The 70050-nt window shown below is 38.1% G+C and overlaps 8 protein-coding genes across 13 annotated transcripts; 4 read left to right on the forward strand and 4 right to left on the reverse strand.

Annotated features, from left to right (window-relative positions):
* The first annotated feature begins 12708 nt into the window (after positions 1-12708).
* LOC129752347 (uncharacterized) lies at positions 12709-18398 on the forward strand. The gene is made up of 6 exons (XM_055748136.1): positions 12709-12762; positions 14670-14777; positions 14833-15019; positions 17117-17334; positions 17401-17528; positions 17592-18398. Exons 1-6 carry the CDS (start codon positions 12709-12711, stop codon positions 18193-18195), a joined length of 1299 nt encoding a protein of 432 aa, XP_055604111.1. The 3' UTR covers positions 18196-18398.
* Positions 18399-33682: 15284 nt separating this feature from the next.
* On the reverse strand, positions 33683-34751 carry LOC129755488 (protein MIX23). Its single transcript, XM_055752005.1, has 3 exons — positions 34535-34751; positions 34156-34428; positions 33683-34091 (listed from the first exon to the last, which is right to left on the reverse strand). Exons 1-3 carry the CDS (start codon positions 34574-34576, stop codon positions 33984-33986), a joined length of 423 nt encoding a protein of 140 aa, XP_055607980.1. The 5' UTR covers positions 34577-34751; the 3' UTR covers positions 33683-33983.
* Positions 34752-34898: 147 nt separating this feature from the next.
* Positions 34899-43725, reverse strand: LOC129755489 (DNA repair protein SWI5 homolog). Of its 5 annotated transcripts, XM_055752007.1 has the most exons (3): positions 37672-37823; positions 36895-36947; positions 34899-35338 (listed from the first exon to the last, which is right to left on the reverse strand). In XM_055752007.1, the coding sequence occupies exon 3, from the start codon at positions 35299-35301 to the stop codon at positions 35083-35085; it is 219 nt and encodes a 72-aa protein (XP_055607982.1). In that variant the 5' UTR covers positions 35302-35338; positions 36895-36947; positions 37672-37823; the 3' UTR covers positions 34899-35082. The 5 variants fall into 5 exon arrangements, with proteins under 5 accessions (XP_055607982.1, XP_055607985.1, XP_055607981.1 ...); XM_055752010.1 differs by lacking the exons at positions 36895-36947; positions 37672-37823 and adding an exon at positions 42000-43725; XM_055752006.1 differs by lacking the exons at positions 36895-36947; positions 37672-37823 and adding an exon at positions 37887-38020.
* LOC129755487 (importin subunit alpha-6) lies at positions 37687-44700 on the forward strand. The gene is made up of 8 exons (XM_055752004.1): positions 37687-37846; positions 42026-42205; positions 42267-42485; positions 42540-42760; positions 42821-43084; positions 43147-43486; positions 43563-43722; positions 43800-44700. Exons 2-8 carry the CDS (start codon positions 42026-42028, stop codon positions 43982-43984), a joined length of 1569 nt encoding a protein of 522 aa, XP_055607979.1. The 5' UTR covers positions 37687-37846; the 3' UTR covers positions 43985-44700.
* Positions 44701-45456: 756 nt separating this feature from the next.
* Positions 45457-46894, reverse strand: LOC129755053 (general transcription factor IIF subunit 2). The gene has a single exon (XM_055751361.1). The coding sequence runs from the start codon at positions 46382-46384 to the stop codon at positions 45566-45568; it is 819 nt and encodes a 272-aa protein (XP_055607336.1). The 5' UTR covers positions 46385-46894; the 3' UTR covers positions 45457-45565.
* LOC129755054 (protein Asterix) lies at positions 46895-49020 on the forward strand. Of its 2 annotated transcripts, none has more exons than XM_055751362.1 (3): positions 46895-46990; positions 47140-47260; positions 48625-49020. In XM_055751362.1, exons 2-3 carry the CDS (start codon positions 47140-47142, stop codon positions 48831-48833), a joined length of 330 nt encoding a protein of 109 aa, XP_055607337.1. In that variant the 5' UTR covers positions 46895-46990; the 3' UTR covers positions 48834-49020. The 2 variants fall into 2 exon arrangements, with proteins under 2 accessions (XP_055607337.1, XP_055607338.1); XM_055751363.1 differs by having other exon boundaries at positions 46930-47010.
* On the reverse strand, positions 49003-51262 carry LOC129755051 (uncharacterized). Its single transcript, XM_055751359.1, has 3 exons — positions 51088-51262; positions 50944-51017; positions 49003-49941 (listed from the first exon to the last, which is right to left on the reverse strand). Exons 1-3 carry the CDS (start codon positions 51124-51126, stop codon positions 49068-49070), a joined length of 987 nt encoding a protein of 328 aa, XP_055607334.1. The 5' UTR covers positions 51127-51262; the 3' UTR covers positions 49003-49067.
* Positions 51263-51458: 196 nt separating this feature from the next.
* LOC129755052 (ubiquitin thioesterase OTU1) lies at positions 51459-53152 on the forward strand. The gene is made up of 3 exons (XM_055751360.1): positions 51459-52056; positions 52115-52446; positions 52510-53152. Exons 1-3 carry the CDS (start codon positions 51651-51653, stop codon positions 52720-52722), a joined length of 951 nt encoding a protein of 316 aa, XP_055607335.1. The 5' UTR covers positions 51459-51650; the 3' UTR covers positions 52723-53152.
* Positions 53153-70050: the final 16898 nt, after the last annotated feature.

Here is a 70050-nt window from a genome sequence, read left to right on the forward strand (position 1 = left end):
CGCGTTTTTCTCGATTCGCCATATATGGAGATACATCCTTTTCACGTGTTGGTACAGATATCATCTTCGGCACAGTGCACATTTCAGCGCATTATCGGCACAGAGATGTGCTAAATAGGCATTGGATTTTTGCAACCTCTTCTATGGGTGTATTTTTTTTTATTTTGAAGCAAATTGGTAGACGGATAACAGTTCCGAAAAGTCCGGAAAAGCGATTTCACGTCACGGTGTCATGTGTCATGTAATGATTTCTTTTGTGGAGACCGGCTGTACGCCATCCCTCCACAAATCTCACGCTTAGTGTTAAAGAGGTAAGGGTAATGTGGCAAGGAAATCACTTTGGTAAGTGATGAACCACTTTATTAAAACCTGCGCACCTAAGTTCTAAAGCTACTAAGTTTCCTTGGAAAACTGATGTTTTCATCTCATGGCCAGAATCAAAAGCAAAAAATGCTTAATATTTGAAATAAGCTGATATAGTTTTCGTTTTTAATCATTAAATACTGAAACTGAAAGATATGAGAATTGCTACACCCATAGAAGAGGTTGCAAAAATCCAATGCCTTTTTAGCAAATCTCTGTGCCGATAATGCTCTGAAATGTGCACTGTGCCGAAGACGGTATGTTTGAAAAACCGTAACTGGCATAAGGACTCGGCTCCCAACCAAAATGATGACCACTACATTCAAGCGAAACAAGAAAAACATTTTATGGGATTTCCTTCCTATTGGATAATTCATCCCAGAAACAAGAAAATAAAAATTAAAACCACAGTGCTGTAGTGAGAATCGAACTCACATCACCAATTGTATCGTCTTGCCAGTCCGACATTCTAACCAGTGTACTATTCAAGCTTCATGCAGGACGAGGTATATTTGTCATAGGCTTTCTGTTACCGATCAATCACAAAAAACGTACAACAGCGGCTTCCCGGCGTTTGGCCTCCTTTCAATGCATTCCTTTGCCTTAAGATGGAAACGGGAAAGGGAACGGGAGTGAAGGAACGGGAAACCCATTGAATGAGAACTGTGCTTTGCTTACTGCCTGCTATTACATACACACGCTACATATACACAGCTGCTAAAGCCGGGCAGCTTGGCCGGTGTTGTTTGCCGACGAATTGAAGGAATGTTTTTGTTGTTGCTTTTGCTACATACACACGCACAGCTTAGCCGTGTTTGCCGGTTGATTGAATTAGAAGGATGTTTTTGTTGTTGCTTTTGCTACATTCACACGCACAGTGCTCGGTTCGCTGGCTGCCTGGTGTTGGCCGGTATTTATTTCCATCCTTCTTCGGCTTGTGATGCGATGGGGAGGGACGCGAAAACGTTTTTATTTTGTTTCATTCAGACATACGCAATTCGGTTGCGCTGGGAGGTTAATGCCGGTGGGCGCAAATCGAATCAGTGCCGGTCGCGTTATCTTCTTGTACCAATGATGCTATGAAATTGACTACACGCCATTGGCACAGAGGCTGAATTTTGGGTGTAGTCGTGATTTACAAATTTTACGTTGAAAATTACTTATTTTGAATGTTTATTGTAGACTTCCGTGCCTATCTAATGATACCTGTTCTAGCAAAATTATTGACCCTTTCCAAGCACCCCTCAACTGAAGAACCGATTTTTATTTTTCATTATCCAAAAATAAATTACATAGCGTTAGAAAGGTTAATTCTTGAGTGTCATTTTCCATTAAAAGATTTTCAGCTACCTTTTTTTTAGAATTGAGTATGTTAACGTTGAAATTTAAAAATTTTAGTATGAAATTAAATTGATTTTTGCAAATATTCTTTGTTTATAACATAACTTTGTCAAAAATCAAGCTATGTCAAAAAAAAATTACTGCAAAATGATGGTAGAAAAGCCATCTTTTAAGCATGATATGAGATAAATAACAGTTACTGCAAGTTTACGCCCTAGAATCGTTGATAAAGGTATCTATTTTTAAGCGTTGTCACGTCACGAAAATTCTACTGTTTTTAAATTTATGGTTTACTGAAATTTCACATATCGTCGAAAATTTGAGGTCTCTTCAAACTTTTTGAGTGGAATTTAATGCAATTTTTAGATTGAAAATCGGTTTAGTAGATTATGAGTTGCACCCAGGTAAAGAATGCGTTGTGACGTCACGAAAATTTATCTACTTTTTTTCGAAAACGTTCAAGACTTTTTACTTCAACACTATGATAGTATTTCTTCAATACAAGTTCCACACAACAATGTGCTTCAATAAACGAATTCTTTTATCAAGTTTTTAAAGAAACTATTGTTTTTAATTGCATTAACTTAGTTGTTTTTAAACATTTCTAATAAAACATATAAAACAGCGCTTAAAAACGCTTGATTCAAGAATAAACAAACTATCAAACAAATGCAATCCTCATCGATTTTGTAAAGAATATTTGTGAATCATAAAGCAGGTAGTTATCTGTGATTTGAATAAAAATCTTTCAAAAGATCTAGTTCTTCATATATCCTATGTTGGAATGAAAAACACCGCTAGTATAGCTTCTATTTCTTTCTGGCATTATGTTCAAACAAAATAAGTTCCAAGGAATAAATGTAATGAGATTCAAAAAATCTTTGAACATGGTAAACTTAATAGATTAACTTTTTTATTAAAAAATTAATAAGATTTTCATAGAAAATTAATTAATAAAATTAATTAAATTATTTTAATAGAAAACTGCTTTTATTGAAACTTCCACCTCAAAGAATGTCACTAGAAAATCCAAATCGAACCCCGTGTTCACGTAAAATCTCACAAAAAAGACTTTGAACTGCATTACAAAATTAAATCAATTCAAATATATACTAGCACAAGGTCTCATGCAAAATTTGGGTCAAATTATTCTAAGGGAAGGGGTTGCGCAACGCACCTGAAGTTTGTATGGAATTATGTAGATTTTGTTCGGCATGATAAAAAAACCATTTTTCGTCAATAATTTAGGTCTTTAGCAACCAATTTTTCTTTTAATTTGAGAATTTTAAAGCTTTGATTATGACAATATTTCATCTGAGGAACGCGTTTCGATTAGAGTTATCATAAAACAGCTATAACGTTCAAAACTACCGTCGATTAACGATCATTCAGGTTTTTTTTTGTATTTGACCCATCAGAAGCTAATTTTTGAAACTCAAAAACCTTTTTAACTAAACCGTTGTCGAAATGGGATCTTGAAATAAACTATTTGTCATAATGAAAGTTTTGTGAATGACTATAATTAAAACAAATCAGCCGATAGGGCCTTCAGAAATTGGTGCATAACTTGGTTTTAATGTCCTTCCAAACCCAATTTCTCACGATTCCATACAAATTTTAGGCTCATTGTGCCCTCTATTTTCGTGGGACAATCCCCAAATTTGGCACTGGACTTTGTGTTAGGCTTTGAAATTATCATTTATTTTTCCTTTCTTTTGCAATTAAAGATTAAAAGATTTAGAAACACATGTCAACGCTTTTACGGATAAATATTTCCTAGTTTTAGTTTTTTCCTAAATAATATTCACATGATCGCACAAAAAAACTTCGAATAAAATTGATGTGAGCAGTGTTGCAAACCTTATCTGCTTATATGGGCCTTTGAGATTTAATTCCTTTAAGTTTTGGGAATAAATGGATCGATTTCATCACCAAATCACATTATTTATTAAGTTTTTAAGCATTTTAAGTAAATCAAGCATTCATTTTAAGATTATGCTTTGATTTATTTCATGTAGCTAACCATAAAATTCCGTGACGTCACAACGCTTTGCAAAACCCTGCTTTAAAAAAATGGTGCGTTGTAACGTCACGAAACTGAATCGCTCTAAAATAAATTGAAATCAAAATTTGAAAAAATCAAAAACAGCGGTTTGTTGGTTGTAATAAATCGATACTTTCCTGAAATTTTCATAAAATTTGATCAAATAGAAGAGCAGAAAATTGCGGCGTTGTAAAAAAAACTGAAAAGTTTGAAAAGAGGCGCGTTGTGACGTCACGATTCCTTTTGCTTATATTTTGTTAACTATTTGTTCTATACAAATACTTTTGGTTTCAAATTGTAGAGAATTAAATTTTGACCTTATAATGTACAATTTTTAACAATGTGCGATATGACCTGTAAAACTTACATACAATATACCAAAAAATTGTTTTGCAAACGTTGTGACGTCACGCTGGAATGGGTCATTTATATTTTCGAATTAAAATTCAAATTTTATCCCATCATAATACGTGAAAGACACATAAATGACATTTGTTCCTTTATCAATTTTTCGCTTTTCTTGTCGTTTCTATTATTTTTTGCAAAAGGTACGCGAGAATTTTGAAACTTACCTTGTTTTCAATAAATTTGATTATGTATATAAGTAAACATTTTAAAAAGAAAGGTAAGATTTAAAATTTGGTCACATCAACCTGGAATATTATTACCAAATATTATTTGAACTCTGTAAACCTTTTTTGGTTTCTTCGGAAACCGGGTACAAAATAACCTCGGCCATCCACAATAAATCCGACTTTATTCCACGGTGCAATGACCGACTCTACCAGAACTTTAAAGATTCACAATTTTTGAGGACAACTACAACAATTTTTAAAAAGGGCAAAATTTTTCAGCAAAAAAAAACGCAAGTCAGAAAGTCAAAAAGTCAGAAAATAGAACATTCAGAAAGCTAAAGATGTTGTAAATCAGAAGGCCAGAAAACTAGAAAGTCAAAAAGTTTTTAAGGTCAACAAGATAAAAATGTAAAAAATTAGATAGTCGGAAAATCATAATACCGATCATAAGGGAAAATGAATGTGAAAAAAATAAAAAAAAAGTCAAAAGGCATTTCATAACCTCGCTCGTCTTTTTTAATCTATAGTACACTTGTTTGTGGATTGTGATTTTCTTCACAAAAAGTGATAAAAATGCGTAATTTAAAAAATCATACATACAAATTGAGAGCCACCTTATAAGTTCAAATCTTTCCTTATAAAGAAATTTAAAAAGTATAAGAAACACATGTTGGATTCCTTTTTAAGATCCGAGAATATTACTAGGGAAAATGGCCTAAAAAAATAAATAAGGGAAGAATTTTTTTTTATTTGTTGAGACTTTGGGTAGGCTCACTCATTCGTCTCTGTAAAATGGGAGAACTAAATACTTAGCTTTGCATGCTCGAAAATTTGAAACTCAGGCCTCCTTGGTTTCCAATTTTCCATGTACCTACCTCCTGACGAACGATTGCTCCATCATAATTTCGATTGCCATCCTTTCCGATCTTCCGGAGCCGCGAATCCTAATTAAACTTGATGAATTGGAAACCGGTAAACAATTGATTTTCTCCACTGATATTTCGAAATTTTCCAAGTTTGAATCTGGCAGATGAAAAAAACACGGCTTTCTAGGCACACGCCTACTTTACTTCTCCCATCTTTCCAATACAACTTTTCTAAACATAAACTTGAACGAATCAACACTTTAAAGTTTTTCTTGGTATAAAATTCAAACTCTTTTTTAAGGATTTCAAAGTGGTTCTCTGGTAAATTTTATCTATCCAATAGAATTCGAACTTGTTTTTTCCCATATTTGTATGTATGTATTGGCCTTCGAATTTCTTCTAGGGCTTCCACGGTCCGATGGTTCGACGAAGGAAGGCGTCCAACCCTCAGAAACCTACAATGGCCGGCTACCCGTGCCACTTGCAATAGTCTCTTCAGATTAACCTCAGATGCATTCCCTCTGAAATATTGATAACATATAATTATTTATACAATGAAATGCATCTTATCTGTCGGCAACTTATGGGATTCGAACCCAAAAATTTTCTTGCCGATACCGGGAATCGAACCCGGTACGCCTGGGTTACCAGACTCGCGCCAGCTTATCTACTAGACCACATCAGCGCTACAACTTGTTTTTTCCCCATATTTCAACAGATTTTTTTTTCAGTTCGAAACAAATTCATCTAAGACATTTTCAAAATGTCATTATATGATAATAAATTATTAATAACGATAACTCCTTCATGGGGAAACAAATGCAATGTTTAAACGATGCAAATTTCGAAAACACACTTTGGAACCTTCATACCTAGCTAGGGTAGTAGCACTGACCACAGTAGTACTATGGTCAGTGGTAGTACCGTTGCATGATGTGGCAAATTTGCAACCATTACTTAAAAGCCATTATATCACAGAAAAATAAAAAAATATTTTCAAATTGTGTTTATTATGGTTATCACTTTCCTGAGAACTAGACAAGGCGAAAAAACTGAAAAATAAGGCTTTTTCAACATTACATATTTTTCAGATTCAAGTTGGTCTACTAGTTGTCATTTTTTAATTAAACGTGATCTTGAAGTTAGAAATATTATTTCCATAAATAAAAAATGTTGACTATTTAGCTTTATACGAAATTTAAAACAGTTTTTATTAATTGTTGCAAATTTGTTACTTTATGAGTTAAAAAAGATTTGCTGTTTATATTTTAGATTCCTAGTCTGATCGTCGAATCAGGAATAAAATTTCCGAATAACTAATTCAATAAGTATTTATAATTCTTTGTTCACTATTATTTTTTCTGATTTCAAAATTCTTAAATCGAAATTGTGAGCTTCTAATTCACTTTAAAAAATTCATTGTTTACAATGCAATGTAAGCATCGTTAAAATATGTTCTTAAGTGTCAACTAGAACCGAAACCTTTTAGAGGAACGCAAGTTCATTAAGGTTTCTTACTCAATATTTACCTAAAAAAAATGCTTATTATTATTAAAAAAAATAAAAATACTGAACTCGCAATTATGGATTTTGAATTAAAAGTCCACAATTTCCCATTCTATGTTAATCCCTGATTTAAAAAAAAAAAGTATAAATTCACGATTGAAAATTCGTGCTTGAAAAAGTTAATTTCATATTCATGATAAGGGATAGTTGGGTAACGTGAGCCATGGGGAAACGTGGCCAGTGAAGCACACATTCTAACAGAAAGAATATCAAATGAAAGTAATGAAAATTATAGACGCATAGATTAGATTAGTTATCATGAAAGGTGTTTAAAATGAGCCAAGAGCGTGTTATGAGAAAACATCTTGCCGTACAAGACCATATGCCTGCTCCGTATTATTGTCTAGAAGAAGCTGGCGATGGGGAGCCTAAAGTTCATAACAAAAATATGCTCATACACTTATGATCTTAGTTTTGTCATGTTCTTTCACGTGGAAAAGGGATTTTTGATGAAACAGTTCGAATTATTATTAACATTATTTTAACATTATTAACAAATCATAGCTTGTGTGGAATCGTGGGCCACATTTTGTGGGGTATCTTGGGTCACTTATATTTTTATGTTTTTATACACATTCAGAACTTAAATACGTTTTTCCTATCTGTAAAATTTTCTTAAGGTAAAAGAAGAGTTATGAAAAATATTTTGTCCATCCTATACCTATAAGGAATTTGGCCGAAACGTTCGCGAGCCAGGTTTTCGAAACTATTCGATCATACACAACTCTCTATTTAATTTCATCATCTGAAATTACTTTAAAATATCGAATTGAATTATGAAATAACAGTTTTGGGTAACTGATAAACTTTGCATGTTATTTAATCAATTTGGATTCTTTTTTTTTTTACTGGGATTTTCATCCTTTAGGATGATTCATCCCTACAATTTGAATTCGGTGGCCCACAATTGCTCACATTTTTCCAAAATCCAAAAAATATTGCTTTTTTTTAACAGTCAGAACTTTGGGAAAATAACTTATTAAACTTTAAAAAATCACACCATTTTTTTCATTTCATCTTCTATAATTAAGAAGTTATGGAGCATAGAACATGAGCCTTGGGGTAGACCCATGTAACAAAGTCGTTCAACTTTGGTTTCTCCATGACTAAAATGCATGATTTTTTCAGACAACAGGTTATATAGAAAATTATTCAATATTGGTGAAAGTCCGCAAGAGTTAAGATAACTAGATAGCACTTCTATGGACACCGAATCGAATGCCCCTTTGATGTCCAGAAATACTGCCCCCATCTGCTCTTTTTGGGCAAACGCCAATTGAATGTCTGATGAAAGTAATGCTAGACAGTCGTTCGTACCCTTGCCCCTACGGAATCCAAATTGTGTACTTGACAACAGATTGTTCGATTCAACCCATTTATCCAGCCGAAAGATGATCATTTTTTAGAGCAATTTCCGGAGACACGAGAGCATTGCAATCGGCCTATAAGAACTGTAATCAGAAGCTGGTTTTCCCGGTTTTTGGATGGCGATGACTTTCACTTGTCTCCAGTCATGCGGAACAATGTTCAGTTCCAAACATTTATTGAATAAATTCAATAACCGTTTTTTAGCGGAGTCTGGCAGATTCTTCAACAAGTTGAATTTGATTCTGTCCAGTCCGGGAGCTGAATTGTTGCAGGACCAGAGCGCAAGTGAAAGTTCGACCATCGAGAATTTATCCTCGGTGTCGGAGCTATTCTCTGTATCACGATATATTTTCAGAGCTGGCGCTGCGTCCGGGCAGACCTTTTTCGCGAACTTTAATAGCCATCGACTCGAACTTTCCTCACTTTCGTTCGAGGGACTGTGATTACGCATGTTTCGTGCTGTTTGCCAAAGTGTGCGCAGAGACGTTTCTCGAGATAACCCATCCACAAATCGCCGCCAGTATCCACGTTTCTTGGCCCTGATCAGGTTCTTGAACTTGCGTTCCAAAGCTAAGTAACGCTGGAACTTCTCTTGCAATCCGGTTCTGCGAAACTCGACAAACGCCTTGCGCTTTTCATTTCCCGCGCGAGAACACTCCCCGTTCCATCACGGAGTAGGAGGTCTTCTCAGGATCGTTGAGTTTTCGTTACGTCTGACCTGTGCCCCGATTGCACATTCCACAATCATCCCGGAGATGAAACCATACTCTGCCTCCGGAGGTAGTTCGTCCGTTGAGTTGATGGCGTCGCTAACACCCGATGCATACTTTTTCCAATCTATATTCTTTGTGAGGTCATAAGGAATATTGATCACATCGGGTGGACTACGACCATTGGTGATAGAAATATGGATAGGCAAATGATCGCTTCCCTGAGGGTCTTGGATTACCTTCCACGTACAATCCAAGCTCAGAGAGGAAGAAGCTAAAGAAAGGTCTAAAGTAATATGCTGTGATTGGGATCCATTAATTCGAGTCATTTCCCCATTGTTTAAGACAGTCATGTTGAAGTCGTCGCACAGCTCATAAATAATGTTAGCACGATCATCATCACGTGAGCTACCCCAGCCCACGCCATGGGAGTTAATTCAAAACTATATATTTTATACAAATCGGTTGAGAAACGAAAGAAATATGGCGATTTCAAGCGAGAAGTGTCAAATTGACACTCAAGGTTTGATTAGGGATTTTTTTGTCTGGGCTTTCAGGGGGTTCTACGCCGTTTGGCATTAAGTCATTTGGCATAATGATCATTTGGAATAATAGTCGTTTGTCATTAATAATATAAAACTTCATAAGATAACATAAAATATTGCAAAGAATTGAAAAACATTAGTGTTATTTTTATTTAACGAGTTTCTAGGTCAAATCCCTAGGAAGGCCCAGTGTTTCTAGGTTTACCCAAAGCTAGAGACAATCCGGACCGCATACCACATGGCAAAAGTAATTGCATCACCTTTTATTTTATGCCAAACGATCGTTATGCCAAACGGCCATTATGCCAAATAACCATTATGCCAAACGATTTTTACGCCAAACGGTTTATGCCAAATGACTTTCTGCCAATCGGTATACAATCCTTTCAAGGTGCGTCCATGAAAAAATAAATGATGCAAAATTGAAGACTAAATTCATTGTGGGCCCTAGAAGATTTTTTTTATGGGCCTGAATAAAGATAAAAGCCGTTAATCTTACAAAAGTGTCATATTGACACTCAAGAGGATTAGGGTTAAAAAGGGACAATGCAAAATAAAAGTAATCAGAAGTTCATTTCATTTTCAAGAGGATTCTTGTCGAACCGTGAATGCTCTCATTAAATGTTTGTCCCACCTGATTCATATTTTAAGTTAAGATTTAAAATTATTGGCCTTTGTTTGAGCCACTCTAGTGGATATTGTTTGAGAAGAATACCGTATTTGTTTTCTCCTCTCGATCAGTGTTCCATCGTACCCGACAAAAACAAACACAATCGCCAGTGTATTGCTACCTCACTCACTCACAGGCTCTCTCGCAACACTGGCAAAAGTATCGGTGGGCCACCGTCCGTAAGCAGAACTCCACCAGGTTTTTTTTTATTTGAGACACTTTACCATCTCTGCGGCATTCGTGTCTTGATTATTTAATTTTTACAGAGTTTTGTAGATATTACATTCTTTTAGGAATTTTAAAAGTGAATGTTCTTGTGATTCTTCGTTTCTTAAGATTTCGTAGACTGTTCCCCTTATACTGTGTTTATCACGTGCTTCTTTGAACCCGTGGCAGTCAGTTAGAATATGTTGAATTGTAGTTTGTACACCACAGAACTGGCAAATCGGTGCAGTAGTTTTCTCGAACAAATAGGCGTGTGTCAGTCTAGTGTGCCCAATACGAAGTCTTGAAAGAACACGCTGGTCTGCGAGACTTTTCCGGTCTTTGTACTGCGTAGGTGCGTATTTATTTTGCCTGAGAAAAGATTGATTCGAGTGCCATCGCTGTTCCCATGTCTCCCATATGCTATTTTTCACGCGTCTCACAGCGTCTTGAGCTGGAACTCTAGAGTCGGCAAGTGGCGTTGATCTGCTACGTGCAGTATTTGCGCATTTGTCTGCCTCTTCATTGCCTGGTATTCCGGCATGCCCCGGTACCTAAGAGAAAATAATATTACGATTTCGTGCATGACTCTCCAAAGATTGATTCCATGGATGTCGCGAATTACCTTTATGCAGTGCATCCAGACAGCTAGCTGAGTCGGTTAGAATCACAGTGCAGTCATTTCTAGCCACTTCTTGAGCAGCCACGGTCAAAGCATACGATTCCGCTGAGAAGACACTACATTCGCTTGGTAGGGTGCAACTAATTTTTCTCGGCGGTATGTAAATCCCAGCTCCAGTCTCATTAGCATATTTAGAGCCATCTGTGTAGATCTGTTTATAATTAAAATAGTTATTGGTAATGAATTCGCTAAACTTAGGAAGAACAGTTGTTCTACCGCTGCCAGCCTTTATGCTTTTCCTTAAAGTGTTGTCGATTTTCGGTGGTTCGTCATACCATAAACGATCTGTGAGTCGTTCGACTGGATAAATATTTGGGATTTCCGAGTTGGTGGTTGTACGAAAAATAAGCCTTGATCTTTCAATAAGTGATGTACAACGGTCAATACGTTTCTCTTCCATTCGAATTCCCACTTGTGCTAATCGCTGGGTCAGTAAAAGACGATAGGATAAGCATCCAGCTTCAGCTAATATGGATTCTACTGGACTCGAACGAAAAGCGCCTGATGATAGTCTTACGACTTCATTATACACCGGAGCAAGCATCTCTTCCATTACACTGATATTGCTGCTGATTAGACCAATTCCATACATTAACTTGGAGGTAATCATCGCATTACCAACCTGTAATAGCGTTTTGCGATGACCCCTCTTGAGCTTATACCCAACTATTTTTAAAATCCTGACTCGATTTAGGCAGCTTTGTTTCACATGAGCAAAGTGCTGGCGAAATTGCATTTTGTAGTCTAGGAGAACACCTAAAATCCTCATCTTTCTGACTTGCGGTATGGGTTTTTTGTTCAATTTGATGGGTCTGCCTCGCTTACGGTGTTTGATACTGCATATGTGCATGAGCTTTGATTTTGGCGCCGAGATCGAAAAACCAACATTCTTCGTCCATTTGATGACTGCGTTGACAGCTGCCCTCAGCTGCTGGCGAATTTTTGTCTTGTCCACACCTTTGGCTGTCAGAAGCACATCATCAGCGTAGAGAAGGACCTCGATGTTCTCGGGAATTGCTTCGAACAATGGTTGCATGGCTACTAAAAATAGCGTTACGGATAGTGTGGATCCTTGAGGGACTCCGTTTTCAGCAGTCCGTGGACATGAGAGTGACCCATTTGCAGAAACCCTGAAGGTCCTTTTATCAAGGGAGCTACACAGGATATTTAGTAGACGACCTTTGATTCTCCATTTTCTCAAAGTTTCTAATATGTGCACTCTATTCGTTGTGTCGAACGCTTTCGAAATGTCGAGTGACACTATTTCTACGTGTTCCGAGTCGTTGATCTTTATGAGGTCTTCAAGCTGTGCCAGATATGTGTCAACTCCTTGTCCAGCAAGAAAAGCATGCTGACGACGGGCGACGATTGATCATACGCTCGAGTTTTTTCCCCATGCAGCTAAGAAGCGTAATGGGTCGATATCCGTCTGGTGAGCTTCGGTTTCCGTCAGGCTTTGGGATCGGGATGACTACACCCTGGCGCCAAGATTCTGGAAAATGTCCCGATGACCATATCCGGTTGTAAAGCTCCAAAAGTGCTAATTTGGCAGAATTCGTCATGTTTTGGAGCATGGGATATCCGACATTATCTTGGCCAGCTGAATTGCCTCCGCGACGTTGTAGTGCCCATAGTAGTTCTTGCATGGAAAAGTCTTCATTGTACTTCTCTTCGAGACACGGTCGGTCAATTTTGGTGAACATAATAGGTGAGCGATTTTTAAGCCTTTCAGGACAGCTACAGTTTCTCATATTCATCTGCAAACGCATTACAGATGGTTGTACCATCGCTGGTCACCCCAGTTGGCAGTCGAAGGGTGATATTGCAGGTATTTCGCTTACCTTGGAGACGATTGACACGATTCCAGATTTCGGTAGAGGGAGTTTCCGGGTTGATGCCATCTATAAGTTCCTCCCATGATTTTTGTTTTGCTTCACTTATGATTTTGCGACAGATAGACCTTGCCTCGTGGAATTGGGCTAGCCTTTCCAACTTGCGTGGATCATCATCATCAAGTCTTCTGAGAGCCCTAAGTGTTTTGCGTCGCCTTTTGACAGCCGACTCGATATCTGTGTTCCACCAAAGCACTGCTTTTTCCCTTGTTTGCCACTAGTTCTGAGTATGGTTTTTTCGGCTGCCTCAATCAATCTTTCCGTGAACTCGTCGGCCGTAATCACTTCTCCAGGTATCAGTTTTTCTTCTGCTAAAATTCCGAAGCCTTCCCAATCAACTTGTTTGAAAAGCCATCTCCGAGGGCGCAATGGTTCTTCGCTGCTGCTTGAACTTCGTATTAAAATTGGGAAGTGGTCGCTGTCAGAAGTGTCAGCAAGAACGTGCCAAGTAAACTTGTGAGATAAGGAAGATGAGCAAATGGAAACGTCCAATGCTTGCATTCTTCCTGTTGCTGAATCGACGCGTGTGTGTGAGCCATTGTTCAAGACAACTAGCTCGTTATCTACAATCAGATCGAACAGCTGGTTACCTCTGTGTGCTGCTGGTGAAGATCTGTTGGAGATGTAGCTGCCCCAAGCGACGTGATGAGCATTGACATCTCCTAGAAGCATCAACGGTTTTGGTAAAGAAGTAAGTAGCGCGTTGAGTCTTTCTGTGACATCACTTGATAGGCGGCAGGTAAATTGAAACGAGTGTCATCTCTACTGGCGAGTAGACACGAATTGCTACTGCCTGGATATCTACGGAAAAACGGTCGGCTGAATTTGACGAAATGTTAAGAGGTGTTGAAATACTTGCCAGAGGAGGCAGCTCCCCCGTGTCAGCTGTCACCGGGAGTTGTTGAGGTTGAGTCGGCGTTGCAGATGCGGTTGAAACTGACACGGGGAGTTGCTTGTTTGCTGGATTCCTGCTTGAGATCGGCGGGTTGGGATAGTTTGTAGAAATTCGGCAATGCGTTCTGACTCTATGAGGACTGAGAATCAGGTTGAGGGTAGATGGGGGGGTGTTTTGTAGGTGCAAATTTGCGAGAGTGGTGTCGTCTGTGGGAAAGTAATCGGCTGGATTTGTTGCTTGACAGTTTAAAATGGGAATACTTGCCGTGGAAGGCATGTTCCCCGTGTCAGCTGCAGCAGATGGAAATTCATACTGTGTCGTTGGTTCATTTTCTGTTGCAACTGACACAGGGTAGTGCCTTTTTACTGGATGCCTGCTTTCCAGATGCGTATGTTGATTAGGTTCTAAGATGTTACGTACTCGGGTGGCCAATTCGATGCTGTGGTCGGTATCAGATGAATACAATGGTGTGTGTACCTTGCGAAGCTCGGTGGTTGATGGTGCGTTGTCAGTCGTCATTGTCGTCGTCTGAGAAGAACCTTCCAGAGTTCCGCATGCGAATATCTTCTTCCGGACTATCTTGATGGGTTTTCTTTGGTGCCTTGTCTCGTTCAGTTATAGGGGAGGTTTGCATAGTCCGTTTCCTGCTGATGCTACGATCTGGAAACTTTTGGGAACTTGGGATAGTTTGATTTTCGATTTGTTTGGTGTTCTGCGAGCTGGATCGATTAGTTGGGAGTGTTTTTTTCCAGAGTCCTTGCGGGATATCCTGGCTTTCAAAGGTGATTCAGTTAAGTCAATACTTGTTTTATCTCCAGAGTTAATTTTTTCGAGTTGTTGGTTCGATTTTAAGGCAGCTTGATGTACTGTTTGCAATGCTTCCAATTGGGATTTTAGGAGGGCAAAGTCTTTTAACTGATTTCGGAGATTTTCAACCTCTTTGTGAAGCAATTGGATTTCCCGATCTTTATCGGAGTGTTCGTTAAGCCTGAGCTGGAGTTGGCTCGAATAGCTCTTTTGGAAAGTAGTTCCTTCGACTTCGTTGCGGGCTTCACGGTACGTCACGTTTTTGTCTATCTTGACTCGAACCACTGCTTCCTCCTTCCGGAAGACCGGACAGCTTTTGCTGATCGGTGAGTGGGCTCCTTTACATGATAGCAGTGTGCTGGGTTCGGGCAGTCCGTGTCGTCGTCAAGATTGTGTTTTTGCGAACAATTCATACACACCGCCTCGCTGGAACAGTGCTTACGAGTGTGACCGTTGGCAGCACAGCAGCGGCACTGTAGCACGGAAGGGTAGTATGTCCGAACATTGATCCGTAACATTCTACTTCATTGGCTAGTGAAGTAGACAATGTGCAACTCGAGACCCCATACACCCAACCCTCGGGTAGTGGTCATATCACCTCTTGTCTGCAACTCCGATTCTCTACCTCCCCGTGGTACTAGCTGGGGTGCGAGCAACCTTAGCGGAGATCGGGTACCCAACCCCGGTGGATGCTTTGGTCGCATGCAGAATGAGTTAGGGGGCTTCGTACGCGTCTGTTCTCCATGTTAGGGGCGGCGTGCGGAGTGCAACAACGTCCTGGTGGTGTTCGGGACCCAAAACAGCAACATCACGACGGTCCTCCTGCGAGATAGTGGGGTTAGCTGCGGGCCTTGCGAGCCTGTGACTACTAAAAAAACATAAGCAACGAATAACGAACAACAAATTTCGGATGGAAATCGGCAAAGACCCACGCGACGAAAAGGGACTAGCGATTGGAGACTTGGAACATGGAATTGCCGATCTCTAAATTTTGTGGGCAGTACCCACGTGCTCTCCAACGAATTGAAGAGCCGCAAATTCGACATCGTAGCGCTGCAGGAGGTATGCTGGAAGGGCTCCACGGTACGAACGTATCCAGATGGTCGTGCCATCTACCAGAGCTGCGGCAACACACACGAGCTTGGAACAGCTTTTATAGTGATGGGAAAGATGCAAAAGCGCGTGATCGGGTGGTGGCCGATCAACTCACGAATGTGCCGGTTGAGAATCAAGGGCCGGTTCTTCAACATCAGCATCATCAACGTGCACAGCCCTCACCTCGGAAGTACCGGTGACGACAAAGACGAATTCTACGCGCAGCTGGAGCGTGAATACGACCGTTGCCCAAAACATGATATCAAGATCGTCATCGGGGATTTCAATGCTCAGGTCGGCCAGGAGGAGGAATTTAAACCGACAATTGGAAGGTTCAGCGCGCACCAACTGACCAACGAAAACGGCCTCAGACTTATTGATTTCGCCGCCTCCAAACGAATGGCCGTACGTAGTACCTTTTTTCAGCACCGCCTCCCACACAAGTACACCTGGAGATCACCGTACCAAACGCAATCACAGATCGACCACGTTTTGATCGACAGCCGGCACTTTTCGGACATCATCGACGTCAGATCCTGTCGGGGCGCCAACATCGAGTCGGACCATTATCTGGTGATGGTGAAGATGCGCCCAAAACTCTCCGTAGTGAACAACAAGCGAAACCGGCGCCCGCCTCGGTTAAACATCGCGCGACTGAAGCAACCTGAGGTCGCGGCAGACTACGCGCAATCGGTCGAAGCAGCGCTGCCGGCAGAGGGCGAGCTTGACGAAGCCCCTCTCGAGGACTGTTGGGATACCATCAAAACAGCCATCAACAGTGCGGCGGAGAACGTCATCGGCTATGTGGAGCGATCTCGACGGAACGACTGGTTCGACGAGGAGTGTAGGAGGGTGATGGACGAAGAAAATGCCGCGCGGGCGGCAGTAGTGCAAAGAGGCACCCGTCGAAATGTGGAAAATCACCGACAGCGGAAGAGGCAGCGAGTCCGACTCTTCCAGGAGAAAAAGCGCCGCCTGGAGGAGGAGGAGCTCCAGGAGCTGGAGCAGCTGCATCGTTCCCAAGAAACACGAAAGTTCTATCAGAAACTCAACGCATCCCGTAAAGGCTTCGTGCCGCAAGCCGAAATGTGCCGGGATAATGTAACATATAAGATTATACTTGGTTTATTTTGTCTTCAATAAACCAATTCGGATAAATAACATGTCATCAAACAAAATAATTGTCACCGAATGAGAAAAACTTCGAAGGATTTCGCTCCGTGTATACAAAAAGTGTGAACCGACCTGAAGAAAACTGAAACCGTACTGTTGTCATCCGCAAGAAAACTGGGCAAGGAAGAAAAAGCATCAAGAAAACACCAGCACCGGCTCAACTTCACACACTTCCGTGGACTTGTCATTCGGCAAAGAAAAAGTGCGGGATTGATTTGGTGTGCCTCGTCGTCGCGATTTCGCCAAGCAAAAAGCCCGTGAAACGACCAAAAACGGAAAACGCACAAAAAAGAGAGACGGTAAGCGAACAAAAAATTAAGTGATATTGATTGTGATTGTAAACAGCCAAATTTGCCACAGAACTCGTCCTAACAACTCCGCTGCATTTGTTTCTCGTGTCAGGAGCGTAGAAATAAAACCGAGAACGGCTGTGTGCCAAGTCGTGCTGCTGCTCCGTGTCGAAAACAGCCTGCAAAGGTTTCCCAAGCCGTTGGGAAGACGGTCACGAAGACTTTGGCTAGTTTGGGAACCCGCAGAGGTGAGTTAACAACACCAAATTGCACTCGAGCAAAATATAATAAAACACCTCTACCACACTCAATAGTTGGAGACGAAAGCACGGAAAATAACCAACAAACGAGCACCCGGAGGAAAGAAAAAGTGCCAAGTAATCCCGGCAACTGAACCGGCAAACGGAAGGGAAAAAGTTCCCGAGAGCCCCTTCACAAAAGGGTGAGAAATTAAACAACAGACAAAATATGTTGTGCTAAATTGCTGACGTTGTTGGTGCCGCAGGGCTCTCTTTTTCCCCTTCTTTTCTTCCTCTTTTTCTCCCAGGAGTTGGTCAACGGTGTGCGAGCGGACAACAGTACGCGTGCGGAAACAAGCGGGAACCGAAGAGCATCAGAAAGCAGTTCGACAGTGGTCGATGGTCATCAAGGAATCGCAGGACTTCCGGAGAAGCCGGAATTCATCGCTACAAGGTACCAGACGGAGATTCGACAGTGGTCGAGGAGTTCGAGGGAACCGGAAACAGATTCCGGAAGAATCCGGATTGCACGGAGGAGAATTTCACCAGAAAAGTGCTCGACAGTGGTCGAGAGTATCAGAGGAACGGTTCGTGGTTTTCCGGAACAATCCGGGTAGAAGCTGCACGGAATCGAAGCCGACGGCTGCCGGTGGAGAACGATTCGGCCTTGACGCAGGCCAGAGAATCGTCGTCGACCGAAGAAGGCAATCTACCGCAACCGCAAGTATGCTGTCAGGACATCCAAATGCGAATTGTTGCTGCGTTCGCCACCCGAGCGATTTCTGCGATTTCTGGGTCAACGATGACCGACCAATTGATCGTCATTCTTGGGACGAATCGAGTCCGGAACATCCAGTGAAATGCACGTAAGTCAGCTGTTTATTCATTGCTTTCACACACCATAAATAATCAGATGAATGAGCCTGAGGGCAAAATAAAAAGGATGGCTTGACCATCAATAATTTGTTTGAGAAATGTAATGACATGTTTAAATTTATTGCTTTTGCTTAGAACAACCTGAGCTAGCCTGGCAAAGAGGAAGAAACAATTCTCTTCTTCTTTTCCTTAAGCCAAAACCCCTTTTCTTCTTACATTGGCACCCAACGTTAAAAACCCACACAGCACAACAGAATTTCATGGTTTTTCGATGGTTTTTCCTCCTTATCGTTAATTTTCGAAATCTTGTTAAGATTTCATTGTTTGGTTCGTCTTTGGATTCATATTTCGTTTTTGCTGCTTTAAAGTAAGTAGCATTTAGAGCTATCATCATAACAAGTACAATACAAAGTAAGTAAATTATAGTTAAGATGGATTTTTCGTTGCTATCAGAAGAGGAGATCGCTTACGAATTAGCGTTGCGACACATTTTGAATGTGAATTCACTTACACATCGCAGCAAAGTGTTGCGTTTAAAAGCACTTTTTCAAGAAGAACAAATTAAGGACTTTTTTCACAATAGTTCAATTCATGTGATGAGTCCTACAATCAATATTGAGAATTGCACAGTTGGCATTAAAGATCTGCAAACTTTTGCCGATTTAGCTTGCAAAACAAACAACAATCAGGATCTTAAAGTAGCTAGAGCTAGATTGCTTCATTATGACCAAAGATTGAAAATCATAGATCCACCAAACTATCTTATTGATGTTCTCACGTCCCTTCAGTCAATCGTAAGCGAGTTGCTCAAAAAAGTGCGTGCGCATATTGAAAACGGTGCTAGTGCAAACTCTAGTTTAGTGGCAGCGGAAGAGGAAGGAGTCGGAGGAGAAAGCAGTCTTGCTGAGATTTTTAACGCTTCAGCAAGTATTCAAAACACCACGATTCAGGCAGGTTCACCAATCAACACAAGCCGAGGACGAGGGCGAGGAGTTTCGCCACATCAACAGACAGGAGCCGTTCCAAAGCAACGAGTGTTGAACAACGACTTCGAAACCAACAACCCTCCACACCTTCTCCCCAATCCTCATGCGCAACCACAACGGGTTTTGAACAACAATGCATCTGCAATCAACCGTGATCAACAACTACAGCAATCAACTGAAGACAACAACGAAGGTAATCGACGTAACTTCAGATCAGCACAGGCAGGAAACAGCAGCACGGAAAGAGAGCGTTTCGACGATCTTAGAAACGAGCTCTTGAACAACCTGTTGCAGCTACAACTTCAGCCACGCAGAAATGACGAGAATAGCAGGATGCAGAAGGCGATACACCACTGGCGTTTCTTCTTCAAGGGGCGCGAAGACGTCGAGAATCTCAACACGTTCCTGGATCGAGTTGAAAGCTTTGCGGTTTCGGACGATATTTCCGATGAGGTGTTGCTGTCAGGCGTCAAGCATTTACTTATGAACGATGCGCTAGAGTGGTATGCAGATAACCAACGTCAACTGGTGTCGTGGGACGCGTTCAAGCGTATCATTCGACGTGACTATCTAGGTGAAGAGCATGGTCAGTTGCTGAGAGCTGAGGCGTTTTTCCGTTACCAAGGTGAAGCAGAATCGTTCGATCAATACTTCAAAGACATTTCTACGTTGTTCCGGTTTGCCGATCCACCGATGTCCAACGCAGAAAAGCTGTTCCTGGTAAAAAAGAACATGCGCATGGATTACCTATCAGCAGTCACAGCAGCGAACCCTACAACGCTCGAGCAGCTAGTTCGGACGTGCAAGACCCAAGACAACATGAAGCTTTTGCTGGATAGACAACAACGCATGTCTATTCCAAGGGAATCGCTATTAGCACCGAGGTTGGCTACTCCGAAGAACCAGCAGAAACCGTCATACAACCAGCGTTTCTCGAAGGTGAATTTAGTGGAAAAGAACAAAGCGGGAGAATCTGTAGCAACAACTCGACTACAAGAAGCGGCAGAAGCAGACGACGAAGAATATTGGCACCTGAAAATGGAAGAGCTGACGGAGCAGATCAACGCCATCAAGACTTTTGTAGATCGTAGACATCCCAGGACCACAAATAGGCAGAATCAACCGTCGACACTCAACCAACAACAACAATCACCTTATCCGAAGTACACGCAACAGCAACAGCTGCAGGCTACACAACATCAGTGGCAGAGCTCTCGGTATCCGGTAGAACAGCAACAGTTTGAAGGAACGCAGCAGTATTCGGGGAATCAAAATCAACAATTTCAGCATTCGCAGCAACCGTGGCAAGGTCATCAGCAACGATCTGCGAATTACAATCAACAGTATCAGCCCAACCAACCAAATCAACAGTACCTGACTACTCAACAACAATTTCAGCAGAACAGACAACCCTGGCAAACACAAGAGGCACGGCAACTCAAACAGTACTCACAGGACCAGCGGAGAACTCTGACAATTTGTTGGAATTGTGAAGAAGCAGGACACCGATTCGTCGATTGTGAGAAGGAGCAGACTTTCTATTTCTGTCATGGCTGCGGCAAAAAGGGTTTCACTCTGCGCAACTGCACATCATGTCGTTCTAGCACGGGAAACTACGAAGTGGGGAATCGTCAGTAGAGAGGGATGATTCAACCAACCCAAGCGACACTCTCAATGAAAACCTGATATTGACACACCTAAATTCAATCATTATTAATCCCGGATATGACAACAGGCCGCATGCAATCATCGGAGTATTAGGTAGAAGGATGAAGGCACTATTAGACAGCGGAGCCAATTGCTCATTGCTAGGCGGCAAGTACACACGAATAGTTGACGATCTTGGATTACGGAAAGGAACAGTGCAAGGTGGAATAAAGACAGCAGATGGTACGAGTCACATAATTTCAAACTTTGTTCGTCTTCCCATTGCCTACAACGACCGCAATGAATCACTTCCTGTGTTACTGGTTCCATCGATACCAGACTGTGTAATTATGGGAATGGATTTCTGGAACAAATTTGGAATCAAAGCAGTTTGTTGCACAATAGAAACGACGACAGATGTAGAAGACATCGAAGGGCAGAACGATGAACACACGATGAAAGAGCTGACCGAAGAGCAACGCAGGCAATTAGAGTCCATCGTAGAACAGTTTCCTAAAAGTGAAGGCAGAATAGGTAGAACGCAACTGTACGAACATCGAATCAACGTTGGCAATGCACCACCGAGGAAGCAGAGACATTATCCGATGTCCAAGTACGTACTTGCGGAGGTTCACAAAGAAATCGACAGAATGATTGCCTTGGATGTCATCGAAGAAGCAATGTTCTCACCTTGGAACAATCCGCTTGTCGCTGTAAAGAAAAAGAATGGAAATTGTCGCGTTTGTCTTGATGCTAGACATTTGAACAGTATAATGGTTAACGAAGGCTATCCAATTCCTCAGATCTCGTCGATAGTCAACAATTTGAGTGGATGCACGTACATTTCGACGATCGACCTCAAAGACGCATTCTGGCAACTTCCGCTACATCCAGATTCAAGGCCGCTTACAGCGTTTACAGTCCCTTCACGTGGTCATTACCAGTTCAAAGTGGTACCATTTGGTTTATGCACAGCTAGCCAAGCGCTTGCTCGCGTGATGACGCACATTTTCGCCGATATGGAACCGCACGTCTTTCACTACCTCGACGACATAGTTGTGTGCTCAAGAACGTTCGAGGAACACAGTCAAGCTTTGGAGGAAGTCGCTCGTAGATTACGAATTGCGAATCTGACGATATCACCGGAGAAGTCCAAGTTCTGCAGGAAGGAAATTAAGTATCTAGGCTACGTTCTGAATGAAGAAGGTTGGAAAGCGGATGATGAAAAGATCGAATGCATTGTAAAGTTCCCAGTCCCGACGCAACGCAAAGAAGTTCAGCGGTTTTTAGGTCTTTGCAATTGGTACCGCCGATTCATTCACGACTTCGCCAGGATTGCGACGCCACTGACAGAGCTGACCAGGACCAAAGTCAAGTTTCGCTGGACGAAGGAAGCTGAAGATGCCTTTTTGAAATTGAAATCGATGTTAGTATCCGCACCAGTTCTAGCCATGCCGGACTATTCGAAACCCTTTTCCATTGCGTGTGATGCCAGCGATGTCGCCATTGGAGCTGTACTCACCCAGGAGATTAACGACGAAGAACATCCAATATGCTACTTCTCCCAAAAGTTGTCAGCATCGGAGAGGAAGTATTCGACCACAGAAAGGGAATGTTTGGCGGTAATAAGGTCCATAGAAAAGTTTCGCGGTTACGTGGAAGGAGTAAGGTTCATCGTGCATTGCGATCACGCTGCATTGAGTTATTTAAAGTCGATGAAGAATCCGACGGCACTGCTTAGTCGCTGGATACTCAGATTGAATGCCTTCGATTTCGAGATTCGCTACCGAAAAGGTACAATTAACGTGGTTCCGGACGCCTTGTCGAGAGCAGTCGCCACAATTACGCTCACCAAGGACGACACGAAGGACACCTGGTACAAAGAACTTGTATTGCGGGTCACAAAAGAACAGGACAAGTATCCAGACTTCAGAACGATCGACGGAGAGCTGTACAAGAACTGTCGATGTCGCGACGAAACCGGAGTCACTACGCACACATGGAAGAAGGTAATTCCACTTGAAAGTCGGCAGGAAGTAATCAAAAGGTTTCACGATTCTACAACAGGAGCTCACCTGGGATTCTACAAGACGCTGAAGAAAATCCAAACCCACTTCTATTGGCCCAAGATGCAAGATGATGTTAGTCGCCTTGTTCGAAGCTGTGACACCTGCAAAGCTAGCAAGGCGCCGAACACAAAGATGATGCCGCAAATGGGGAACGCCAAACCAGCCAAGGTTCCATGGGAGCTGATATCGGTGGACTTCGTGGGTCCTCTGACGCGCTCAAAGCAGGGAAACACTGTCATGTTTGTCGTGGTAGATTGGATAACGAAGTACGTTATAGTGCAACCGATGAGAGCAGCAGATTCAGTCCGTATGGTACGCTTCTTGGAAGAACAGGTGTTTCTAAAGTTTTCACGACCCAGGATCATACTTTCCGACAATGGCAAGCAGTTCGAATCAGCCGCATTCAAATCGTTACTGGCGCGCCACAAGATCATCAACATGCGAACTGCCTTCTACTGTCCTCAAGTGAACAACGCCGAACGCACCAACCGCGTATTGATCACATGCATCCGCTCACTAATAGACGAAGATCATCGCTGCTGGGATGAGAATCTACCGGCGATCACCGCAGCGATCAACAGCGCGAAGCACGAAGTCACTGGAGTCAGCCCGCACTTCGCGAATTTCGGCCGTGATTTGATTCTTCACACGGATCTCTACGCACAACAGCACTTGAACGCCGCGGATGATCCAAAGATCACACAGGATCTACGACTGTCAGGAATCAAGCGAATCCAAGAGTTCATCACGAAGAGGATCAAGAAAGGTCACGAAGACTCCAAGCAGCGATACAACTTAAGGAAGCGGACGGTAGATTTCAAAGTTGGTGATGTAGTATGGAGAAGAAAGTTCAACCTGTCATCGAAAGCAGATCACGTCAACCAAAAGCTGAATCCGAAGTTCATGCCAGCAGTTATTCGAAATGTGCTAGGTGCGAATCTGTATGAGTTAGAAGATGTCTCGAGCGGGAAACGCGGACGCTATCACGCGAAAGACATCAAAGCAGATTAAGTTTCAAGCTATGTAAGCAACAACGCTGACCACAAGCTCACTTAGAGCACAAAACACGAAATGGAGAAGGCTGAAGGACCTACATCATCTACGAAACCTCGCCCCCAACAACTCGGAACAAATTTGCAGAATTCTTCAATTCAAACAATTTAACGGAACACAGCTGATGCTAAGTCGTCGCTAGCACACCGATGAACACAACGAAGTAGGCGTTTATGAAGGAGACAACGGCCTTGCGTGGGACCAGCGTCGGCTGAATGGACTCTAAGAACTCTGCCAGGAAGTTCGTCAGAATTTGGAGAGGGCCGGCAACCTTGCGTGGGATTGCCGCCACTTATTGTCCAGAAGGCAATCCTGTCATCGTGAAGCAGCGTAGCAGCGCTGGGGATAGTAGCACTGGTAAGCCACCGTAGTCAGGCGCTACACACCATCGCAGAGAACCCATCCAGGTTCGGGATATTGGAATGTTCGGAAAGTCAAGTACAGCAGCTCCAAATACCACGTCGCTGCAATTGAAAGGATTGTCAGGACATCAGAAAAAGGATTCAGCGAAGAAGTTGTGAGGAGTAGACATCCTGACGGCCGCTACTACCATATCGACTCTCTATCGCTAACTACCGAAAGCCACACGCCCATATAATCAAGCTACGTACACAAGGCAAAGCCTGTCAACAACGAGCAACGCTCCTAACACAACATCCAAGGTGTGACGAGCAACTACCATCTCTCAACCAACTCTCCACCTGAAAATGTTCAAGAATACCACAATCATGCTAACGCAGCAATCAACCAAGCTTGATAGAACGAAGCACAAGAATCAAGAACACACATCCGTTTTCAGAACGTGACAAACTGACAACTTAACCAACACCCAACCATCAACCTATACGAACTGAAGGAAACTTCGAAGGCAGAACCAGCCCCTTCAGGCTCGGGATATTGGAATACGGGAAATTGAAGTACAGTAGCTCCAAACACCAAGTCGCTGCTGTCGAAACGATAATCAGGATTTCAAAATGGGCGAAAGAGTTAGCACCTACGGAGTTTTGCGCAGAAGTTGTGAGGGGTAGACATTATGACGGTCGCTACTTCCATATCGACTCTCGCGAACTGCCGAAAGCACCATGCACTAAAAAATCAAGCTATGTAAACACGGCCATGCCGGTCAACAACGAGAAATCTCCGAGAACAACACAAATGGTGTGATGAGCAACAAATTTCTCTGCAACTACCTCTCCACCAGAAAATGTTTATAAGTACCACAACCATCATTGATACAGCAAAGAACCAAGTTTGAGAACAGAAAAACAAGGGCAACAAAACCTATCCGTTCTCAGATCGTGACAAATTGACACATAGCTATGAAGGCTACACACTGATGTCGAACTGAAAGAAATTCTGAAGGAGAAGAAACCGTTCGCCGGACGAGACAAACCGTGCACACCGAAAGCGACAACCATCACTATCTCTTTGTATTTGTACTACGTAAAGAATTTGAAGCTACTTTCTCTACTAATAACTCTTATTATCCAAAAAATCCAAATACAAACATTCGTAGAAATTTTCGGGGGTCAGTAAGAAAAGTCAAAAGGAACGCGAATTGGAGGCGCGGTAAAACCTCTATTATGGGCTCTTTCTGATTTAGGAGACTAAATCCTCCTTTACCTGGAACTCTGCGAATCACCACGAACCTGTAAATAAAACCATCATGTTTCTCTGTAAATACTTGTAAATAGTATCGTTAAGTTTCGTTATCATTGTTCGATCTAAATCCTTTTGCTTAGTAAAGATTTTTGATCGTTTCTGCGTGTATGCTGCAGCAGAAATTCGTTGAGAGAAACAAGTTCAAGATATTGGTCGGTGACTTTGTCACACTTTGGTGACGCAATCTTGATCACCATTTGCCAGAATTCGCTGGTATTACTTTGGTTAGAATAAGTATCTTCGTTTTGTACTATGTGCACTACTTCTGGTGTGCCTTTGGGGCCACGCAACTAAGTTAGTTGATAAGCATTTTGAGTTTAGCTCAAGCCTTCTGATCAATATAATCTCCGACCAATTTTTGAGAAAGTTGTAATTTTTTTCATGAGCCGCCTTACACCGTCTCATGAAAAAAATTTTCTGTTGTGGCAATGCTGTGTAACATATAAGATTATACTTGGTTTATTTTGTCTTCAATAAACCAATTCGGATAAATAACATGTCATCAAACAAAATAATTGTCACCGAATGAGAAAAACTTCGAAGGATTTCGCTCCGTGTATACAAAAAGTGTGAACCGACCTGAAGAAAACTGAAACCGTACTGTTGTCATCCGCAAGAAAACTGGGCAAGGAAGAAAAAGCATCAAGAAAACACCAGCACCGGCTCAACTTCACACACTTCCGTGGACTTGTCATTCGGCAAAGAAAAAGTGCGGGATTGATTTGGTGTGCCTCGTCGTCGCGATTTCGCCAAGCAAAAAGCCCGTGAAACGACCAAAAACGGAAAACGCACAAAAAAGAGAGACGGTAAGCGAACAAAAAATTAAGTGATATTGATTGTGATTGTAAACAGCCAAATTTGCCACAGAACTCGTCCTAACAACTCCGCTGCATTTGTTTCTCGTGTCAGGAGCGTAGAAATAAAACCGAGAACGGCTGTGTGCCAAGTCGTGCTGCTGCTCCGTGTCGAAAACAGCCTGCAAAGGTTTCCCAAGCCGTTGGGAAGACGGTCACGAAGACTTTGGCTAGTTTGGGAACCCGCAGAGGTGAGTTAACAACACCAAATTGCACTCGAGCAAAATATAATAAAACACCTCTACCACACTCAATAGTTGGAGACGAAAGCACGGAAAATAACCAACAAACGAGCACCCGGAGGAAAGAAAAAGTGCCAAGTAATCCCGGCAACTGAACCGGCAAACGGAAGGGAAAAAGTTCCCGAGAGCCCCTTCACAAAAGGGTGAGAAATTAAACAACAGACAAAATATGTTGTGCTAAATTGCTGACGTTGTTGGTGCCGCAGGGCTCTCTTTTTCCCCTTCTTTTCTTCCTCTTTTTCTCCCAGGAGTTGGTCAACGGTGTGCGAGCGGACAACAGTACGCGTGCGGAAACAAGCGGGAACCGAAGAGCATCAGAAAGCAGTTCGACAGTGGTCGATGGTCATCAAGGAATCGCAGGACTTCCGGAGAAGCCGGAATTCATCGCTACAAGGTACCAGACGGAGATTCGACAGTGGTCGAGGAGTTCGAGGGAACCGGAAACAGATTCCGGAAGAATCCGGATTGCACGGAGGAGAATTTCACCAGAAAAGTGCTCGACAGTGGTCGAGAGTATCAGAGGAACGGTTCGTGGTTTTCCGGAACAATCCGGGTAGAAGCTGCACGGAATCGAAGCCGACGGCTGCCGGTGGAGAACGATTCGGCCTTGACGCAGGCCAGAGAATCGTCGTCGACCGAAGAAGGCAATCTACCGCAACCGCAAGTATGCTGTCAGGACATCCAAATGCGAATTGTTGCTGCGTTCGCCACCCGAGCGATTTCTGCGATTTCTGGGTCAACGATGACCGACCAATTGATCGTCATTCTTGGGACGAATCGAGTCCGGAACATCCAGTGAAATGCACGTAAGTCAGCTGTTTATTCATTGCTTTCACACACCATAAATAATCAGATGAATGAGCCTGAGGGCAAAATAAAAAGGATGGCTTGACCATCAATAATTTGTTTGAGAAATGTAATGACATGTTTAAATTTATTGCTTTTGCTTAGAACAACCTGAGCTAGCCTGGCAAAGAGGAAGAAACAATTCTCTTCTTCTTTTCCTTAAGCCAAAACCCCTTTTCTTCTTACAATAAGGACGGGGGTATCCTGACGGACAATCGTGAGGTGATCAAAAGGTGGAAGCAGCACTTCGATGAACACCTGAACGGCGCACATGCAGGAGATCAAGACGGTGGGGGAAGGTACATCGCCGGCGTAGCCAACGACGAAGAGGAGCCACTCCCAACGATGAGTGAAGTTAAGGAAGCCATTCGCCAGCTGAATAGAAACAAGTCGGCTGGGAAGGATGGCATCGCAGCTGAACTCATCAAAATGGGCCCGGACAGGTTGGCCGATTGCCTACATCGGTTGATAATCCGGATCTGGGACATAGAACAGCTACCGGAGGAGTGGAAGGAGGGGGTAATATTCCGCATCTACAAAAAGGGCGACAAATTGGACTGTGAGAACTACCGAGCGATCACTGTCCTCAATGCCGCCTACAAAGTGTTGTCCCGAATCCTACTCCGCCGCCTAACGCCACAAGCAAACAGATTCGTGGGAAGTCATCAGGCCGGCTTCATGGAGGGACGGTCTACGACGGACCAGATATTCACATTGCGGCAAATCCTCCAAAAATGCCGTGAACACCAAGTCCCTACGCATCATCTATTCATCGACTTCAAAGCCGCATACGACACGATCGACCGTAACGAGCTATGGAAAATCATGGACGAGAACGGCTTTTCCGGGAAGCTGATCAGACTGATCAAGGCGACGATGGATGGAACGCAGTGCTGTGTGCGGATTTCGGGTGAATTGTCGAGTTCATTCGAATCGCGCAGGGGGCTTCGACAAGGTGATGGTCTATCCTGCATGATGTTCAACGTGGCGCTAGAAGGTGTTATTCGACGAGCGGTGGGCGAAATGCGGGGCACGATTTTCAACAGATCCAGTCAACTTATCTGCTTTGCCGATGACATTGATATAGTCGGCAGATCATCTGCGGCGGTGAAGGAGATCTACCGCACACTGAAACGCGAAGCAGGAAGGATTGGGTTGATGATTAATACGTCCAAGACGAAGTACATGCTGGCCTGCGGATCCGAGACCGACCGAACCCGCTTGTCCAGTAATAACAAGGTCACGATCGACGGCGACGAGCTGGAGATAGTCGAAGACTTTGTCTATCTCGGCTCACTGGTGACCGCAGACAATGACACCAGCCGTGAGATCCGGAGGCGAATTATCAGCGGAAGTCGTGCCTACTATGGACTCCACAAGCAACTGCGGTCGAGAAGACTTAGCCCTCGCACGAAGTGTAACCTGTATATGACGCTCATTAGACCGGTTGTTCTCTACGGGCACGAGACATGGATATTGCTCGAGGAGGACCTGCGTACACTCGGAGTATTCGAGCGACGAGTGTTAAGAACCATCTTTGGCGGCGTACAGGAGAACGGAGTGTGGAGGCGAAGGATGAACCACGAGCTCGCGCGACTCTACGGCGAACCCAGTATCCAGAAAGTGGTGAAGGCTGGCCGGATACGCTGGGCGGGACATGTTGCGAGAATGCCGGATGACTGTCCTGCAAAACAGGTGTTCGCCACGAATCCGGTAGGAACAAGACGAGCAGGGGCGCAACGAGCAAGGTGGTTAGACCAAGTGGAGCGTGATCTGGCGAACGTGGGGTGCCCGAGAAATTGGAGAACGGTTGCCATGGACCGAGTGAATTTTAGGAATTATGTTCGTCAAGTTATGTCGTGAGACGGAATACTATGTAAATAAATAAATAACCGTAACATTCCAAAATGAATGTGTTTCGGTCTTATAGTTCCCTTGAACGTGAGAATAAGGAGGGGTGTGTTTTTTGTAGTTCCGGTTTTCTTATCCTTTGTTGTGATTCTTTTGACAGCTGTGACTCCTTCTCGGCTAAGTTCTTCTAAAAGGGCGCTTTCATTCCAGTCAGGCGCGGTACTATGGGGGGGGGGGTGATCGGGGTGATCACCCCCCCCCCCCAAGCGGCAAAAAACCGTTATAAATTACCCTCAAAAGCTCAAATTTCTATAAAAAGTTGGAACTTTTTTTAGTAGATGTGCTTTAAATTTTCAAAATTTTCCACTCCGTGGGGGTGATTACTCAACAAAAAAGTTAATTTATCACTTAAAAGGCTCAATATTAGAAAAAGTTGGTCCACCAAACTCAAGCAGTTGTAACTTGCGATTCCCTGGCCTGAATTATACCAAATAACTTTTCTTGATAAGTAACTCAACAAAAGTGTGTTGTTGAGTGTTGATTTTGAATTTTCTATTATTGAAATGTAAGGACTACTTTTCTTTAAATTGTTACTAATTTCCCTCATATGCCTGAATTAACACGAGCAAATCGTAATAAATTTAATATTTGCTTCAAATTGCTCTGAATTTCGTGATTTTCTTTTGAATTTTAATGAAATTACAAAATGGAAAAATTCACATACGGGGGTGTGGCTATAAAACTGAAGTACTTAATATATTTGTTCTGTTCTCGTCATATATTTATTGCCTTCATATAAATAATATGCAGTTTCTTTATTATTTGCTCAGATTTAGAAGAAAACAATAAAAAAAAAAATCATTGAACTATAAACATACGGAATCATTTTCATTTTCTTTATTTTTAGAAATTTCTACCATATTAAATGGATTAACAGATTTTGGTCGTTCTAAGAAGTTAAAAAAAACCTTTGGTTTTCAAGTGTTAAATGGCCTTTATTGTAAGAAATTTAAATTTTAGTCAAAAAACGTATGACTTCAATTGACTGTCTAACTTTCTAATCTTTCTTTTGTCTTTTAGTCACCAATATTTCACAAAACAAATTCAAGCGTAATAAACAACAAGGGTTGATGCCGCATAAAATTCATTTTTGATGAAATTTTGAGCAGCGAAATGCTTCCCATTAGGATTTTTTTTGTATTTCAAAATATTTTTTAAATCGATGGAAAATTATCAATTCAGTATCAGGAAAAATCATTACAATAAAACTTTACTTTAAGAATAAAAAGCTAATACATTACGGAAATTTAAATATAATTTGAATTTAAGTTTCTTTTGTTAACAGCTGGTTTATTGAGAATTTGTAAACTTCATAAAGTCATATTAGATGTCTAATGCTAACATCATTTTAAAATCTAAAATAGTGCTATTTTCACTTGGGTTTACAAGGAATTCATGACTTATTGTAAAATAAGATTTTAGGCTCTGAATCATAGTAAAAATTCTCTTTCGTGAGTATTTTTCATCCTTAATTTTCCACCATTCAAATATGAACTATAAAATTAAAATTCGTAAAGTATATTATGAAATTCAAAACAAAAAATTAAATTTCAGATCTGACAAGATTTAACATATTTTTTGTTGTTCATGTAGGTTTGTTACTTAATCAATTATTGATCGATTTCACTCTAAACTGCTTAGTTTTAAAATTACTAAATGTCAGAAATTAAGAAGGGAGAAAAAAAAATCTGACAAAAAATCGGGTTGGGGACGCGAAAATCTTCCAATATCATTTTTCCTCGGTTTTAATTTTTCCCTTGTGAATTGAAACTATCCCTTTATCTTTCACTATTTTTTTTTTCTTCATTTTCATCTCTCAACAACGTGTGTATTATTTTTCATTAAAAAAAATACATTCATAACGAGAAATTCTATAAAGAGCTCTTAAAGTGACAATTAAAAAGTACCAGATATACCTACAAATAAAAAAAATATCAAGATTTTTTCGCAGAGGATGTTATAGATTCGCTGGTTGTTTTACAAAAGGATGTGTGTAAGTTGTGTAGAAGGATATCGAAATGAGTTTAAACAGAAACTATGATAAAGTTTTCAATATTCATCTCTTGTGTCATACCTTTTTAAAAACACATATTGTTCAGTGAAATTCATGGGGGAAGAAGGAGCAGTGTGCAGCTTATATTGTAGACTCATGTGCAACTGATCATCCCCCTCCCCCTCCGCAACTCCTCCTCCCTCCTTTCGCTCACTCAAATGATCGGTTTTTTCACCAGATATTAACGTTCCTTTATATTGAATGATTTTTGAAAACTGGAAAATCACCCCCCCCCCCCAAGAGCCAGCTCTAGGACCGCCCCTGATTCCAGTCTTTGGTATCTGGCTCGTAGACAACACCTTTTGTGAAGCTGTATGTTGGGTGGTCAATTACTTCAACAGGAGTTCGGTCAGTATCCACGAGATGAGTCATTCTTAGCAGTTTGGTATACACTTCCGGTGACTGTGTCCGCAAGACATAACGGCTACCGTTTGCTTCCTTCACAGCAGATACCAGATGACGGTTTCCGTATCCGACAATAGCGTCGACAGATCGTGAAATCAAGAAAGGATTTTGTGGGAGAGTTGGTCGATCGTCATCTTTATCAGAGACCATTCGTAGGAGCATTATGCGTAGAACACCATCATTTTCGTTGTTTGTCATCCATGCTGGGATAGAACCTCTGTCATCCGGTGGATCTGGGTCCCTGCCCGCCATGGCAGGTCGGAGCGAGAGCTTTACTCTCAGTAACCAGTTATTCCTATATTCGACGAAACTTGTTTGCGCGTTTTCTTTTACTCGGGTCACCAAGAATGTAAACAAAGGATGGTTCGGCTATGCGTTCGGAAATTTGCCCAACTTAACGAGTAACTAGACTTATCCGGTATGGAATCCGTTAGTAGTTAATGATTTCTACTGAGGATTTGCGAAAACAGATTTTACAAAATGATTTGGCAGTAAAAGAATGAAAAATCATTCAGCTGTATAACACGCGTGTGTACACGGGTGGGTACCCGATCAAAAACGAACTGTTAATTAATTTTACTAGAGGAAAGGAAAGAGGATTGTGTAGGGTCGCTCTCGAGTACAGATTTCCGTCTTGGGTTGGTGGTGGCTTCCTGTAGCGTGGTTTCGTTAGCTACGTCAGGCATTGTCTTCCTGGCCAGCCTTTTTTTCCGGTGATTTCGAACCGGTCCGACGAGAGGTTGTTATAATGAATAGACGAAAAGAGCACTAGATAGAGTAAAGACAGAGGGGAAGAGGACTAAACGACCAAGTCAGACATTTTAAGATATTTGTATATAGGGTACAAATATTCAAGATCTAAGTTTGCCAAGATGTCTCGAATTGGAACACCAGGTTGTTTACTTCGGGCCCTAAGGCAGTGATTTGACATGAGCCGAGAAACCAGGCGAATAAAATCGCGACGCATGTTAAAATGCTTAAACCATGCCTTTGTCGGAACCTTAGGGATAATCGTATGGAGCCAACGTCACATTGTGCCATTGTCCCAGCTAGACTGCCAAGCGTTAATCGCTAAAGTGCGAGGTATTGAAAAATATTCATTGTAAGTTATTATCCTCTCAAAGATTTCACCTTGTAACGCGCCCACCTTAGCCAATGAGTCCGCATTCTCATTGCCTTCAATAAGACAATGAGACGGGATCCAAGCTAAGGTAATCCTGTACGAATTTTCGATCAAAGCGCCCAATATCCCATTATTTAGGTTTTCCAGGACCGCTAGCCCTATCTATGTTATTCACCTGGAACCTGAAAAACAAATTTTATCCTTTCATATATAGGGCTCTTGGTATGCGCCTGATAGTTAGGCTAAAAATTGCCTGCAAGTTTCTTTTAGGTAGTGTGCAAGTGCCAAAAAGAGTATAGAAATTTAAATTAACGTTATAACTTCGACAATTACCCAGTAAATCATTTTGTCTGCACACATTGCACCTACATAAGAAATGAACTCAGGTTGTAGGAGTTCTCAAATTGTTTTAGGGTAAGTATTGTGATAAGAGCGAATCCAGGTAATACCTACTAAAACTTAATTTATGAATTGTTTGTAAAGGGAACAATATAACAAATTTTCGACTTTGGTCGCTGCTAAGAACATTCAATTTTGAAATCCTAAAATGTATCTTTATTAAAAATGTGCATACTTTCATCTTAGAAATAAATTTCTCCTTTTCGGATAAAGTAAAAAAATGCAGTAATATTAATTTCAAAGGATTTCTAAACAATCTATTTGTTTCTAACAGGAAATTAAACTTTTCAACTTTTTGATTAGTGGAACCGAAGTTTTAAGAAAAAAGTAAATTATTAAATGCTCACGTGCTTACGTTGCTCTTTGTCTTTGCTGTAACTGCCACTGCTGCAAAGTTCCGAGGTATTCATCATCATCCATTGCTACTGTTGTCCCATCGAATATTGTACGGGTAGTTGCTGGTGGTGTTCGACTTACGATCGCCATAGTATCGAGTAAATTGTGCCGTATCGAATGCCGGCTTCGGCGAGTTCTATAACGTATCGACGTTGACGAACATACGGCAACGCTCCCGGAAGGTTTTCTGTGTCCTCTCGCGAATGATGTCCTCAACACTAAGCTCTGTTTGAAGCAGTCGAAGCTAGAATTTGAAAATAAATTCAGATCCATCAAACTTTATCTGGGTTAATACCGGTGAAACAAACCTTTCTCTGTTCCGATTTGAATTCTTTGTTCAGCTTAACATCGTCTCGATTCTGCTCCCTTTTATCCTTCAGTGCTTTCACATTGTCGGCGCATGATTGGATGCATTTTTTGATGGTGTCTTGTCTGTAGCTGTAACCGGCTGCTAGTTGCCGATGCAGATCGCGACATTGGGTCTCTGGATTAATCTGACCCTTAAAGGATTCCGTGGGGAGCGATGTATTGAGAGCATAGATAATCTTATCATCCAAGGCTCGCATCCTTTTGAGTTCTTCCTGAAAAAGGATAATTTAACAATTAAAAACAATTTCGATTATGCCGGTCGTTATCAATCGATGTTACACAACAATCTTACCAAAAGCAAGTCATCAAATTGCTTACCTGAAATTGAGAGAAATCGCCGCATTCTTGAATGGAGCTCATATCCGACTGGAAGTTTAACGTTTGAAAGATTTGGTTTCGATAGTTTGATATCAAAGTATAAGCAGGAATCTGAGTAAATCTTTAAAAACTGAAAGATTATTTTTGTACACATGCACTTAGGGACCACACTCAGTTCGAGTTTTATTTTTTTCGAATTTCATTTCGAGTTTCGGTCTCATGGTCTTTCCACCTTCACCTCTAGATACCAATCTCAGAAATCTCTCCAAATCAGAAAACACTGGAAAAAACTTTTGAACAAAATATCTTTTGCGAAGGGCAGAAAGTTTCGAAAGATTTCACCGACAGTAAACTATATTTTTTTGTTTATGAAATTTTTAATTGTTTTTATTTTCACATTACTCTCTCTTATGCTGAAATTTCAGAAATGATTACAGAGCAAATTTAATATTTTTACGTTGCGTCGTTATAAAAAGTAACAATAAAGAAGCATCGCTCTTGCTTATATTCTATTATCTTGATAGAAAATTATAGCAAATATTAAAAGATCAAGAATCTAATGGAAGATTGTACTTCTCGTGCATTTCCTTCACCGTCACTCCTTCGAGAACTGCTAACGCTCCCAGCACCTTTTGGGTCGCATCTTTGATATCGTTATATTTGTGCAACAAATCCATCATCAACAGTTTCTCCGTTTCGTCACCTGCTTGTTTCTTACTTTTGCCTCTTTCCTTGGAATGTGGCGTATTTTCTTTCTGTGAACTCATTGTTTGGAATGATCGTTAGTTCCAGTTGAAGCATAATCTGAAGAGAAAAAAAAATCGAAAGTGTTGTATATGAGAACGTAAAAAATTTAAACTGGTAAAAGGTGTTATTTTTATTTAATTCACAAAATTCTTTTCAAAGAAAGTGTTTTATATAGTTTCATTATTTCTATAAAAATAGTATTATCTATAGAGCTTTTGATAAATTGCTATATACCTACATTTCTATTTAAAAAAAATGATAGAAACCTTCATTTCTATCTAACGGCGTGTTCGCAAATTGATTTCTTTTTGGGTGATGCATCAGTCGATCGATTTTTTTGATAGATGTCAAATCACTTTCCAACACTTTTGCATACGTTTGTTTCTAATTTACGAACGCCAGCATCGATAAAAAACAAATCACTTCGATAGAAAAAATCAATTTACGAACACGCCGTAAAAATTGATATGATATTTATTATGATTCATTCATCAAACTGAAACCTACACTCAGAAATTTAAAAAATATTAAAAATATTTTGTTTTAATTACTCTGACATTTGACTGACATTAATATCCAGAAATATTAAAAAATAACTATTTCAATTATTTAAATTTATGCACCCGAATAATTTCTTGGCGTATAATGATCCAATGCATAAAATTTAATAACCGAGATATTATTTTGTTCAAACAAACGCTTTGTGATTTGTGCGTTTGAGTCCCAACTAAACGGGTATGAGCACGTGCTATGATTCTTCAGTTGCAAAATGCCGCTCAACTTGACTGCATGCAGATTCCATTCTTTTCGAATATGTGAATAATCTTCAAAAAGGATGGAATCAGTAGCAGCAATTTATTATTAAAAGGAAAGTGCATTTGGTTTGTATGCTATGGTCAATAATGCACATTGACCATAGAACTAATACAAAAATCAAACGATTTTCGTTTGCTTTTTCTGATTATTTCTGCTTTAAGCGTTTGCTTTACGTCCCGGCTCAAACTTTTTTTTCTGACCACCAGATGTCGCTTCCATAACAATCCTCCCATTTCTCAATGCATAAATTTTAATCGCAGAAATATTTCTCAGAGAGAAATATCCCAGTAATTACACCATGAGAAATATCCTTGTGCGTAAAGAGGGAGAAACGTGAAAATACCTAAAACTTAATTGTTTGATATTTTATTTATTTCTGAGTATACTGAAACCACTTGATCTGTTTTTGTTGTTGGGTTTTAATTTCATGGCTTGAGTGTCAAACTCATATCGCGAACCCACTTGATCCAGGGGGTGACATGCCTATCCTTTGTCATTGATTTTGACAACCATCAAAATTACGGGCCCACGATTTTGTGGGCCCATAACAAACCTGACATTTGCTGTCATCGAACCGGACTAGATGTCAAATCCTAGAAATTTATGAATGATTGCACACTAACACAACAATCATTCTGTTTCCTCATTGGTTGAAATTTTGACTTTTTCAACTCTCTAACTGCTTTGAGAGGAAAACACCATAATCATTACTCCCGATGGATTGAAAAAAAGAAAAAGATTCTTGTTCGCAAGAAGAACCATATTGCCATCTACTGCCCTAACTTGATCTGACTCACCCTATTTGCTGTTCTCTCCACAATCCATCTCCTACGTGTAGAGTTCCGACAGATGCACGCTCTTTTTTTTTAACTCAAAATTAAGTATGACCGAGGTTCAAAACATAGTTCGATTCTATGAACTTAAAGTTAAGTACCCTTTTTTCCCCCTTGCTATGGATCAAAACGGAGTTCGAACTGCGAACTCAAAATTGATCCCTTTTTTTTCCTTCGGCGAGGGATCAAAGCTGAGTTCGACCTTATAAACTAAAAATTGAACTCTCTTTGTTGGACTGAAAACACTTAGCGAGTTCAGTCCGAACCGGAACACCAACCAACGAACACGTCGCAAAATTATGTCGTTCCGGAACAATTACCGGAAGACTATGAAGGAACTTCATAATGAAATGCATGTTCACCGTGTCAGCGTAAAATTCTGTCCGTCATTGTCATCATATGGTGAGCGGCTTGGAATGTCCGGAAACTACCGGATGTTGTTTACTTCCCGTGGGAAGTAACATCCGGAAGTTTTCTTTGACCGGGACTTTCCACCGCTCTGTAATTGCAATGCACAGCAACATCCGGGTATAACCAATTTTAATCATCATTCAATTCCCTGAAAATAAGCTACCCTCGAAAAAAAGGATAAATTCGAGTTCGGCTGCCGAACTTAGTATTGAGTATGCCTATCAGAACTTAATTTTGCTATTGCCCAGTCAAACTCAAAGTTGAGGGAAGCCACCGAAGTGCTGTTTTGAACCAAAACTACTTAATTTTGAGTTTAAAAAAAAGAGCGTGTGACAGCTCGAGCTGTCAAAAGTGACAGTGCGTCCCCCTCCTCGAACACCCCCGCGCGTACGCAGCCAGCACAAGATCGTGCTTAAAGGAAAATCTCGAGTATTTCTGATGAACGTGAAAGTGTCCTACTATCCCGTGGAAAAACGCTGAATTTCGTCTAAAAAACGCCCTCAAAGTAAGTAAAACTAATTTAAATGGGTGCAAAAATTACTTACCCCCGTAACGGAATAAAACTCGAATGTCGAAATGTTTTGCAATAGATTGAAAATTCAATAGAAAGTAAAAATCGACCCGTGGCTAGTCAGCAAAGATCGACCGAATGGCTGCTGCTGCTTGCTTGGCTGATGGTTGCCCAAGAAAAAAAAAGTTGGGGTCGAGAGACAGCCACAGCGAGCGAGCAGCCAGTATAAAGGAGGCTGAAGATGGTTGACTGCAAAAAAGCACCATATAATGTGAATACAGGCCTACGTTAGTGTTTTTTTTGCGCCTGCTACCATTACTTGTAGTTTTTTTTTTGCTGCTGCTGCTGTGTTGCTCAAACTGTGTGTCGTATCTCGTATCCCCATAATGTCGTATGAAATCGACCCGAATTCTACACAGAAAATATGAGTAATATCTAGCTATGTATTCAATTATTTTGATGGTTTATAACCTTTTTTCCGTTGTTGATGAAGGGTTTACTTTTGGCAATTTGGATTGTACCTTTAAGGTACCAGTAGGGTAAGGTGAAATTATGTATAATCTGCTTTTCGGTTTCTGGGAATATTCAAAAGTATTTTTAGCTGTCTATGATTCATTTCATTTTTGCAGCTTATATGGCAAATCAACCAGTACTTTCGCAAAGGGCGAATAATGTTTAGGATTACTGTGTACATGGCAATTTTTTTAATAGATTCGTATTAGGCCGGAACAATTTCAAATTCTTTTTATGCAACCCTCCTCGAACTTCCGAAAATCCCGACATGCAATTTAATTTATTATGCGAAATAAAGGTATCTTTAAAGTTACATGTAACTGTTGTACAAGTAACTATCCGTAAGGAGGAAATAAATTAAGGTTAAAGTATTTTATTGATAAATTTGATGAATTTTCCGAAAATTCAAACAATTGAAAGAGCAAAAGTCAAACTGTCGAAGATGCGAATTGTATAACCATTTGGATTCAAGATTTTTCATATCGAACTTAAATAATTCGAATTTAGAATATAGTAAAATATAGATTGTATGCAAGCTTGTTGCATGCAATCTCATATTTAATTTGTTCCAATTTATTGAAAATTTATTAAAGATTTTATCTGAAATTCTGTTTGAAACCTAAGCAATAATTCAAAATAAAATATTTAATAAAATTTGAAAGCAAGTGTTATGCTAAATCCAGATTTATTTCTGTGCTTCAAAAATGTATATTCTGGATTGAAATATGGCAGCTGCAGATTATCTATATGACGAAATAGAAGTGCCTTTCGATTGAAGAATAAAAAATTTTTGCGGTTCTCATTTCACATCCCACTTCAATTTAATTCTTATTGAAGTTTCAGTTTTGTTCTAATATTCCAAACAAATCAGACGAACTAATACGATCTAAGTTTGCGTACCATATACCTAACAATTCTTAAATTTTCTTTACTTCGAATTAATAATTTCCCGAACTTTGAATCTGAATTCTGAATCTTAAATTTTAATTCCAATCTGAAGTTTCAACCCGGGTTAGGAGTTAGTAATATCAAATCTGGATCTTAATTTTCAACCTGAAATTTTGTTGAAGTCAAAATCTGGTTCTGAAATCTTAATCCTGAATAATCTTAATCTGATTCTGAAATCTTACCTTAACCTACCTACTTAATTTTTGAGCGAAAAAGCAAATAACCTCAATTTTTATTAATTTTTCTATAATAGTCAGTATTTTTTCTCGAGGAATTTTAAGCTTCGATTGCTTGTTCATCCCGAAGTAAGTTGTTTCGCGTGTTTTTATTTTCCCCTATTCTGTTCCAGTCTCCAAACTTGTTTTTCCATCGACATTCTCGAACACGCCTTTTTTGTCGCAGTTTATTTTCAACAGAGATTAACTTCTTTGTGTTTCTTTCTGATTTTTCAACAAATGGATGATCAATTTTGCTTTCTCTAGAACAGGCATGTCAAACTCGTTTAGGTGTGCGGGCCGCATTAAAAAATTTCTATGACGTAGAGGGCCGCAGCCAAAATCAGTTAGAAAACATAACATATTAGTTTCGCGGAGATTAGAAACAATACAATGGAATATAGTTATAAGTAAACTTGGAATGAAACGCTGAAATTTGTATTAAAGCTTTTAATGTTTAACATTCTTATATTATAATGCATAATATCTATTGTCCTGATGCTTGACATCGTTTCTGAGATACTAGTTTGTTAATATCAGGTTGAAGTTAATTTGTCACTGACACTTTATTATTGATCATAAATTTGTATCAGATAATCTCGAACGATGAGAAGTTTTTGTAGCTTTCATTATGGAAAAAAACTGCTCACATAGATAGGTACTTGCAAACATAGCAAAAATTCTGGCAACAACTTTCCGTAACTCAACGTAGTGTTCAGGCAAATAGCTGTAAAATATTGGTACAGCCACTTCAATGTAATTCGCTTTTAATAAAGAATCGCACCGCAGCTCTATCAACTCTAGTTGCAAGTTATAAGCAGCATTTTCAGGAGCAAAGTTCTTGACACATAGAGAAGTGCAGAAGGTTTTCTTTGGAAATTGTGTTGATCAATAAACGTAACTTTGCTTGAAAGTTTTTTACATCATCACAAATAGATATGATATTTTTTTCTTTTCCTTGAAGTTTTAAGTTTAAATCTTGCAGGTGGCCAGTGAAATCAACGGCAAATGCCAAATCCTGAACCCAGTCGTCTGCTTGAAAATGTTCAACAGGTTCAACCTTTCATTTCCAAAAATAATATTATTTCCTCTCGTAGGAAAAAAAATCTTTTTAATATTTTGTGGCAGGTAAGCCAGAGTACTTCTGTATAGTAGGGAACACAATCGAGTTCATGTCCAATGTCTTCCAAAAATGTCGAAAATTGACGATGATTCAAGCCACGGAAACGGTTAAAATGTATAGAAATCTGAAACTGTTTTAGCACATTTTGGAACTTTAATTGCTTTGCGCATAATGCCTCTTGGTGAATAATACATTGAAAGTGAGGATATTTGCAACTGTTATCCCTTATTTTCGCAAGCAGTTTTGCACCATTAGTTGTATTTAAATCTTTATTCAGTGCTTGTTTCAGATTTTTCATAATTTTATCTTCATACTTTTTTGAATGGACAAACACTACAACTTCTCAAAAAGTATATGGAAAATCGCACAATAAAGAAACTTTGAAGCGTGCTATCTCGAAAGTAGCTTTTGTGCACTTATACTCGACCTCTGAATCCGTATAGAAGTCAAAAAAATATTATAGAAAGATTATAGAAAAAGATAATTTTATGAACAGTAGCTGAAGATATTTAAAAAAAAACACAATTATTTTTTTCATTTTAGAGTATTTCAAAAACTGCTCTAATCAGAGTTTTCGATTTTTTTATTCAGTGACCGATATGGTATTAAAAATGAATCTCAATTTACGAATAAAAAATATTGTTAACTAACTAGTGTTATTAAAAATGTATGCTGTTTATACTCACGTATTCGGATAGGTTTGAAACAATAAGTGGACTCCAACGATGGAATATGTTTTTGTACAATTCCGGTGCAACCAACACACTTACCGCAAAATTAACCGAACGTTAGACAAGTGGTCACTGAAATAAAATTATTCAGAGCTGCAAATTTAATCACGGAAATTTGTTGATTGTTTAGAACGTGCTTTTTTACAATGAATAATGTTAATATTCACGCTTACGTACATCTTTAATTTAAAAAAAAAAATCAAAATATGTATGTCTGTTGTTCCTTCGGTAAAACAAAAATAATAGAACACAAATACTAAGAAGATATTTATGTTGTTAACACATCTTACGAGGATGTGGGAATCACCTCAAACTGTGGTTCAGAGCAACAGTTTTACGCGTGTTTTTCTGAGAGGAAATTTGAACATCGAAAAACATTTGCATTAAGTTGAACACATTACATTCAACTTTAGTTTTTTGCAGTAATATTTTACATAAAAATAAGTGGTGTTTTTTTGTGACAATTTAAGCCGGGGCTACGCGGGCCGCATTGACCAAGGCCGCGGGCCGCATGCGGCCCGCAAACCCCCAGTTTGACATGAATGCTCTAGAATCTTCTCCGCAGTCTTGGCTCTGTAAACAAGCTCCGTCCTTAGCTTGACAACATAAGTACTGACCTTTCCCATTTTATTCCACGTTCTAGATGTCTAACAACGCAGCACATCGGCATCGTTACAAAAACGTTGGCCTAGACTCGACAGAGTTGCGCCGCCGCCGCGAGGAGGAAGGAATCCAGCTACGTAAGCAGAAACGTGAACAGCAACTGAGCAAGCGCCGCAATGTGAACGTGGCCGAGGAAGGAGATCAGGAAGCTATCCTTACGGTATGGGTTTCGTGTGGTGTCAACAAAAAAGAATTACAACACTCAGTTATTCTATTTCTAGGACGAAGTGCAAACGACAGACCCGCAGATACCGCTGATCAAGCAGGAAACCATCCAGGCGCTGTACAGTCCGAACGTGGAGGATCAACTGAATGCTACCCAGAAATTCCGGAAGCTGCTTTCGAAAGAGCCAAATCCACCCATTGATCAGGTCATCCAGCATAATATCGTCCCGCGGTTTGTTGAATTTCTGGCCAACTCATCCAATGCGACACTGCAGGTAGGATTTTCGATCAATTTTGCAAAGCAAGAAATAATTTATTAATCGAAACAGTTTGAAGCGGCTTGGGCTTTGACCAACATCGCATCCGGAACTTCAGAGCAAACCAGCGTAGTGATAGCTGCCGGGGCAGTTCCCATTTTCATTGGACTGCTGGAAAGCGAGCATATCGATGTACAGGAACAGGCCGTCTGGGCTTTGGGCAATATCGCTGGGGATTCTCCAGAGTGCAGAAACTTCGTTTTGGACGCTGGAGTTATGGAACCATTGTTACAGTAAGTTGTTCAGGTTCGATAAAATGAGAGTTTTAGAATATGACAGACATATTTTTCCAGCGTTTTGAACTCATCTTCCCGCATTAACCTTACCCGCAATGCTGTTTGGGCTCTATCGAATTTGTGCCGCGGCAAAAACCCTCCTCCGGACTTTTCCAAGGTGGAGAAAGGACTGCCCAGTCTTGCCCGGTTAATGTTCCACAACGACGTGGAAGTATTGGGCGATGCCGTGTGGGCTGTGAGTTATTTGTCGGACGGACCGAATGACAATATCCAGGCTGTCATCGAAGCTGGCTGCTGTCGGAGGCTCGTGGAGTTGCTTATGTAAATTTGTTATTGATTCTATTTGATAGGCGGTTTACTTACGGCTTTAACTTTAACTTCAGGCACGGGAATAATAACGTAGTGTCGGCAGCTCTCCGTGCTGTGGGTAACATTGTGACCGGTAACGACAGTCAAACGCAGCTGATTCTAAACTGCAACGCCTTACCGTGTATACTGACGCTGCTGAGTTCGGCCAAGGACTCGATCCGGAAAGAGGCTTGCTGGACAATTTCCAACATTGCCGCTGGCAATCGGCATCAGATCCAGGCCGTTATCGATGCCAACATCTTCCCCAGCATCATCAATCTGCTGTCGAAGGCGGACTTCAAAACCAGGAAGGAAGCGGCCTGGGCGATTACCAATGCGACTAGTGGTGGCACCGTTGACCAGATCAAATATTTGGTATGAATTCAGTAACTTCTTCTAGAAATAAACATTAAAATATACTAATATGTTTTCTTATCATCACTTCCTACAGGTTCATGCAGGTTGTATTGCACCGATGTGCGAACTGCTGACTGTGATGGACCCAAAGATAGTGACAGTGGCTCTGAACGGGCTCGAAAACATCCTCAAAGCCGGCAACCAACACAAGGTCAAACCGAACCCGTACGCCGTTCTTATCGAGGAATGTTACGGTAAGTGTTCTGTGAAAAAAAAAAACTTTTAGTTAAGAATCTTAAAGAAATTAATTTTGTTTACTTTTATGTTTCAGGTCTGGATAAGATCGAGTTCCTGCAGTCGCATCAGAATAATGAAATTTACGAAAAGACCTTCAACATCATCCGGACGTACTTCAGCAACGATGAGGAAGACGTGGCTGTGGCGCCTTCGACTGAAAATAACCAGTTTCAGTTTAATGCAGATCAGTCAGTGCCAATGGATGGGTTCCAGTTTTAAACCAGCCACCATCGATCGTTTCACCTTACAAGAAATTAGGACTCGTCGAGACAGGAATACAAAACTCTCCTCCACGAAGGAACGGACCATTCAATAAAGACAAATAACTGGTTGGTAAATGAAAAAAAAAACCACACATTGTAACGTTAAAACATGAACTCAACAACAAACGAGGAGAGATTCACGAGACGGACCGACTCAGATAGGTAATCTTTTTAACGTAACCCGAAAAAAACTTTGTGCAACAACGGACGATAAAGTGAAACCTTGTCACATATTCTCATATAATCGAGTTTACCTTTCCGCTAATCAAGGAAAACCAACAATCGGACAAGGTGTTATTAGAGAGAAACACGCAGTGTTTTTGGACTGACTATTTTTATAGACAAAGATACTGATGAATGCAAACCAAATTCAGACCATTTATACATATTTACCGAGCGCCCTCGCCCTTTGATGAGAAAATAAGTTGTAGGACTCATTGTTTTGTGTAATTATTCACATTGGAAAAGTGAAGTACTAGAACAGCTGATTATACAAATTACAAGTGTATAGCATCTGAAGAAAGGAAACGGAGAAAAATGTGTTTGACTCGATGTAGCCCAGCTATTAGTGAAGCAGCATGAGCTGATTAAACAAAACGAGAGCTCAAGCCTCCCAATTTCATCAACCTACATGTAGGGTATATTCACATGGACAGCGGAAGCAAAAGCAAACAGCAAATCGAAGGCCTTTTGACCGAACACCTCCCAAGATTTAAAATCATGAGACCACTCATCTTAGGATACACAACAAACACAACCCACACACAGTTACGAATCACAAAATCAATATTTTATGCAAAATTTATCAACAATGAACTATTAATTCGAAGTCATTATATGTATGTCAGATCGGTGGGATATAATAAAAATTAATCTTCAACAAAATTAACCCCAAACGGATTTGGATTGTCCGGCCTCCCGGAAAACTCTACCCTTCATTCTAAAGCAAAGTAAAAACGTAAACGTTGAAACCATTATTCATAATATAGTTGTGTTAAATTTGGCAAACAAGCAGACAAATCGGCGACAAAACAAAACAGGAACTAAATACGGATAACGCCGAAAAATAAAAAGTAGACCAGCGCTAATAATATTAATAGATTTGAATAATCGAAGTAAACAAAACAAAAAATATGATATTTCTGACTAACAAATAAAAAAAAAATGTGATTAGTGTTTTAATAGTGCTACCTACTACAATTTGAGAGAAATAAAACCAACCATTGAAAATAATAATAAAAAAAACGGAAAACGACTAGAAAATTCTCTATCGGCTCCAATTCATTGAAAGAAATTATCCGTTTTATTTTAGAAATTTTTGCTAGGTAATTTAAATGCGAAATAGATTCGAATGAAAGCATTAAGCGTTTTCTATACATTTGTGTAGTGATTTTCGGAAGACAAAGAAATTTAATTGAAACGAGCATGTAAATGTTGTAAGATTATTCCTAACACATATATTCATTTCGATAAGTTTCTAACAGTTTAAAGTCAATCAAAAAATTCAAATGCGCGAGGATAATAACTCATCTTTCCCTCAGTCACTATCGCTATCAGAACCACCGCCCTTGGAATCTTCCTTCTTGTCGTCCTCCTTGTAGTGGCGATATTCCTTCTTCAACTCCCACATATTCTTGTGCGGGTTCTTCATATTGTAATCACAGACTTCCTTCAAAATTTCCTTCAGATAGCTGATGGGCTGCCGAGTGATTTTGACCAAATCCTTGATATTGTAGTACTGATGCTTCTCGAAGGCATTGAACAACATATCCAGAACGGCGTTCTTGTCGTCTCGGGACTTTTTGCCCTCGGCCTTCTTCCGTTCCTTGTCCTCGATGTTGTGCTTATGGTCCGACACCGGTTTGAAGTTGTGGACAATTTTCTCTAACGATTTGACCTGCCGAGCAGGTTGAGAAGCTTTACGGATCGATTCCAGCTTCATTTTCATGTAGCAATTATCGGCGTACGGACGACACTCCAACTTCTGCACGATGCGACCTTCCATGAACAATTTTTCCTGTTCCGGTGGGGCATCTTCACGGGTCGATACCGGAGGAATGCTGTGGGAGAAAACTCCCAACGTTTGTTTGGTCACAACCGACACGTCCAGCCGGTGATCTCGCGGAATCTTGTCCGACGGATCAATCTCGATGACGGCATCTGACAGGGTTAGCGAGACCTGAGCCTTCTGACCGACCTGCTTAGAAATTTTCAGTTTACCGACCTCAATATTCCCGGGAGCTTTCTCCCACTTGTTGGCAATGTATTTGGGAACTTTGACTAACCAAACGCCTCTTCCTGCGTTGGATAGATCCAGCTCCTTGTCAGCCCGGGCAGGCTCGGCTTCCTTTGACATTTTATTGGAAAGGAGAAAACAAAGTTAAACTAACTATTAAAACTTACAACGCAGGTAGTAAGTAGACAGGTAATCCGATTAACGTTTTTTACTGAACCCTGATCCGGTTTTTATATGGTAAACGACGAGGTAAACACTAGTTCAAGAACAACATTTGAAAAGAGATTAATCGCCGGTGGATGAATTTTTGGTTACACACTCTCACGGTTCTAGCTAGAGTACATTTTTTTTTGGTTTTGTTCATTTTAATTTTTAAATTAAAGGATATAGGATATAAAATTTTTATCGTAATATTTGTTGATTTCACAGGGCAACTGTAGCACTGCATGTGACTGGTTTAGACCTGGTTTAGAGCCTGGTTTACATTTCCCGTGAAAATGAACGTGAAAAATCTTCTTTTGTCAACAACTCAAAAATGCGTCACGACTAAATGCATTAGCCTGAACGAGCAATATCATTTTACCCAATCAAGCTGAGTTTGTTTTATTCCAAATTTCAAGTAGTTTCATTTTATTGTGTCAAAAATTGACGTGACAGACGTGACAAATCACGGCAGTGATAATTTTCTCATTATTACGATTAATTCTAATTTATTAATTTTAAAAGGTAATTTTGACACAAATCTGGTACGCTTTACAATAAATTATTTTCAAAGCTAAGTTAGGCTGCTATCATTTTCTTATTCCATCAAGTTTTACGATCTATTCAAGAACGAATGCCTGGATTTTCCAATCACCACTGTCTTATATTTTCAGATGTCTGCCAGTGTTGATCCTCGTCGACCGGAGAAGGTGAACCGCTATAAACCGGTGGACACCGGAAACCAGGGCGCAGGAGTCGGCGATGACCTCATGCCGGACTACATGAATATCCTGGGTAAAATTTTGATTGGCACATTTTCTCATTAGTATTTCTCTAGGTATTTTGCCCATTGAAAGCTGAACAAATCGGTCCTACGCCGTTTGGCCTAAAGTCATTTGGCATAAAGCCGTTTGGCATAACGCCGTTTGGCATAAAAGTCGTTTGGCATAAAGTCATTTGGAATAATGGTCATTTGGCATAATGGCTGTTTGGCATAATAGCCGTTTGGCATAAAAATATAAAAACTCATAAGGTTACATAGAGTGTTGCTAAAAATTAAAATACATTAGTTTTTTTTTCAATTTACCGAGTTTCTAGGTTTATTCAAATCCCTAGTAAGGCCCGTGTCTCTAGGTTAACCCAAAGCTAGGGACAATCCCCTAGCCCGGTCCGCAACGCGAAGCGTAAGGACCATACGTCATTTTAGTTCGAACGCGAAGCGTGAGGAGGCTTCCTCGAAATTTTGATCCGTAATTTTAGGACGGTCCCGTCTTTCGAGGTTTATTCAAAGCCCTAGGTAGGCCCCGTGTTTCTAGGTTTACCCAAAGCTAGGGACAATCCCCTAGCCCGGTCCGCAACGCGAAGCGTAAGGACCATACGTCGTTTTAGTTCGAACGCGAAGCGTGATGAGGCTTCCTGGAAATTTTGATAAATAATTTTAGGACGGCCCCGTCTTTCTAGGTTTATTAAAAACCCTAGGAAGGCCCCGTGTTTCTAGGTTTACCCAATGCTAGGGACAATCCCCTAGACCGGTCCGCAACGCGAAGCGTAAGGACCATACATCATTTTAGTTCGAACGCGAAGCGTGAGGAGGCTTCCTCGAAATTTTGATCCATTATTTTAGGATGACCTCGTTTTCATGCCCAAAGTAAATGCAATATTTTATGCCAAATGACCGTTATGCCAAACGGCCGTTATGCCAAACGGCCATTATGCCAAACGACCATTATGCCAAACGGCTTTATGCCAAACGACTTTTATGCCAAACGGCGTTATGCCAAACGGCTTTATGCCAAATGACTTTATGCCAATCGGTATACAATCGAACAAATCAACTTCGATTTTAAGTTATTTGGAGGATTTGACTGATAGGAATTAAAAATATTATGCAGAATCTTTCAAAATTATACAAAGAGGGCTAAAGTTTTAGAAATGTAGAGATAGTATTTTGAAAAATGGTCAAAGTTCAAGTCTAACCCTAGCTTAGTGTGCTCCCCTTGATTTTTTATTGGTATTTTTTTTTTCACAAACCTACAAATAGAATATATTTAAAAATAGTAGCACTTATTATTAAACATTGTGCAATCAGTAATATTTTGAACTGATTTTAAAATTTTTTTTGACGATCTATTTAATCTACTCTTTCGAACCCCCGACAGGAATGATATTTTCCATGTGCGGTCTGATGATGAAGCTGAAATGGTGCGCCTGGTTGGCCCTGTACTGTTCCTGTATCAGCTTTGCCAATTCGCGCGTTTCGGACGACGCCAAGCAGGTCCTATCGTCGTTCATGCTGAGCGTGAGTGCCGTGGTGATGTCATATCTGCAGAATCCAACCCCGATGACGCCGCCCTGGCAAACGGCGTGAGCATGAACAGGGGTTGGAACGCATGGTTTGAGTTTTAAGTACGTGTTTATATATGGTTTCTGTCAGTTCATTCAATAGAAGTAATATTTTCATCGAAGTGTAAAAGTAGAATACATAATTGCAAATCGTGCAACATTTAACATTCGAAGGAATGAAAAAAAAAACCAAATAAATCCTCTAAAAAATATATTGAACGAAAACCGTTAACATCGGAATGCGAAATTTGTAGCAATATTACTTTGATCGAATCCAGAACACGTTTTCCAAGAGGCGTGCAAGCAGCGGATCGAGCTTGTTGGTATTCAATTCTTGCTTCCAGTTCTGCTTCAGGATTCGCTCGGCTATCACGACTGGTTCTTCCTTGGTGACGTTCTCCGCAGCCACACCGATGGTGAAGAAATACATTGCTTTGCGAACCGCCGGGCTGTACACATCGCAGAAAGGAAACAAGGCCGGAGCCGTTTTCGCTGGAATTTGATGTAGGTCTTGTACAATAACAACTCCTTGATTCCGTATATCTTCCCGATACCGGTGTATGAATTCCCGATAATCGTCCACGAATTTCTTATCCGAAAATTCCGTCTTCGTTAGGGCAACAGGTTTACGATCTTTGAAACAATTTGAAGAAACGATGTCTTTCAGTAGATAATTTGTTGCTACAGGCACGGTGGTATCGGTGTTATCGTAGAGCAGTACAATTGAGGATGGTTCTCCTGGTTCTCGGTTAAAGGCCCGTGCAAAGCTGACATTCAAAGTTGCCCAAAGCATTGGATCGACGCTTGGGTACTTGGGTTGCAGTGACATGAAGTTGTCACATTGTTCCTTCCCATATAAGAACAGATATGCTCCCACCAGAGATGCAACACCTACTATACACCATAGTCCTTGGAACCAAGTCTTTGGAACAAAATCTCGTATATAAGGCCATAATGTTTCTTTCCATTCCCAGGACTGTAGCTTGGATTTAATATAATCAAGAATGCCAGCTTCTCTCGGTTCCACATTTTGTTGCCTCAATTTGGTGGAATCATCTACGATAGTTTCGTAACTCTTTTCAGTATCGTTTTGCTGGCTATTTAAAGACACTTTACTTTCGTCTTTGTTTATACTGTAACAGCAAAAAATAAACATTGGAGTTGAAGTTAAAATTATGGTTTACTTAGCTTCAAGTCTTTGAGATAGTAGAACAAATCTATCGATATTCTTAACACTACGCTGCCTTTAGTTTATTTCAAACAAAAGGATTTATCTTGACGGAGTTTTGAGTAAAATTGATCTTTTATAACTGATAAACACATCTTAATGAACTAGAAATATATTTCGAATCTATTTGCTATCTTTCATTTAATCAAGGATTCAGATCTTGCAACGATATTTAAATTTCAGATATAGGTACCTACATAAGATTACAGCTATTTCTGACATCATTCAAGAAAGTCTTAGTGTACTACATATTGAAAATTTCAACTCATTTAATAAATTTATTGAAACTTACTTTAAAAATATCAGAATCCATTTGCTTACAATCATCATAATTCTACTGACAACTTCTATGACTTTTCCCAGAACTCAGAATTATCAGAATTAGGAAAAAATGCTCAATGAATTAAAACCTTCAATTTCGAAATCTTTGTAATGTTCTATTATAATTATATTCTATTATAATAATAGTTTGAAGAAGAAGTCCACAAATTTATTATGTAATTGATTTTCAACATATTTTCAAAAGTTTAAAAAAAAAAATCAATGGCATGTTTGGAATCAGCGCCCCCAAATTATTCAAAATAGCTATTGAATTTTTTGCACCTCGCAAAAATGTGAATTTTGTTGCCTAATGTATTCCTTCAATCTCAATCGTTAAAATACATATAGCGGATAGCGATATCCACTTCTTAGAATCAGAAAGCCACCTGGATTGCGACTATCACTTCATGGCCACTTTAAGTGTTTTGCTGCGTTGTTATCATTTTGCAATGAAAAATCATGATACGACAAAAAAAATAAAAAAAACAAACGGAAGAGATTATAATATCGGAATCGGAAGTCAGAAATGGAATTCAGTTCAGATACCAATTTTACCCCCCGCAACAAAAATATCCAAATAATTTACCTTCGGTCAAAACCGTCAAAACTCTCATCGGAGGAGTCAAGGCTCGATGACATGTCGGAGCTGGTATTGGATTGCTGAAATAGATCATCAAACAGGTAACATTAATTACAACGATGATTTCGTTTAATCTTATCCATTAAATACCTTCCCAGGGCTTCTTCCGGCGTTTCTATTTGTTGCCATCGTTCTGCTTGTTCGGCTGCTGCGACTCCCTTCCTGCTCCTGATAAATCTCGATGCTCAAAGAATTTTTGCGAGCCACCAAAAAAAAACACGTCAAGCAGAGTCAATGCTGCAATGTTATGCACAGTGATAAATATTTCAAATTTGAGTTTGTCCAATTATTAAAGTTAATTGAATATGAAATATTGGTCTTAGCATGTCCCATTGCGAACAAGAAAATAAAAAAAATTTAAAACTAATCAAAATTTAATAAAATTAAGAACCGTGTATAAATTTGAAATTTTAGAAAAAATTTCTTACAGTGTCTGTCTCTCTGGTTCGACTCCTGTCAAGTTTATTTTTATTTATACTTTGGCTTGGTGATTCAAAATAAGCCAAACTTCAAATTTTCTTTAGAAAAATCGAAATTATCCATCTAAAAAATTACATTACCACTTGTTAAGGCCTGTGTTCGTGAAATTTAAATTTACCGCAAATACCTCATCGGAGTGGGGAAGTTCCAACTTGCTTGGTAAAGGCAGAATAATGGGTCGTTATACATTGAAGCTGAAAACCAAAACTGGCCAGCAGCACATTGTCAGCAATCTGGAACCGAACACAACGGTTCAATCGTTGAAGGATCGTATCACGGAGCTGACCACGATTCCGACTGAAGGGCTACATGTGGTGCTAGGCTTTCCGCCCTTCAGGCAGCTTGATCTGAGTCAAAACGAGGCCTTGATATCGACCATCGGAATCACCAATGGCGATACGCTGATCGTCGAGGAGAAGCTGCTCAGCGAGGAGGAACGCCAGCAGCTGGCCAAAGCAAAACGGATGCAGGAGGACGAAAAACTGGCTCGAGAGCTGGCCGCCCAGGGCGAAGAGGGATCCGGCATTCTGATGAAGCAGGTCGTGCCGAGCGATAATTCCTGCTTGTTCACTAGCATCGGTAAGGGGGATTATTTTTATATTGCGTCGTGTCGATCGATGTTAATTTTTATTTTTAGGATTTGTTTTAACCGGTAAAGTGGATCCGGAAAGTAGTCAGTACATGCGCCAAATTATCGTCTCGACCGTGAATGCCGACAAGCAGGAGTACAACGAAGGCATTCTAGGTCGACCGAACGAGGAGTACTGTGCTTGGATTTTGCAGCCGGACTCGTGGGGTGGCGCGATTGAAGTTTCGATCCTGTCAGCATATCATGGGATAGAATTCGACGTCGTGGACATCACCAATGCCATTATCATTCGATTCGGCGAGGACAGAAACTATGGCATGCGAGCGTTCTTGCTTTTCGATGGCATCCACTATGATCCATTGTATCTAGAATCGACCTCGGTCAGTTACAGGAACTCTTTCAAATATTTTATTTCTTTAACAAACCTTTAATTTTCCTTCTAGGGTGAACCACCGAAAACTATCTTCCCGATCGAGGACCAGGCTGTGTACATGCAGGCCGAGCAGCTGGCCCAGGAGGCAAAATCTTCCCGTCAGTTCACCGACGTCAACAAATTCACCCTGCGCTGCATCGATTGCGATTGCATGCTCAAGGGCCAGGTGGAGGCTCAGCAGCACGCTAAAAAGACTGGTCACGTCAACTTCGGGGAGGTTTGAGGTTCGAGTTGATTAGCAAACGAACGTTTCGATCTGTCGAGCATTTGTAGAAATTTGTATACCTCCTATATAGATTTTTATTCCCAAATAGAATACCTCTGGCCGAAACCACACACTTCGAATAAATGGACCTCCTGTTGAGGGTTCGATCGATTTCAACTGCTAGTAGTCAAACGTGGTTTTCGGATGAATCAAACCCGGTTTCGGTATTGACTCAAAATATAACAAATATTAATAGCTTTTATCACATGTTGAGGTAACATTAGGTGCGAATCTTCGACTTTGCTTGAGCTAGTTTATATTTCTTTTTTTTTTTCTTTTGGACTGAGTGAACTTCTGAAATCATGCAATTGAAAATGCATGGAAAATAAAATTAATAAATTTTTGTGTAACGTTAACATAGGCGTTTAATAAATTCACATCAAAGCAATTTCAGTGTTTGATATTTTATTTCGAAACCCCTAATTCCGGAATTCTAACACCTACAACCGAAATCCGCAGTTTACAATTTCAAAATACAAACTTCAAACATCAAGTTTCACAATTTATATTTCAGGGTTAAAACAGATATACTAGAACCGATATACACCACTTAACGAGAAATCGGGAGACACGAATAGCGCTATCTGGCGACAGAAATGGAAGTATTACACTGTGAATTTTTGCGGAGCTTTGATCAGAGGTGCCAGCTGTCGTGATTTTTCAATTGACTATCGCAAAAAGTGTGGCGTAAGATATAGAAAAGGCGGAAGTGAAATGAGTACTTTTTGAATAAATAAAAATTATAAAAAGCGCATATTGTTACAATTTTTAAAACGTTATCCAAACCCTTAAAACATCGGCAGCGGTAAGTGCTATCCTAGGTGTTAACCCGGGACACATTCTAGGTTCTTTTTTAGCTTAAGCAGCTCATTTGCGCACTAGTAAGTGCGCAAAACTGGTTTCCATTTTTGCCACTGGTGACGCTCCGATAGGTGTTGTTGTTTTTTGTTGCTATTTTCTTTTTTAATTTTTTTCTAGACACTTTAGCACCTGGAGCTGGTCATGAGCTGGTCGGTATTCAAATATGGCTCATGGCTTGCCTTTTCAATACCAAGGAGCAAAATTGAGTGTTATTATAGCTTTGACACCTGACCGCTGCTGATACTCTTAAACATCGTGATTGTAATATCACTATCGGTTTAGCGCACAGTTTTACAAAATAAAGAATGAAAAGGGAATGTTATTAGACTTCAAAGTCAAGCATTCGTAATGAACAACTTATTTATAATGACTTCATAAATTACTAGAAATAAATTTAATTACGACATTCGCGATGAAATCTGCCAGCACAGATTTTAGACTTTTGCATTGCAAATTTCCATCAGCACTTTACGAGAAAACAAACAAACTACATATTCTTAATCAAACATTTGCGCTATTAAGTTTCAACGATCCGTTTCCTAGAATATATATGTCATACAAAACGGCAAATCAAATTAAGCGGAAGCTTAATAAAAGTGTTTAAAGCTTAGCTGAAAGACGAAAATTAAATATAGATAAAAAAAATAAAAAAAATGGAAATTCAAAAATGATTATTATTAATTTTTCCTAGTTACATTTAAATAGTTTTTTTTGTGTTTTGGATTATGATTTGTTTTGTAATAGTGATGAAAAATAAAAATGTTTCATTTCAAAACCCATATACATGCCATTCGGAACCTGAGCTAAATTTTTAATCAATTTCGTCACATTCCATGGCTGGAACAGAATTTTTCCTTCTTAGTAACAACAAATGACATGATGCTTAATGAGCACACAATTTTCGTGTTGATTAAAAAAATGTGCTTAAATTTTGTTTTCTCCTTGATAATCGATTGTGTGAAACTTTTTCAGCTTTGATTTTGTATTTGTTTAGATTTTTGTTTTGCGTTCACGAGTACAAATAAATGATGGGAAATCATTAAGAAATATATCGCATTCCGATTATTCATTGAGAATCGAAAGATTTTTTTTTTTATTTATTTCAGTACAAATGGTTTAAATTTTGAAGAAAAAACAATTCTGTTTCACACATTTGTCTAAATTAATAAAAAAAACCAATTTGTGCCCTTTCAAAAAGTTAATCTGAAGCTGTAAAAATGCTGATCAGGGATGCCGTGCGAACAAATTTTCATCAATTTTTTGTTTAGTTCAGAAACACTTAAAACATTTAATTCCGCTCATTTAAGAAATGAATTCAAAATTCGCGCCACCAGCCTTCATTTCTTTCATTGTTTTCAGAAGATATGTCACAAGTCTCTTAGGCATAATTCCAAGTCCATTATCAGAAAACATGAATATTAGTTGTTAGCCTTTTGTTTTTTTTTTAGCACTGGCATTTCGGAAACGATTTGTTAGCTTTGATTTTTCAGTCAATTCATTAACTATAAACATTTAAAGTAGATTATTTTCATGTTATTGCTGGATAAAAGCTCGGTATGATATCCGTTAACCTAAGATCTGAATTTGATAAATGATCTAACAAACTTTATAGTTTGGTAATGATAAACCAATTTGTTTGAAAATGTTCAAATATTAACAAGAAACATCTAGAGTGAGGCAATAACAATACCATCTTTTAATACGAATCGTTAAAAAAACCATTTTTTGCCAAATTGAAAAGCGTCACCCGTCATCTAGTTGAGAAAAAATAACGATATTTCTACGTAAATATTTTTTTCCTTAACTTTTAGTTAACAAAATTTTTATCAACAGTTAAGCAGTTTTTTCTATTCTGACCGATAGAATTTGAAATCTTTTTCTAAAAAAACACTTTATGCGCATCCAAATCTATGTATCTTTTGAAACAATCAAATAAGGAAGGTAATTGAAAGTTATAACTCCGCTCCATATTTTGTTCAGAAATATTTACAAGTATGGAATGGGGACATTTTCTTAAACCCCTTTTTGTTTGTTTGTTGTTTCACTAAAATTTTTATGGTGCAAGAATAGAAAGAAACAATTTCATTTATTATAACTGGCATCCCTGATCAAGTCGAGTCGGAATACACGCTATTCACAAGTTAGACGAATTTCTCGAATTAGTGCTTCCATTTTGTCCGCTAGAGGATGCTGATGGTGTCGCCTTCTCATTGTATGAAGAAAATAAGTGTGGTGAATATTGATTTCAATTATATTTGGTTAAAATCTAAATTCTGAACTTAAAAATTCAATCTGAAATCTGAATCTGAAATCAGAATCTGAAATCTAAATCTGAAATCTGAATCTGAAATCTGAACCTGAAATCTGAACCTGAAATCTGAACCTGAAATCTGAATCTGAAATCTGAATCTGAAATCTGAATCTGAAATCTGAATCTGAAATCTGAAATCTGAATCTGAAATCTGAATCTGAAATCTGAATCTGAATCTGAAATCTGAATCTGAAATCTGAATCTGAAATCTGAATCTGAAATCTGAATCTGAAATCTGAATCTGAAATCTGAATCTGAAATCTGAATCTGAAATCTGAATCTGAAATCTGAATCTGAAATCTGAATCTGAAATCTGAATCTGAAATCTGAATCTGAAATCTGAATCTGAAATCTGAATCTGAAATCTGAATCTGAAATCTGAATCTGAAATCTGAATCTGAAATCTGAATCTGAAATCTGAATCTGAAATCTGAATCTGAAATCTGAATCTGAAATCTGAATCTGAAATCTGAATCTGAAATCTGAATCTGAAATCTGAATCTGAAATCTGAATCTGAAATCTGAATCTGAAATCTGAATCTGAAATCTGAATCTGAAATCTGAATCTGAAATCTGAATCTGAAATCTGAATCTGAAATCTGAATCTGAAATCTGAATCTGAAATCTGAATCTGAAATCTGAATCTGAAATCTGAATCTGAAATCTGAATCTGAAATCTGAATCTGAAATCTGAATCTGAAATCTGAATCTGAAATCTGAATCTGAAATCTGAATCTGAAATCTGAATCTGAAATCTGAATCTGAAATCTGAATCTGAAATCTGAATCTGAAATCTGAATCTGAAATCTGAATCTGAAATCTGAATCTGAAATCTGAATCTGAAATCTGAATCTGAAATCTGAATCTGAAATCTGAATCTGAAATCTGAATCTGAAATCTGAATCTGAAATCTGAATCTGAAATCTGAATCTGAAATCTGAATCTGAAATCTGAATCTGAAATCTGAATCTGAAATCTGAATCTGAAATCTGAATCTGAAATCTGAATCTGAAATCTGAATCTGAATCTGAAATCTGAATCTGAAATCTGAATCTGAAATCTGAATCTGAATCTGAAATCTGAATCTGAAATCTGAATCTGAATCTGAAATCTGAATCTGAAATCTGAATCTGAAATCTGAATCTGAAATCTGAATCTGAAATCTGAATCTGAAATCTGAATCTGAAATCTGAATCTGAAATCTGAATCTGAAATCTGAAATCTGAATCTGAAATCTGAATCTGAAATCTGAATCTGAAATCTGAAATCTGAATCTGAAATCTGAATCTGAAATCTGAATCTGAAATCTGAATCTGAAATCCGAATCTGAAATCTGAATCTGAAATCTGAATCTGAAATCTGAATCTGAAATCTGAATCTGAAATCTGAATCTGAAATCTGAATCTGAAATCTGAATCTGAAATCTGAATCTGAAATCTGAATCTGAAATCTGAATCTGAAATCTGAATCTGAAATCTGAATCTGAAATCTGATGAATCTGAAATCTGAATCTGAAATCTGAATCTGAAATCTGAATCTGAAATCTGAATCTGAAATCTGAATCTGAAATCTGAATCTGAAATCTGAATCTGAAATCTGAATCTGAAATCTGAATCTGAAATCTGAATCTGAAATCTGAATCTGAAATCTGAATCTGAAATCTGAATCTGAAATCTGAATCTGAAATCTGAATCTGAAATCTGAATCTGAAATCTGAATCTGAAATCTGAATCTGAAATCTGAATCTGAAATCTGAATCTGAAATCTGAATCTGAAATCTGAATCTGAAATCTGAATCTGAAATCTGAATCTGAAATCTGAATCTGAAATCTGAATCTGAAATCTGAATCTGAAATCTGAATCTGAAATCTGAATCTGAAATCTGAATCTGAAATCTGAATCTGAAATCTGAATCTGAAATCTGAATCTGAAATCTGAATCTGAAATCTGAATCTGAAATCTGAATCTGAAATCTGAAATCTGAAATCTGAATCTGAAATCTGAATCTGAAATCTGAATCTGAAATCTGAATCTGAAATCTGAATCTGAAATCTGAATCTGAAATCTGAATCTGAAATCTGAATCTGAAATCTGAATCTGAAATCTGAAATCTGAATCTGAAATCTGAATCTGAAATCTGAATCTGAAATCTGAATCTGAAATCTGAATCTGAAATCTGAAATCTGAATCTGAAATCTGAATCTGAAATCTGAATCTGAAATCTGAATCTGAAATCTGAATCTGAAATCTGAATCTGAAATCTGAATCTGAAATCTGAATCTGAAATCTGAATCTGAAATCTGAATCTGAAATCTGAATCTGAAATCTGAATCTGAAATCTGAATCTGAAATCTGAATCTGAAATCTGAATCTGAAATCTGAATCTGAAATCTGAATCTGAAATCTGAATCTGAAATCTGAATCTGAAATCTGAATCTGAAATCTGAATCTGAAATCTGAATCTGAAATCTGAATCTGAAATCTGAATCTGAAATCTGAATCTGAAATCTGAATCTGAAATCTGAATCTGAAATCTGAATCTGAAATCTGAAATCTGAATCTGAAATCTGAATCTGAAATCTGAATCTGAAATCTGAATCTGAAATCTGAATCTGAAATCTGAATCTGAAATCTGAATCTGAAATCTGAATCTGAAATCTGAATCTGAAATCCGAATCTGAAATCTGAATCTGAAATCTGAATCTGAAATCTGAATCTGAAATCTGAATCTGAAATCTGAATCTGAAATCTGAATCTGAAATCTGAATCTGAAATCTGAATCTGAAATCTGAATCTGAAATCTGAATCTGAAATCTGAATCTGAAATCTGAATCTGAAATCTGAATCTGAAATCTGAATCTGAAATCTGAATCTGAAATCTGAATCTGAAATCTGAATCTGAAATCTGAATCTGAAATCTGAATCTGAAATCTGAATCTGAAATCTGAATCTGAAATCTGAATCTGAAATCTGAATCTGAAATCTGAATCTGAAATCTGAATCTGAAATCTGAATCTGAAATCTGAATCTGAAATCTGAATCTGAAATCTGAATCTGAAATCTGAATCTGAAATCTGAATCTGAAATCTGAATCTGAAATCTGAATCTGAAATCTGAATCTGAAATCTGAATCTGAAATCTGAATCTGAAATCTGAATCTGAAATCTGAATCTGAAATCTGAATCTGAAATCTGAATCTGAAATCTGAATCTGAAATCTGAATCTGAAATCTTAATCTGAAATCTGAATCTGAAATCTTAATCTGAAATCTGAATCTGAAATCTGAATCTGAAATCTGAATCTGAATCTGAAATCTGAATCTGAAATCTGAATCTGAAATCTGAATCTGAAATAAGAATCTGAAATCTAAATCTGAAATCTGAATCTGAAATCTGAATCTGAAATCTGAATCTGAAATCTGAATCTGAAATCTGAATCTGAAATCTGAATCTGAAATCTGAATCTGAAATCTGAATCTGAAATCTGAATCTGAAATCTGAATCTGAAATCTGAATCTGAAATCTGAATCTGAAATCTGAATCTGAAATCTGAATCTGAAATCTGAATCTGAAATCTGAATCTGAAATCTGAATCTGAAATCTGAATCTGAAATCTGAATCTGAAATCTGAATCTGAAATCTGAATCTGAAATCTGAATCTGAAATCTGAATCTGAAATCTGAATCTGAAATCTGAATCTGAAATCTGAATCTGAAATCTGAATCTGAAATCTGAATCTGAAATCTGAATCTGAAATCTGAATCTGAAATCTGAATCTGAAATCTGAATCTGAAATCTGAATCTGAAATCTGAATCTGAAATCTGAATCTGAAATCTGAATCTGAAATCTGAATCTGAATCTGAAATCTGAATCTGAAATCTGAATCTGAAATCTTAATCTGAAATCTGAATCTGAATCAGAAATCTGAATCTGAAATCTGAATCTGAAATCTGAATCTGAAATCTGAATCTGAAATCTGAATCTGAAATCTGAATCTGAAATCTGAATCTGAAATCTTAATCTGAAATCTGAATCTGAAATCTTAATCTGAAATCTGAATCTGAAATCTGAATCTGAAATCTGAATCTGAATCTGAAATCTGAATCTGAAATCTGAATCTGAAATCTGAATCTGAAATAAGAATCTGAAATCTAAATCTGAAATCTGAATCTGAAATCTGAATCTGAAATCTGAATCTGAAATCTGAATCTGAAATCTGAATCTGAAATCTGAATCTGAAATCTGAATCTGAAATCTGAATCTGAAATCTGAATCTGAAATCTGAATCTGAAATCTGAATCTGAAATCTGAATCTGAAATCTGAATCTGAAATCTGAATCTGAAATCTGAATCTGAAATCTGAATCTGAAATCTGAATCTGAAATCTGAATCTGAAATCTGAATCTGAAATCTGAATCTGAAATCTGAATCTGAAATCTGAATCTGAAATCTGAATCTGAATCAGAAATCTGAATCTGAAATCTGAATCTGAAATCTGAATCTGAAATCTGAATCTGAAATCTGAATCTGAAATCTGAATCTGAAATCTGAATCTGAAATCTGAATCTGAAATCTGAATCTGAAATCTGAATCTGAAATCTGAAATCTGAATCTGAAATCTGAATCTGAAATCTGAATCTGAAATCTGAATCTGAAATCTGAATCTGAAATCTGAATCTGAAATCTGAATCTGAAATCTGAATCTGAAATCTGAATCTGAAATCTGAATCTAAAATCTTAATCTGAAATCTGAATCTGAAATCTGAATCTGAAATCTGAATCTGAAATCTGAATCTGAAATCTGAATCTGAAATCTGAATCTGAAATCTGAATCTGAAATCTGAATCTGAAATCTGAATCTGAAATCTGAATCTGAAATCTGAATCTGAAATCTGAATCTGAAATCTGAATCTGAAATCTGAATCTGAAATCTGAATCTGAAATCTGAATCTGAAATCTGAAATCTGAATCTGAAATCTGAATCTGAAATCTGAATCTGAAATCTGAATCTGAAATCTGAATCTGAAATCTGAATCTGAAATCTGAATCTGAAATCTGAATCTGAAATCTGAATCTGAAATCTGAATCTGAAATCTGAATCTGAAATCTGAATCTGAAATCTGAATCTGAAATCTGAATCTGAAATCTGAATCTGAAATCTGAATCTGAAATCTGAATCTGAAATCTGAATCTGAAATCTGAATCTGAAATCTGAATCTGAAATCTGAATCTGAAATCTGAATCTGAAATCTGAATCTGAAATCTGAATCTGAAATCTGAATCTGAAATCTGAATCTGAAATCTGAATCTGAAATCTGAATCTGAAATCTGAATCTGAAATCTGAATCTGAAATCTGAATCTGAAATCTGAATCTGAAATCTGAATCTGAAATCTGAATCTGAAATCTGAATCTGAAATCTGAATCTGAAATCTGAATCTGAAATCTGAATCTGAAATCTGAATCTGAAATCTGAATCTGAAATCTGAATCTGAAATCTGAATCTGAAATCTGAATCTGAAATCTGAATCTGAAATCTGAATCTGAAATCTGAATCTGAAATCTGAATCTGAAATCTGAATCTGAAATCTGAATCTGAAATCTGAATCTGAAATCTGAATCTGAAATCTGAATCTGAAATCTGAATCTGAAATCTGAATCTGAAATCTGAATCTGAAATCTGAATCTGAAATCTGAATCTGAAATCTGAATCTGAAATCTGAATCTGAAATCTGAATCTGAAATCTGAATCTGAAATCTGAATCTGAAATCTGAATCTGAAATCTCAATCTGAAATCTGAATCTGAAATCTGAATCTGAATCTGAAATCTGAATCTGAAATCTGAATCTGAAATCTGAATCTGAAATCTGAATCTGAAATCTGAATCTGAAATCTGAATCTGAAATCTGAATCTGAAATCTGAATCTGAAATCTGAATCTGAAATCTGAATCTGAAATCTGAATCTGAAATCTTAATCTGAAATCTGAATCTGAAATCTGAATCTGAAATCTGAATCTGAAATCTGAATCTGAAATCTGAATCTGAAATCTGAATCTGAAATCTGAATCTGAAATCTGAATCTGAAATCTGAATCTGAAATCTGAATCTGAATCTGAAATCTGAATCTGAAATCTGAATCTGAAATCTGAATCTGAAATCTGAATCTGAAATCTGAATCTGAAATCTGAATCTGAAATCTGAATCTGAAATCTGAATCTGAAATCTGAATCTGAAATTTGAATCTGAAATCTGAATCTGAAATCTGAATCTGAAATCTGAATCTGAAATCTGAATCTGAAATCTGAATCTGAATCTGAAATCTGAATCTGAAATCTGAATCTGAAATCTAAATCTGAAATCTGAATCTGAAATCTGAATCTGAAATCTGAATCTGAAATCTGAATCTGAAATCTGAATCTGAAATCTGAATCTGAAATCTGAATCTGAAATCTGGATCTGAAATCTGAATCTGAAATCTGAATCTGAAATCTGAATCTGAAATCTGAATCTGAAATCTGAATCTGAAATCTGAATCTGAAATCTGAATCTGAAATCTGAATCTGAATCTGAAATCTGAATCTGAAATCTGAATCTGAAATCTTAATCTGAAATCTGAATCTGAAATCTGAATCTGAAATCTGAATCTGAAATCTGAATCTGAAATCTGAATCTGAAATCTGAATCTGAAATCTGAATCTGAAATCTGAATCTGAAATCTGAATCTGAAATCTGAATCTGAAATCAGAATCTAAAATCAGATTCTGAAATCTGAATCTGAAATCTGAATCTGGAATCTGAATCTGAAATCTGAATCTGAAATCTGAATCTGAAATCTGAATCTGAAATCTGAATCTGAAATCTGAATCTGAAATCTGAATCTGAAATCTGAATCTGAAATCTGAATCTGAAATCTGAATCTGAAATCTGAATCTGAAATCTGAATCTGAAATCTGAATCTGAAATCTCAATCTGAAATCTGAATCTGAAATCTCAATCTGAAATCTGAATCTGAAATCTGAATCTGAAATCTCAATCTGAAATCTGAATCTGAAATCTGAATCTGAATCTGAAATCTGAATCTGAAATCTGAATCTGAAATCTGAATCTGAAATCTGAAATCTGAATCTGAAATCTGAATCTGAAATCTGAATCTGAAATCTGAATCTGAAATCTGAATCTGAAATCTGAATCTGAAATCTGAATCTGAAATCTGAATCTGAAATCTGAATCTGAAATCTGAATCTGAAATCTGAATCTGAAATCTGAATCTGAAATCTGAATCTGAAATCTGAATCTGAAATCTGAATCTGAAATCTGAATCTGAAATCTGAATCTGAAATCTGAATCTGAAATCTGAATCTGAAATCTGAATCTGAAATCTGAATCTGAAATCTGAATCTGAAATCTGAATCTGAAATCTGAATCTGAAATCTGAATCTGAAATCTGAATCTGAAATCTGAATCTGAAATCTGAATCTGAAATCTGAATCTGAAATCTGAATGAAATCTGAAATCTGAATCAGAAATCTGAATCTGAAATCTGAATCTGAAATCTGAATCTGAAATCTGAATCTGAAATCTGAATCTGAAATCTGAATCTGAAATCTGAATCTGAAATCTGAATCTGAAATCTGAATCTGAAATCTGAATCTGAAATCTGAATCTGAAATCTGAATCTGAAATCTGAATCTGAAATCTGAATCTGAAATCTGAATCTGAAATCTGAATCTGAAATCTGAATCTGAAATCTGAATCTGAAATCTGAATCTGAAATCTGAATCTGAAATCTGAATCTGAAATCTGAATCTGAAATCTGAATCTGAAATCTGAATCTGAAATCTGAATCTGAAATCTGAATCTGAAATCTGAATCTGAAATCTGAATCTGAAATCTGAATCTGAAATCTGAATCTGAAATCTGAATCTGAAATCTGAATCTGAAATCTGAATCTGAAATCTGAATCTGAAATCTGAATCTGAAATCTGAATCTGAAATCTGAATCTGAAATCTGAATCTGAAATCTGAATCTGAAATCTGAATCTGAAATCTGAATCTGAAATCTGAATCTGAAATCTGAATCTGAAATCTGAATCTGAAATCTGAATCTGAAATCTGATCTGAAATCTGAAATCTGAATCTGAAATCTGAATCTGAAATCTGAATCTGAAATCTGAATCTGAAATCTGAATCTGAAATCTGAATCTGAAATCTGAATCTGAAATCTGAATCTGAAATCTGAATCTGAATCTGAAATCTGAATCTGAAATCTGAATCTGAAATCTGAATCTGAAATCTGAATCTGAAATCTGAATCTGAAATCTGAATCTGAAATCTGAATCTGAAATCTGAATCTGAAATCTGAATCTGAAATCTGAATCTGAAATCTGAATCTGAAATCTGAATCTGAAATCTGAATCTGAAATCTGAATCTGAAATCTGAATCTGAAATCTGAATCTGAAATCTGAATCTGAAATCTGAATCTGAAATCTGAATCTGAAATCTGAATCTGAAATCTGAATCTGAAATCTGAATCTGAAATCTGAATCTGAAATCTGAATCTGAAATCTGAATCTGAAATCTGAATCTGAAATCTGAATCTGAAATCTGAATCTGAAATCTGAATCTGAAATCTGAATCTGAAATCTGAATCTGAAATCTGAATCTGAAATCTGAATCTGAAATCTGAAATCTGAATCTGAAATCTGAATCTGAAATCTGAATCTGAAATCTGAATCTGAAATCTGAATCTGAAATCTGAATCTGAAATCTGAATCTGAAATCTGAATCTGAAATCTGAATCTGAAATCTGAATCTGAAATCTGAATCTGAAATCTGAATCTGAAATCTGAATCTGAAATCTGAATCTGAAATCTGAATCTGAAATCTGAATCTGAAATCTGAATCTGAAATCTGAATCTGAAATCTGAATCTGAAATCTGAATCTGAAATCTGAATCTGAAATCTGAATCTGAAATCTGAATCTGAAATCTGAATCTGAAATCTGAATCTGAAATCTGAATCTGAAATCTGAATCTGAAATCTGAATCTGAAATCTGAATCTGAAATCTGAATCTGAAATCTGAATCTGAAATCTGAATCTGAAATCTGAATCTGAAATCTGAATCTGAAATCTGAATCTGAAATCTGAATCTGAAATCTGAATCTGAAATCTGAATCTGAAATCTGAATCTGAAATCTGAATCTGAAATCTGAATCTGAAATCTGAATCTGAAATCTGAATCTGAAATCTGAATCTGAAATCTGAATCTGACATCTGAATCTGAAATCTGAATCTGAAATCTGAATCTGAAATCTGAATCTGAAATCTGAATCTGAAATCTGAATCTGAAATCTGAATCTGAAATCTGAATCTGAAATCTGAATCTGAAATCTGAATCTGAAATCTGAATCTGAAATCTGAATCTGAAATCTGAATCTGAAATCTGAATCTGAAATCTGAATCTGAAATCTGAATCTGAAATCTGAATCTGAAATCTGAATCTGAAATCTGAATCTGAAATCTGAATCTGAAATCTGAATCTGAAATCTGAATCTGAAATCTGAATCTGAAATCTGAATCTGAAATCTGAATCTGAAATCTGAATCTGAAATCTGAATCTGAAATCTGAATCTGAAATCTGAATCTGAAATCTGAATCTGAAATCTGAATCTGAAATCTGAATCTGAAATCTGAATCTGAAATCTGAATCTGAAATCTGAATCTGAAATCTGAATCTGAAATCTGAATCTGAAATCTGAATTCTGAAATCTGAATCTGAAATCTGAATCTGAAATCTGAATCTGAAATCTGAATCTGAAATCTGAATCTGAAATCTGAATCTGAAATCTGAATCTGAAATCTGAATCTGAAATCTTAATCTGAAATCTGAATCTGAAATCTGAATCTGAATCTGAAATCTGAATCTGAAATCTGAATCTGAAATCTGAATCTGAAATCTGAATCTGAAATCTGAATCTGAAATCTGAATCTGAAATCTGAATCTGAAATCTGAATCTGAAATCTGAATCTGAAATCTGAATCTGAAATCTGAATCTGAAATCTGAATCTGAAATCTGAATCTGAAATCTGAATCTGAAATCTGAATCTGAAATCTGAATCTGAAATCTGAATCTGAAATCTGAATCTGAAATCTGAATCTGAAATCTGAATCTGAAATCTGAATCTGAAATCTGAATCTGAAATCTGAATCTGAAATCTGAATCTGAAATCTGAATCTGAAATCTGAATCTGAAATCTGAATCTGAAATCTGAATCTGAAATCTGAATCTGAAATCTGAATCTGAATCTGAAATCTGATTCTGAAATCTGAATCTGAAATCTGAATCTGAATCTGAAATCTGAATCTGAAATCTGAATCTGAAATCAGAATCTGAAATCTGAATCTGAAATCTGAATCTGAAATCTGAATCTGAAATCTGAATCTGAAATCTGAATCTGAAATCTGAATCTGAAATCTGAATCTGAAATCTGAATCTGAAATCTGAATCTGAAATCTGAATCTGAAATCTGAATCTGAAATCTGAATCTGAAATCTGAATCTGAAATCTGAATCTGAAATCTGAATCTGAAATCTGAATCTGAAATCTGAATCTGAAATCTGAATCTGAAATCTGAATCTGAAATCTGAATCTGAAATCTGAATCTGAAATCTGAATCTGAAATCTGAATCTGAAATCTGAATCTGAAATCTGAATCTGAAATCTGAATCTGAAATCTGAATCTGAAATCTGAATCTGAAATCTGAATCTGAAATCTGAATCTGAAATCTGAATCTGAAATCTGAATCTGAAATCTGAATCTGAAATCTGAATCTGAAATCTGAATCTGAAATCTGAATCTGAAATCTGAATCTGAAATCTGAATCTGAAATCTGAATCTGAAATCTGAATCTGAAATCTGAATCTGAAATCTGAATCTGAAATCTGAAATCTGAATGAAATCTGAATCTGAATCAGAAATCTGAATCTGAAATCTGAATCTGAAATCTGAATCTGAAATCTGAATCTGAAATCTGAATCTGAAATCTGAATCTGAAATCTGAATCTGAAATCTGAATCTGAATGTGAAATCTGAATCTGAAATCTGAATCTGAAATCTGAATCTGAAATCTGAATCTGAAATCTGAATCTGAAATCTGAATCTGAAATCTGAATCTGAAATCTGAATCTGAAATCTGAATCTGAAATCTGAATCTGAAATCTGAATCTGAAATCTGAATCTGAAATCTGAATCTGAAATCTGAATCTGAAATCTGAATCTGAAATCTGAATCTGAAATCTGAATCTGAAATCTGAATCTGAAATCTGAATCTGAAATCTGAATCTGAAATCTGAATCTGAAATCTGAAATCTGAATCTGAAATCGTGAATCTGAAATCTGAATCTGAAATCTGAATCTGAAATCTGAATCTGAAATCTGAATCTGAAATCTGAATCTGAAATCTGAATCTGAAATCTGAATCTGAAATCTGAATCTGAAATCTGAATCTGAAATCTGAATCTGAAATCTGAATCTGAAATCTGAATCTGAAATCTGAATCTGAAATCTGAATCTGAAATCTGAATCTGAAATCTGAATCTGAAATCTGAATCTGAAATCTGAATCTGAAATCTGAATCTGAAATCTGAATCTGAAATCTGAATCTGAATCTGAATCTGAAATCTGAATCTGAAATCTGAATCTGAAATCTGAATCTGAAATCTGAATCTGAAATCTGAATCTGAAATCTGAATCTGAAATCTGAATCTGAAAAATCTGAATCTGAAATCTGAATCTGAAATCTGAATCTGAAATCTGAATCTGAAATCTGAATCTGAAATCTGAATCTGAAATCTGAATCTGAAATCTGAATCTGAAATCTGAATCTGAAATCTGAATCTGAAATCTGAATCTGAAATCTGAATCTGAAATCTGAATCTGAAATCTGAATCTGAAATCTGAATCTGAAATCTGAATCTGAAATCTGAATCTGAATCTGAATCTGAAATCTGAATCTGAAATCTGAATCTGAAATCTGAATCTGAAATCTGAATCTGAAATCTGAATCTGAAATCTGAATCTGAAATCTGAATCTGAAATCTGAATCTGAAATCTGAATCTGAAATCTGAATCTGAAATCTGAATCTGAAATCTGAATCTGAAATCTGAATCTGAAATCTGAATCTGAAATCTGAATCTGAAATCTGAATCTGAAATCTGAATCTGAAATCTGAATCTGAAATCTGAATCTGAAATCTGAATCTGAAATCTGAATCTGAAATCTGAATCTGAAATCTGAATCTGAAATCTGAATCTGAAATCTGAATCTGAAATCTGAATCTGAAATCTGAATCTGAAATCTGAATCTGAAATCTGAATCTGAAATCTGAATCTGAAATCTGAATCTGAAATCTGAATCTGAAATCTGAATCTGAAATCTGAATCTGAAATCTGAATCTGAAATCTGAATCTGAAATCTGAATCTGAAATCTGAATCTGAAATCTGAATCTGAAATCTGAATCTGAAATCTGAATCTGAAATCTGAATCTGAAATCTGAATCTGAAATCTGAATCTGAAATCTGAATCTGAAATCTGAATCTGAAATCTGAATCTGAAATCTGAATCTGAAATCTGAATCTGAAATCTGAATCTGAAATCTGAATCTGAAATCTGAATCTGAAATCTGAATCTGAAATCTGAATCTGAAATCTGAATCTGAAATCTGAATCTGAAATCTGAATCTGAAATCTGAATCTGAAATCTGAATCTGAAATCTGAATCTGAAATCTGAATCTGAAATCTGAATCTGAAATCTGAATCTGAAATCTGAATCTGAAATCTGAATCTGAAATCTGAATCTGAAATCTGAATCTGAAATCTGAATCTGAAATCTGAATCTGAAATCTGAATCTGAAATCTGAATCTGAAATCTGAATCTGAAATCTGAATCTGAAATCTGAATCTGAAATCTGAATCTGAAATCTGAATCTGAAATCTGAATCTGAAATCTGAATCTGAAATCTGAATCTGAAATCTGAATCTGAAATCTGAATCTGAAATCTGAATCTGAAATCTGAATCTGAAATCTGAATCTGAAATCTGAATCTGAAATCTGAATCTGAAATCTGAATCTGAAATCTGAATCTGAAATCTGAATCTGAAATCTGAATCTGAAATCTGAATCTGAAATCTGAATCTGAAATCTGAATCTGAAATCTGAATCTGAAATCTGAATCTGAAATCTGAATCTGAAATCTGAATCTGAAATCTGAATCTGAAATCTGAATCTGAAATCTGAATCTGAAATCTGAATCTGAAATCTGAATCTGAAATCTGAATCTGAAATCTGAATCTGAAATCTGAATCTGAAATCTGAATCTGAAATCTGAATCTGAAATCTGAATCTGAAATCTGAATCTGAAATCTGAATCTGAAATCTGAATCTGAAATCTGAATCTGAAATCTGAATCTGAAATCTGAATCTGAAATCTGAATCTGAAATCTGAATCTGAAATCTGAATCTGAAATCTGAATCTGAAATCTGAATCTGAAATCTGAATCTGAAATCTGAATCTGAAATCTGAATCTGAAATCTGAATCTGAAATCTGAATCTGAAATCTGAATCTGAAATCTGAATCTGAAATCTGAATCTGAAATCTGAATCTGAAATCTGAATCTGAAATCTGAATCTGAAATCTGAATCTGAAATCTGAATCTGAAATCTGAATCTGAATCTGAAATCTGAATCTGAAATCTGAATCTGAAATCTGAATCTGAAATCTGAATCTGAAATCTGAATCTGAAATCTGAATCTGAAATCTGAATCTGAAATCTGAATCTGAAATCTGAATCTGAAATCTGAATTCTGAAATCTGAATCTGAAATCTGAATCTGAAATCTGAATCTGAAATCTGAATCTGAAATCTGAATCTGAAATCTGAATCTGAAATCTGAATCTGAAATCTGAATCTGAAATCTGAATCTGAAATCTGAATCTGAAATCTAATCTGAAATCTGAATCTGAAATCTGAATCTGAAATCTGAATCTGAAATCTGAATCTGAAATCTGAATCTGAAATCTGAATCTGAAATCTGAATCTGAAATCTGA

This window comes from Uranotaenia lowii, chromosome 3 (assembly GCF_029784155.1).
Source record: "Uranotaenia lowii strain MFRU-FL chromosome 3, ASM2978415v1, whole genome shotgun sequence".
NCBI lineage: Eukaryota > Metazoa > Arthropoda > Insecta > Diptera > Culicidae > Uranotaenia > Uranotaenia lowii.

What these genes read in the sequence shown, in the direction of transcription:
- LOC129752347 (XM_055748136.1), top strand. Translation starts at nt 12,709, where the DNA reads ATGGTTGTACCATCGCTGGTCACCCCAGTTGGCAGTCGAAGGGTGATA. An exon ending in GTCGAAGGGTGATATTGCAG is followed by an intron (nt 12,763 to 14,669) that starts GTATTTCGCTTA and finishes CTCTTTGTGAAG; the next exon opens with CAATTGGATTTCCCGATCTT. An exon ending in ACTTCGTTGCGGGCTTCACG is followed by an intron (nt 14,778 to 14,832) that starts GTACGTCACGTT and finishes TCCTTCCGGAAG; the next exon opens with ACCGGACAGCTTTTGCTGAT.
- LOC129755488 (XM_055752005.1), bottom strand. Translation starts at nt 34,576, where the DNA reads ATGAGCTCCATTCAAGAATGCGGCGATTTCTCTCAATTTCAG. An exon ending in GCGATTTCTCTCAATTTCAG is followed by an intron (nt 34,429 to 34,534) that starts GTAAGCAATTTG and finishes ATCCTTTTTCAG; the next exon opens with GAAGAACTCAAAAGGATGCG. An exon ending in TCAAATCGGAACAGAGAAAG is followed by an intron (nt 34,092 to 34,155) that starts GTTTGTTTCACC and finishes TTCAAATTCTAG; the next exon opens with CTTCGACTGCTTCAAACAGA.
- LOC129755489 (XM_055752010.1), bottom strand. Translation starts at nt 35,301, where the DNA reads ATGAGTTCACAGAAAGAAAATACGCCACATTCCAAGGAAAGAGGCAAA.
- LOC129755487 (XM_055752004.1), top strand. Translation starts at nt 42,026, where the DNA reads ATGTCTAACAACGCAGCACATCGGCATCGTTACAAAAACGTTGGCCTA. An exon ending in GTTATGGAACCATTGTTACA is followed by an intron (nt 42,761 to 42,820) that starts GTAAGTTGTTCA and finishes ATATTTTTCCAG; the next exon opens with CGTTTTGAACTCATCTTCCC. An exon ending in AGGCTCGTGGAGTTGCTTAT is followed by an intron (nt 43,085 to 43,146) that starts GTAAATTTGTTA and finishes CTTTAACTTCAG; the next exon opens with GCACGGGAATAATAACGTAG.
- LOC129755053 (XM_055751361.1), bottom strand. Translation starts at nt 46,384, where the DNA reads ATGTCAAAGGAAGCCGAGCCTGCCCGGGCTGACAAGGAGCTGGATCTA.
- LOC129755054 (XM_055751362.1), top strand. Translation starts at nt 47,140, where the DNA reads ATGTCTGCCAGTGTTGATCCTCGTCGACCGGAGAAGGTGAACCGCTAT. An exon ending in GGACTACATGAATATCCTGG is followed by an intron (nt 47,261 to 48,624) that starts GTAAAATTTTGA and finishes AACCCCCGACAG; the next exon opens with GAATGATATTTTCCATGTGC.
- LOC129755051 (XM_055751359.1), bottom strand. Translation starts at nt 51,126, where the DNA reads ATGGCAACAAATAGAAACGCCGGAAGAAGCCCTGGGAAG. An exon ending in CCGGAAGAAGCCCTGGGAAG is followed by an intron (nt 51,018 to 51,087) that starts GTATTTAATGGA and finishes GATCTATTTCAG; the next exon opens with CAATCCAATACCAGCTCCGA. An exon ending in TTTGACGGTTTTGACCGAAG is followed by an intron (nt 49,942 to 50,943) that starts GTAAATTATTTG and finishes TTGCTGTTACAG; the next exon opens with TATAAACAAAGACGAAAGTA.
- LOC129755052 (XM_055751360.1), top strand. Translation starts at nt 51,651, where the DNA reads ATGGGTCGTTATACATTGAAGCTGAAAACCAAAACTGGCCAGCAGCAC. An exon ending in CTGCTTGTTCACTAGCATCG is followed by an intron (nt 52,057 to 52,114) that starts GTAAGGGGGATT and finishes TTTTATTTTTAG; the next exon opens with GATTTGTTTTAACCGGTAAA. An exon ending in TGTATCTAGAATCGACCTCG is followed by an intron (nt 52,447 to 52,509) that starts GTCAGTTACAGG and finishes TTTTCCTTCTAG; the next exon opens with GGTGAACCACCGAAAACTAT.